Genomic DNA, 63,674 nt, shown 5'->3' with positions numbered 1-63,674 from the left:
AAGAGAAGCCATTGGAAGTGCATCTCTGGTCACGGTTGTATAAGAATGTAACCAAGTGAGTGCAGTCCTGCCCTAGTGAATGATGGTGGAGAGGCATTGAGAGAGGATGGTGTTGCCAAATGTGTCAAAGGTTGCAGATAGTTCGAGGAGGATGATGAGGGATCGTTCACCTTTGTCACAGTAACGTAGGATGTCATTTGTGACTTTGATAAGAGCAGTTTTCAGTACTGTATCAAGGGCAGAAACACGATTACAGAGATTCAAGCATGGAGTTCCAGGAAAGCTGGGCAGGGATTCGGGGTGCAGGGCAGTGAAGGGTAGCAACAGCATGTCCATAGGCTTTGGAAAGAAAAGGAAGATTGGACATGGCATGGTAATTTTCAAGGATAAAGGGATCAATGGTTGGCTTTTTTCAAGAGTGTTGGCAAATTTGAAATGCAGGGTGACAATACCTAAGGTGAGAACACTGTTAACAATGTTGGCAAACAACAGAGCCAAGCAGGAAAGTTGGATGGTGAACAATTTAGTGGGAATAGAAGGGAGCAGAAGGTGGGTCCCATGGGGTAAAAAAGCTCAGAGGTTATGAAGAGAGAGAGGAGGGAAATTGGAACATACAAGAGCTGGGCAGGGTGGGTTCTTAGGCATTTTGGCCAGTGGCTAGGGAAGTGGTAGAAGTGTCTAAGTGGATAACTCAACTTTAGTGACAAAATAATCAGTCCCAGAAAGAAAAACAGTTCAGACCAGTGCTCTTCTTTCCCAGTTTTACTGTTTTTTTTTTTGCCTTCTGGGATAAGATCCTGACACTATTCCTACTCCTAATTCATATGTTCATATGTACTTTTTGTTGCAGGTGAGGGTGGAGGATAGGGATTTTAGATGATGGTTTGTTGTAGAGAAAAGCACACGGTGGGGAGTGAATAATTTTGGAATTATAGTGCATAGTTTTGGCAAATGAAAGCAGGATTCGATCATGCTTTTTGGAATCCAGCCAGTTCTGATGGTGAATGGCTGCCATATCCTTTCAAGTCTTCATCCCTTGGGTTTAAGGGAGTGCAGATGAAGGCCGAACCCCACTGTGGTCAGGGTGAGAGTAGTGGTTTTAATGGAGGCTGGGATATCAAAGATCAATTCCAGATCAACTCACATACTGCTTCATGCTTGGGGCTAAAAGGCAGTCTATTAGCATATCCAGAAAGCAAAGCGTTTTGCTCCTGTTCCCAGTTAGTTCCCAAGAGATTAAAATGTTTGATGGTAATTATGTTTGTACTCAAACAAAAGTCCCTAACCAGCAGCTGTTGCCTCATTGTAACCTGGTGAACTGTAACATATCCCAACAATTAGATACTAAGAAATCTTGGTCTAATTTAAACGTTATCCAACAATGAAGCAACAAAACCAAGAACAGCAAATTTCAAACCTCCAGGTCCATACTAATGAATAACAATAAGTACAAATAGACTGTTTTGTCGTAATGATATTTTTTGTCTCTTTATTTAAAAAGGGTATCATTGCATTAGAAGCAGTTCAAACAAGGTTCACTTGTTTCATTCATAGAATGGAGGGGCTTATCTTACTAAGAAAGGTTGAAAGGTTGGGCCTTTGGAGTTTAGAAGAATGAGAGATAACCTTATTGAAGCATACAAGATCTTCAGGGGACTTGATAGGGTGGATACCGGGAAGATGTTTCCTGTTGTGGGGAAGACTAGAACAAGGGGATGCAGTTTAAAAATAAGAGGACTCCCTTTTAAAATAGAGATGAGGAGAAGTTTTATTTAAAAGGGCTGTTAGCCTGTGCAGTTCTCTTCTCCAGAAAGCAGTGGAGGCTGGGCCATTGAATTTATTCAAGGCAGAGTTAGACAGATTCTTGATTGATAAGAGAGTCAAGTGTTATGGGGGCAGACAGGAAAGTGAAGTTGATACCACAACCAGATCAGTCATGATCTTATTGAATGGCTGAGTAGGCTCGAAGAGTCAAAGGGGCAGGAGTAGGCCATAAATCCTATGTTCCTTGACACAATTTGTTTTGCTTTGAGGTGACAAAGGTCTAGGCATGGATGGTACAAATTGAGGGAAATTAAATATCCCAGCGTATTGAATTTGCTCAGTTAAACAAAATTAGTCACTATTGATTTAAATATATTGGAACTCACCTGATTTCTGAGAACATGCCCATGATAGAATCACAGAATCACAGAGCAGAAGAGGCCTTTCGGCCCATCAAGTGTGTAATGACATGAGAAATACCTGACCTACCTAATCCCATTTACCAGCACTTGGCCCATAGCCTTGAATGTTATGACGTGCCAAATGCTCATCCAAGTACTTTTTAAAGATGTGAGGCAACCCGCCTCCACCATCCTCCCAGGCAGTGCATTCCAGACCGTCACCACCCTCTGAGTAAAAATGTTTTTCCTCACATCCCCCCTAAACCTCCTGCCCCTCACCTTGAACTTATGTCCCCTTGTGACTAACCCTTCAACTAAGGGGAACAGCTGCCTATCCACCCTGTCCATGCCCCTCATAATCTTGTAGACCTCGATCAGGTCGCCCCCTCAGTCTTCTCTACTCCAACGAAAACAACCCAAGTCTATCCAACCTCTCTTCAAAACTTAAATGTTTCATCCCAGGCAACATCCTGGTGAATTGCCTCTGCACCCCCTCCAGTACAATCACATCCTTCCTATAATGTGGTGACCAGAACTGTACAGAGTACTCCAGCTGTGGCCTCACTAAGGTTCTATACAACTCCAAAATGACCTCCCGACTTTTGTAATCTATGCCTAGATTGATAAAGGCAAGTGTCCCATATGCCTTTTTCACCACCCCATTAACATGCCCCTCTGCCTTCATCCATTTTACCTGTAATACTCCTGGCATTAGAGTAGAGGCCATCCAGCCTTGCCTTACTCCCTTGAAGCTTAATGCAGCTGTACTCCCTCTGACTCGATTGTTTTACTGTATTATGATGTGTCCCTATTCTGCTAACATTCTATGTCCTCTCCCCCTGCCGAATTAGTTCAGACTCCATAGGGAGAAAATAACTAACAACTACTCATTGCAGGGATCAACTAGAATTAATTGCATTACTGATTATTTTTCAATATTCCACATAATGCATATTTCTGTGTTACTTCAGCAAATATTTTTACTTTTCTTTGAACACTAGTTTTCTGTGACTTGTGCATGCTAACTTATTTTCTTTACTGGCTATTCGACTATGCAGCAAAATGGACAGGTGATTCTCTTTACATGCAGGTAAGTTTCATTCCAAATCGCTGGATAGTGATATCGAGCATGAACATTGGGTAGTTTGGCCCCACCCTTGCTAGCACAGAAGTGCGGATACCAATGGTAGATTCTCTGCTGCTTTCCCAGCTGAGATCAGCTAAAGGCAACACAGATCACACAGTAAACCTCAGACCTCAAGGCACAGCTCAGCTTCACATTGAACAGTGCTTCACAAAGCTTCAGAAAATAGCCCCTCTCTAAATAAAATCCATGTCAGCCATAGCGATAACATACTGAGTGAGTGGCCATTTCGCTAATTTGGAACCATATATGTTGCAACAAATGTATTGGCCTATTAGAAGGAGAATTATAGCTGTTGCTTATTAATGTAATTGCTCTTTATTAGTATGAATTCCATTCTGATTATTAAATAAGACAAAGTGTGAGTAGAAATGGGGATAAACTGCAAGGCTTGCTGTTGAAAATGAAAACATCAGCAGATAAACAATTATTGACTGAAAAGATTGCTTTGTGAAAGGTTTGAAATTCATGAATTTGTGTAAGTTTTAGGGTAGGTATGAAATCCTTGCAAGAATCTTATAGTCGGGGCCTTGTTGTCAATCTCACATATATCGCTCCCAAGTGCCTATAGTGTATCATTCTTGGTGAAGAGGCATTTAAAGGCACTGTCATCTGATGTTTAGGGGGAAAGATAGTTTCACCGGATGATAAAAGAATTGAGAAGCACAAAGGTAAGCAGTTGATATTTTATTGTAAAACACAGTGTCAGCGATGACTGACATATTTTGGATATTGAATATAATCCTATATTGTCAGCCGTGATATCTGTTACATAACAGAGGTGTTCTCTATGGGAAACATTATTTTATTACCATATTGTAAACCTACATGAACACAAACTTTATAAACTTAAGGCAGACCGGTTTTGAAATAACTGCATTACTCGGCAGTTCTGAACCTCCTTTCCTAAGGTACAGTGACTACTTGCTAAGAACTGAAGTTGGAGATAAACAGGAAATGGTAATTCAACAAACTTAAGATACGTGGTAAGAGAAGTTAAAGAAAATCATTTCAGTTCAGTCCAAGTGAAATAGAATATATGAGTTTAGCTTCTTCCCAGATGTCCCACTGCATCATGTAGAGCTACTGAAGTGATTGGCATACAGCACCCATACTCTATAATAAAGAAAAGTATACAATTATTGCTTATATATCAGTGAGTGCAGAGCATTGGAAGGATGTTACTTTTGTGAGCTGATTTTTGGTTTATTAAAAATGATGTTTTCCTTAGACTAATACTTCAGTAGTTGGGTGCGGTAGAACAGTAATCTAAAGGCCTAGATTAGTGATCTGAAGACCTAAATTCAAATCCCACCATGGTTGCTGGGGGCATTTAAATTAAGTTAATTAAATAAATCTGGAATAAAAAGCTATTCTTAGTAATGGTGACCATAAAACCACCATAATGTCATAAAACTCCATTTGGTTCACTGATCTCTTGTAGGAAAGGAAATCTGCCAATCTTAGGGGGTCTGGCTTATATGTGACTCCAGACCCACAGTGTTTGACTCTTGACTGCCCTCTGAAATAGCCTAGCAAAAAACTAAATTATGTCACAATCACCTTCTCAAGGACAATTATGTATGGGCAATGAATGCTGGCCTAGCCAGTGATGCCTGCATCCGATGAATTAATAAAAAGTACTGGTTGGCAATGTATTTCAGCCTTATATTACATACAGTGGTAGTCAATGCCATATTTCTTTGTACACCTATTTTAAAAGGCATACAAATGCACTCAATTTGAACTGTCCAGTCACCCACATAATCAACTCACAGTTGCAATCCCAACAGATTTTATTTGTACAGTTTTTTTCACTGCAGTTCTACATGGGCTATTATAAAAAATAAACAGAGAACTTGAATTTATAAAATACCTTTCAGACGTTCCAAAGCACTTTACAACCAATGAATCACTTGTGAAGTGTAGTCAACATTGTAATGTAGGGTAACACAACAGCCAGTTTGAGCATAGTAAGGTCACACAAACAGCAATGTGATAAATTGTTTTAGTGACTGTTGGTTGAGGAATAAATGTTGACCAGGACACCAGGAGAACACCTCTGCTTTTCTCTGAAAAGTACCATGAGTTATTTTGCATCCTCCTGAGAGAGGGGGCAGGGACTTGGTTTAGCATCTCACCTGAGAATAAGCATCTCTGACGATGCAGCAACACCCTGAGTACTGCACTAATTGATCAGTGGAGATTGTGTGCAGAAGCCTTTAGAATGGGGTTTGAACATATGACCTCCCAACTCAAAGAGAAAGAGTGCTACTGTTGAGCTAAGGCTGCCACAAAGGATTATCAGGGTGGATTGCAGGGCAGCATGGATTCTGTACAGGTTTACAGCTCCTGTTTATTTCAGGCTGCACCTATCATAAGCGCACTAATTTCAAGTTGTTGCAGAACTGGATGCACATTTGCGCATTTGCACAGCATTCCAGACCAGATATTCACATGTGCAGTAGATGAAAAGATCATTATTCGTGCTGACTGTAACCAACTCATTGCTAGCACATAATTGGAAAAGTTTCCACCCTCATTGTATTCCTGACTGGATTACTCTGGTCTTTGGTGTACCCTCCCCTAGACTGGCCGATCTATAAATACTTACAGGGACAGCTGAAATTATACAAAGAAATATGAGACCCTCACATTGTCATAAAACAATGCAGTAAATAGTAAGGCACTACAGGATATGGGAATGAAGTCTAAAACTGTAACTGGGTGTTTCCCAGCACTATCAAAATCTTTTGACTGAATATTCCTATGTACTAAGTGCCTCAAGCTTAAGGATAATTTGCACCAATTAAATTAATTTCTGGTATCTGAATAACTTTAGAATTAAGCTCCCCTTTATTATTTTGTTCAGATTACTGGAACATTATGGATATGGAAATAAAAAGCTGGTGAATCAGAAGAGTATTTCAATTATGGCCAGTCTCAAAGGACAATTCTATCTACAGTTTACCAGCTAACTGCATAGTTTTCCAGTCACAGACCTTTTGTTCAAAGTTGTACACTTAACTAGATTTAATAAACATGTCACCTTTGGTAACACCATTGTGAATGATCTCCTCTGGTAATGGCTTCATTAACAGTTGCAAAAATATTTCAATTGATTGGCACTTCCAGCATAAGCTATGAATATATTCAAAAAGCATCCTGATTAAATTATCTTCACTTATACATAACAGCCACTGATGCAATGCAGACTCCAGATCCAGAAATCTCACAGTTTTCTCACCTATTACTGACCAAATGCCACCCAGTGAGGGTAAGTGTGACTTGGGTCAATAGAGTAAAAAGGGCGATATCAAATCAGTCATCTGTTGTATGGTTCCCTATTTCTATTGACTTCACTGCTGGAGATGAAAATAGAGAAAGATATGCATAATGATCTTATTAACTTTAAAGCAAAACCTTTGTTTTAGGTGCTAATATATGTTACTGATTCTCTGAAGGATAATAGGTAGCTGAGTTATAGGCTCCAACACATTCTAATCAGGCAAAGGAAATGTTTTAACCAATGTCAAGTATCAAAGCATAAAAGGTTTGACTGATGAATGCATTAGATCTGAAAAGGCTGAACCATCAACAGGAGTCTGTTGTCGAAGTTGCTTCAAACATGCATTGTTTAATGGATTAACAGGTCCCGGGCAAAGAGCTGGTGAGTGAACACTGGCCCTTAGCATGAAAGGCAAACATCCTTGTATTGGATCTTTGAAATCAATTAAAAGGCAGTCCTTTATTAAAACTTTTTGGTTAGGAATATGTACACAACTGACTTTTCCATATCTTACATTCAGTTCAGTTTAGTTTCTGGAATAAACATTTGGACTCTGTGGGCTGATACAGAAATTACTGCACATACAGATTATATTGTCAAAACTCAATAAAAGATGGCTTAAACCTCAAGATCCATAACAAACTATACAAAAAGTATTTTCTAAAAAAAATGATATTTTCTAAATTTATGTTATGAAGAACATGGAGTGACAATATAAAATAAAGAGTGCAGGCACAGAGGGACTTGGGTGTATATGTGCATAAGCCATTGAAGGTGACAGGACAGGTTAAGGGAGCGATTAATAAAGCATACAGTATCCTTGGCTTTGTTAATAGGGACATAGAGTACAAGAGCAAGGAGGTTATGTTGAATTTGGACAGGACATTAGTTCAGCCTCAACTGGAGTATTGTGTCCAGTTCTGGGCACCACACAGTACGAAAGGTGTGAAGGCATTGGAGAGAGTGCAGAAAAGATTCACGAGAATGGTTCCAGGGTTGAGGAATTTCAGTTATGAAGATAGACTGGAGAAATTGGGACTGTTTTCCCTGGAGAAGAGAAGGCTGAGAGGAGATTTCATAGAGGTATTCAAAATCATGAGGGGTCTGGATAGAGGAGATAGGGAGAAATTGCTCCCACTTGTGAAAGGATTGAGAATGAGAGGGCACAGAGTTAAAATAATTGGCAAAAGAAGCAAAAGTGACATGAGGAAAAGATTTTTCACGCAGCGAGTGGTTAAGGTCTGGAATGCACTGTCTGAGAATATGGTGGAGGCAGGTTCAATTGAGGTATTCAAAAGGAAATTAGACTGTTAGCTGAAAAGGAAGAATGTGCAGTGTTAGAGAGAGAAGGCAGGGGAATGGCATTAGGTGAGTTGCTCATTCAGAGAACCTGTACAGATACAATGGGCCGAATGGCCCCTCTGTTGTAAAAAGTCTGTATATCTGTATATTTTTAAAATATTTGTATCATCCATGTATTTCAACCCTTACTGCTCTCAGGTAGTTAACCTGAATAGCATCATGCTACTTTTTTAAATAGATAAATCTGATTAATGATGTTGGTCTGAATAGAATGGTCTAACAACATGGTATTTGATACAATTTGAATAAACACTATAAGGATGGGGCAATGCACAAGGTTTCCAGCATATTATACCTTAATTAAGAAATGATTGTTAGTCTTGTGGCATGCTATCCTACTCATGCATCACAAAAGTGCAGGCTTAGGTTCATAGAAGACTTGGCCTGCTTGTGGAAACCACTTTTTCTGTGAACACTCGTAAATAAAGTATTAGGAAAAAGCCCAAACTGAATCCAATAATTTGTTCATTTCAAATAATGTGATGCCACTTAAAATGGTAAGTAAGTTTCACACTCTGCATTAAGCATGATAATCTTTGAAGAGTCAAAGCATTAAGTTTTATGAAGATGTGTTGTTCAATGTCATTCACCATTAGATTTAATTGGATTCACTTGAACTGGCACTAAACATTTCATTTTTGTTTCCTTTGTGCTTTTTACACTAACCTTGAAGAATTGCAACATTTACTTCAGAGGATTAAGGCAGCCATTTTAAAGAAGCATGACAACCAAATGAGGGCCCCAAATTCCTTGCTATTCACCAATCTAGAGGCCTTAAAATGGTGACTAATCCCAGGTTTCAGACAATTGTTGGCTTTCTTTGTCTGTCACTAACTCCATTGATTACAGCAGCACTGGCCCATGTTTTAGTTCCTATTTGTTACATCTGAAAATATAGGATTGGTTTAATTGCTGCACCTGGCTGAAACACTACTGTGTTTTGGTGGAACCTTTTCTGATCTTTTTCTCAATATTTCTCACCAAGTTGAGTCAAGAAATATATAAGAACAGTTGCAATCTGCCAAAGTGACAGAGCCAATCTTGGTCCGATGTCAGGCATCTCACGGAATTGGAGTTCTAAGGTCAAAATGAAATAGAAGCAGCTGCTGGGGACACTGATGGAATGAAAAGTATATTGCAAAGAAATAGTTGATGAACGGGTTCTGGTGTCTTCAACAATATCCAATTGTGATCTGTTGCAGGCCACAACAAGAATCTCACTCACCAGGCCTACAAGTTATCTTGGTGCTGGCAAAGGATTATACAGAAAATTTTAAAACCTTTATTTTTTTTTACAATTATTGATCAATCTGCTCCGTTTATCTTTATCACATGAAAGTGTCACAGAAGATAAGCTTCTGTTTCCTATCAACTCTCACCTTCTTCACCCCTAGGAACATAGGAACAGGAGTAGATCTCCTCAATCTGGTTCTGCCATTCATGAAATCATGGTTAAACTGCAACCTAACTCCATGTACCTGTTTTTTTCCCTATATCTCTTGATATCTTTGGCTCCTATCAATCTCGCTTTTAAAATTTACAATTTACCTACTATAAATTGCCACTTGTGGTAGAAAGCTCCAAACTTCTACCACCCTTTGTATGTAGAAGTAATTGTTAACTTCACTCCTGACAGACCTGATTCCAACTTTTAGATTAAAGGCAGAATCTTCCATTCTGGAGGCTAAGTCTGGTGGCAGGAGCAGAAGTTGGAGTGACTACCACTGGAGAATGAGGCAGCTGAATATGGAAGATCTTGTGCTGCTCAGCTCATTAATTATGCATTCATGAGGAGCTTGCCAAATCTCATGGCAGGGCCTGAAGGAAGTGGCTCTTAAGGCGCCATGAGTATCGAGAGAATAAGACTCCAAACTAATTTCCCTCCATCGGAAACTGATTCTAGGCCTTCTGCTAAATCTTGCAGAAGATTCTGCCCTATGTCCTCTCGTTCTTAAGCAGTAGAAAAATGTTTCTCTCTACCTACCCAGCCTGTTGCCCTTGATATCTTGAAAACTTTGATTAAAACACCCATTAATCTACTAAATTGCAGAAACTACAACACTCATTTGTGTAATCTCCCTCCATAATTTAACCCTTGGATTCCAGATATCCTTCTGATTAATCTACACTGCACTCCTTCCAAAGTCATGTATCCTTCCGAAGGAAGGTGGTGCCCTGAACTGCTCTCAGTACTCTAGGTGTGGTCTAACCAGGGCTTTTATAGTTGTAGCATGACTTCTAGACCCTTATATTCCATTCCCCGAGACATAAAGGTCAGCATTTTGACTATTTTCTGTATCTGTCCATTACATTTTAACAATCTATGTATATGATCCCTTAAGTCTCTTTGGACCTCTACTGTTCCTAGCTTTTCACTATTTAATAAGCACTCTGATCTATCCTTTTAGCAGTCCAAAGTGGATGAGCTCATTTTTTCCTATAGTGAAATCCATTTATCAGAGTTTTGCCATTCATTTCATCTATTAATAACTCGTTGTTTCCATCTTCACTGCTTACAATGTCACTTTTCTTTGTAACATTGGCAAACTTGAATATGTGACTATCTATACCATCATCTAAGCCATAAATAAATATGGTGAATAGTTAAGGCCTCAACACAGATCCTTGTGGAATGCCACTAGTTATATTGTGCCAATCAGAGTAACTGTCCATTACCCAATAGGCTGGGTTTTCAGGGGAGACACCGTGGAGGGGTGAAAATGGCGGTCGGGACCTGGTTCCAGGGTTCCTGACCCCATTCCAGGGTTCCTCATTTTCAGGAATTTCTTTTAAAGGTGTGGGCTAGTTCGGGTCACAAGCCTGCACCTTGCATTCCCAACCATTGTGGGGGCAGGCATGTCCCAGGCCTCAGCAATTTCATGGCATCAGGCCAGGTTTTCATGGCACCTGAGTGAGAATGTTTTTAAAGGTAAGTTCAAAATTTCTTCCTCTTGCCACCCCCACCCCATGCCCAGGTATACTCCCCTGCCCCATGACCCCTCATGCCACCATGCCAAGGTATGCCCCCCACCCAACCCCATTACCCCTCATGCCCCATGCCAAGGTTGCCCCCCAACCACCCACTTCACCCGCCCTGCCCCCATGCTAAGGTATGCTGTCCAGCCACCTCCAATGGCCTTTCATGCCCCTATGTCAAGCTATGGTACTTTCATGATCGTTCACCCACTATACACTGTATAGAACCAACAGAAATAAAAACAAAAAAAATGCGGATGCTGGAAATCCAAAACAAAAACAGAATTACCTGGAAAAACTCAGCAGGTCTGGCAGCATCGGCGGAGAAGAAAAGAGTTGACGTTTCGAGTCCTCATGACCCTTCGACAGACTTGAATTCGAGTCCAAGAAAGAGTTGAAATATAAGCTGGTTTAAGGTGTGTGTGGGGGGGGGGGGGCGGAGAGAGAGAGAGAGAGAGAGAAGTGGAGGGGGTTGTGTGGTTGTAGGGACAAACAAGCAGTGATAGAAGCAGATCATCAAAAGATGTCAACGACAATAGAACAAAAGAACACATAGGTGTTAAAGTTGGTGATATTATCTAAACGAATGTGCTAATTAAGAATGGATGGTAGGGCACTCAAGGTATAGCTCTAGTGGGGGTGGGGAGAGCATAAAAGATTTTAAGATATTTAAAAATAATGGAAATAGGTGGGAAAAGAAAAATCTATATAATTTATTGGAAAAAAAAGGAAGGGGGAAACAGAAAGGGAGTGGGGATGGGGGAGGGAGCTCACGACCTAAAGTTGTTGAATTCAGTATTTAGTCCGGAAGGCTGTAAAGTGCCTAGTTGGAAGCCCTACCATCCATTCTTAATTAGCACATTCATTTAGATAATATCACCAACTTTAACACCTATGTGTTCTTTTGTTCTATTGTTGTTGACATCTTTTGATGATCTGCTTCTATCACTGCTTGTTTGTCCCTACAACCACACACCCCCCTCCACTTCTCTCTCTCTCTCTCCGCTCCCCCCCCCACACACCTTAAACCAGCTTATATTTCAACTCTTTCTTGGACTCGAACTCAAGTTCTGTCGAAGGGTCATGAGGACTCGAAACGTCAACTCTTTTCTTCTCCACCGATGCTGCCAGACCTGCTGAATTTTTCCAGGTAATTCTGTTTTTGTTTTGGATTTCTAGCATCCACAGTTTTTTTGTTTTTATCTCTGTGTTTAATTGACTGCCACTGCTCTTCAAGAAATGCCTACCTCCTTGAAGAAGTTCTGTTCTTTTCTGCGACAAGATTTCCGTTCCTCTCTTTTGCCTTGCTCACCTTCATTGCTTTCCATTTCCCTCCTGGTGTTTGACAAGGTGTTTACTAAAACCCGCTTTCACAGCCATATCTCCTTTCTCAGTGACTGTCTCCGTCTCTGACTTACCCCACGTGAATTTCAACTGAAATTCCACCCCTCATTTTTCGAACCCACCCAGGATTACAGGTATCTCCGGGACATAAAACGTTTCTCGGACTGCTGTTCCCGTCACATTCTGAAATCCACACTCAGTGCCATGCGCCGCCATATGAACACACTCGACCTCTCCCTCCAGCAGCACCGCCGTACCCTTTTCCAAAGCCGCGCGTGCCCCCAGTTTCATTTTATTCTTCGGCCCATCCGACGCCTCAACAAGAAACTTTTTCTCTTTCTCTCAAGTGCTAAGGAACGCAAGCTCCAACAACTCATCGACACCAACACCCATCTAGGACCCTCCACCCCTGCCCGTCCCTCCGTCCCCACCCCATCTTCCAATCCCAACCCCAGCCGTGTATTCACTATACCCCCTGACCTTCCCCTCTCCGATGCTGAACATTCAGTGCTCAGCAAAGGACTTAGTTTCATACCCTTACGCCCTCACCTCAATGAATTTCGGGCTCGGCATGATGCTGAACTCTTCTTCCGCCATCTTCGTCTCCAGGCTCAAATGGATGGTAGGGCTTCCGACTAGGCACTTTACAGCCTTCCGGACTAAATATTGAATTCAACAACTTTAGGTCGTGAGCTCCCTCCCCCATCCCCACCCCCTTTCTGTTTCCTCCTTCCTTTTTTTTCCAATGAATTATATAGATTTTTCTTTTCCCACCTAGTTCCATTATTTTTAAATATCTTAAAATCTTTTATGCTCTCCCCACCCCCACTAGAGTTACACCTTGAGTGCCCTACCATCCATTCTTAATTAGCACATTCGTTTAGATAATATCACCAACTTTAACACCTATGTGTTCTTTTGTTCTATTGTTGTTGACATCTTTTGATGATCTGCTTCTATCACTGCTTGTTTGTCCCTACAACCACACCCCCCCCTCCACTTCTCTCTCTCTCTCCGCACCCCCCCCCCCCCCCCCCCCCCCCCCCCCCCCATACACACACACACACACCTTAAACCAGCTTATATTTCAACTCTTTCTTGGACTCGAACTCAAGTTCTGTCGAAGGGTCATGAGGACTCGAAACGTCAACTCTTTTCTTCTCCACCAATGCTGCCAGACCTGCTGAGTTTTTCCAGATAGAACCAACAGACCCCATTGTGACAATAGGATGTGTTAAAAAAGCTTTAAAAATATAATTCATAAAAATTACTACAGGCCAATAAAATGTTTATCACCCAGACCCCTTAAAGTATCAAAACAGAAACTGCAAGCACTTGAAGCCTCTTTATCTTGTGTAAATGAACACTGTGAAGTTGACAGGAGCGATCAGAGACCTAGAGCTGTCAATCAAGCAAAGTTTTCCCTGGGACTCACGTGTTTCAGTATTCCACTGGATTTCTGGGCTCTCGGCCGAGCCTCATTATGCATTCTTGGCTGAGAGCCCAGGCATCTATTGGAATATTAAAACACCAGAGACCCAGGGAAAACTTTGCTTGATTATCAACTTTTAAACAGCCTACATCTGCACCCGGCAGTCCCTGTGGCTACCTCGGACCTCTTTCCTGAGTTGGCTGACCCAATTGCAACCCACACCCACCACCAACCACCACCCCCCACCCCCACCTCAAACAATGAAAATTCTGTCTTTGCTGGCACTTTCTCCTGAGGTGGGTGGGCCAAGCATGGGATTTTCCTAATTCCTGCTATCCACCTTGAGGATGAAAATCTGGCCCTCTGTCTCTGACCCCTCAGCCAATTTCTTAACCGGGTCAATAATTTGCCTTGCATTCCATAAGCTTTAACTTTAGCTCACTGTGCATTATGAAGGACTCTATCAATGCTTTTTGTGCATTAATATAAATAACATGCATAGATATTCCCCTGTCCACTACTTTAGTCACCTCTTCAAAAAATTCAGTCAGGTTTATTTATCCCCTTTACAAATCTGCTGGTTCTCTCTGACCAGCTGAAAATGTTCAAGGTGTTCAGTCATCCTATCCTTAATGATAGAGATCTGATAATGTACTGATAACTGATGTTGAGCTGTTTTTGCCACATCCAAGGCCAATAAAAATGGAATTGGGACTGGGACTGGGAATTGGTAAAGCCACTGTCAGCCAGGTAATAGTAGGTCTCAAAAGACTTTGGCCAGAAATTCCCTCCCCCCCTTGGTTGTGGTTGTGCGTGGACAAGCGGGGGTGGGGGTGGGGCGGGCACAAACCTGATCGATGCCCCCAGTTGGGGCCGTACCACCATTTTATGTGGGCAGGCCAATTGAGGTCCATCCACCGTGACACGTGCCTGGAAGCGCTGTGCACCCCCTGTGTGGGGGGTGTGGGGGTGTGGGGGGGGTGGTGGGGGGGTGGTGTGGGGGGGTTGGTGGTGGAATTCCCTGAGTGGTCCCCTTCTGTCTTTCGCGCATTTGCGCAAAAGAGCACATTGGTGCCTCAGGGAGATTTGTTTCAGTCTTAAACTTTAAAATAAAGGATTTTTAAACTTTTAAAACATGTCTGCTCACATGACACTAACACATGAGCTGGGACATGTCAAAGAATAAATGTATAAATTTTTATTAGATTTTAAAACAGTTCATGAAACCCCATCCCGCCTGTGGATGAGGTTTCATGAAAAATTCAAAGGCCGCCTGGGCTTTTCGCCTGCTACCAACATTAAGGTTGGATGGGCAGTTCATTAAATTGAGTTAATCAGTTTTTAACAGGCCTTAATAGGCCTTTGACGGTTGGCAGGTGTGCAGCCAAGCCGGCTGCGTGCCCGCCAAACTGACAATCTAAGTGACGTGTGGTGACATCGGGACGCACACCTGATGTCACTGCATGTCATTTTACATGTCGATGAGCAGGCCCCGCCCCTCACACACCAACGGAACAATGCTACCTCTTGACTCGCAAGAGAAAAAAAATCAGCCATGGTTTCCTGCTAGGGTTGTGGATACTGAGGCAGGACTGGATTAGCTGTTGCTCTGTTCTTTTTGCTTTATTAGAACTTTTATCAGGCATCTTATTATCGTTGCTTTAAGTGTAAAGGGGATTGGAAAAGGTTGGAGAAACTCAATGTATACCGTACAAAAAAGTTGGGATGTTACTGAAATATGTTAAATATTAAATGATAGATCCAGCTCATTGCCTTCAAATAAGTCAGAGAAGTAGGCCTCAGGGCATAAATTTAAATGAGTGAAAAGTAAATTTAAACAGATAGTGGGAAAGATTTTACTATTCAAAGAGCAATGAAAATATCTAGAATAATTTGCATTAATTGAAGCAAGCTTTAGGGATATTAAAAGTGCAGTTGGACACACACAGGGCAGGACTATAGCATCAGATGGATGAACTCCAGTGAGCAGGATACCCTTTCCTTAGCCTCAACTTAATTTATAGTTCAAAATGGCAGCCAGATTTCATCAATTAGAAGGCACCATTTTACAAGTTTAGAAAGCATTCTCAGTGTAAAAGGAGGTGTCTGAAATGTGAACTGCACATCCTCTGCCCTGTTTCCATTGCAATTGTCAGTAGTTAAGAACCCAAGACCGTAGCATCAATGCTTTCTTTAAATTAAAAACTTTCACAGCAGCCTAATTGTTTTAAAGTAAAATATTGTTTTCTCATAAAATATGTTAAATTCTAGTAACTTTCTAGTGAGGGTATTTACCTCAGCAGAGAGTGCATTCTCCCAACTCCCTCCCATACAAGTGCTCAGCTTCAAGTTGGAGCATAAGATGAGTGTCAGACAGCTGCTCTCAGTATAGTTATGAACACTTCTGAGTGCTGTTATAAACTTAATAGAGCCCCTGCAAAATATGCACAGTGTCACTAGAGGTTTTCAGCATGGTAGAAAAAGAATCACACTTCAGTCAATGCATTTTAATGTTCTGCAGTGTGTTTCTCATGTAAATAATCACCAGAAATTGTTCTCACTCCCATTAGGGATAAACCTGAAAGCACCAATGGCTCAACTCAAAATGTTCTCAATCTGATTAGGAAAACCAATAATTGTATCATTGATTAATTTTTAAATTATTTAAATATGTAACCATCTGTAACATATAAAAAGTTTTGTCGGTGCACACTTATTATTCAAAAAAATCTGTTATATTTTTGTCACAGTTTTATGTCAACTTTTAAATTTCTATGCCCATGTTTATGTAAACTCATCTTAACTAAACCCTCCACCAGTGGTTATGTTGTACCATCTCAGCATTTTGCAGTTCATCAGTTTGGATTACAGAGAGATACTATTCTCCTAAGTCCCCCACATTTTGTGATTTAGCTATAAATAACATAGAATCAATGTATGTAAGATAAAGACTTGTATAATTTTAAAATAGAGACTGAATTCAATGCACCCTATTGCAATTATCCCTCACCTCCTAATCCTATTTCACCTGAAGATGACACTTGATCTCGACACTGTATGCAATACCATAGAAAGCTGATAAGTATCAACAAAAAAATATTTAGACTTCCTATTTGTGGTACTGTTTTCCTGTTGTCATCGTTTAGTAATGCAACTGGGGCATTGGTAAGGCCTACAAGTAAACCTAAAGCGTGGCTAAGCCAAAGGCTCAGTCCCTCTATTCCAATGAATTGCAAATGTTGACACAATGGTACAAGAATCAATAAAAAATTAACCGACTAACAATGTTGACAACACCACTGTTACCTTTCCTTACCTTTTGTAAATCAATAAAAGCAAACAAGAGTGCCAGAGCAACAATGCACTGGGGAGAAATGAAGAGAAACATCAACAATGTGGCAACGCCCCAAATTTGGGAAAATGTCAGAATGCCTCACCTTTCTAGGCATGATGTAGAATTTCATTTAGTCTTCCTTCGTAAAATGTGCTGCTGTCTTGAAGGTCTTCCCAAGGTGCAAAAGCCTCTCCCTCGTTGTCGACATAGGTGTTCCAGCAGTAATTATACTCTGGAGACTTCATGATCCTCAATCGACAACCGGCCTCATGCAGCTGCCGCAGGCCCTGCTGGACCTCAGCCTCCTCCCACATGAATAAGCGGGCTATGAAGATGGTAAGTCGAACGTTGGGACACTTGCTCAGGTACTCAGCGATTTTGGAAGCACAGACTGCGCAAGGACTGGAGGACACGTACCAAATGATGGAGTAGCTCAGGCTGCCATCACACTCCATGAAGACATCTGTGAAAAAGACATTTTCTGCATGTGTGCTTGCATGCTCATCCTCCACGTATCCCTCCAACCTCTCACAATCTGTGCCCTTTTTCTCCACTGAATAGCATAAGAAGGTTTTGTTCCGTCCTGAAGAATATTCTACATTTTTGAACTGGAATTTGAAGAAAGGGGATGGCATGCGTTGTCTGGAAAAGAAAGAAGCCAATGTCATTGGACATAGAAATATTTTATTTTCTTGCTGTCTCGCCAATGCAGCGCTTATAAAAAGTATACTCTTAGGGACAAGAGGGGTGTTAATTTAAACAGCACTAATTTCTACTCTCATCACACATCTGTAAACAGAAAGGTATTTTTGATTCGCTTCCCCCTTTATAAGCGGTGGTATATTTCCCAACCCATCAATTTTGGTGTGATCCAATTTTCTATTAATAACCCAACAGCAAACTCAAGATAGGATGAACTCAAAGGGTAAGTTTATTTTCACACATTCAAAGATTAGGAGGGAGGGTCATAATGTTGAGTCCTTTGCATTCATACAATAAAAGAGGAATAGAAAAAAGAAAGATTTACAGTGCAGAGACCGCAGAAGAAAGAATAGGTGCTTCACATGGGTTCCAGAGTCCAGAATCAAAGTCCAATGAAGTATTCCTTCACAGAGCTCAGCTCAGTTGAAAAGCGATGCTATATAATTCACTTTTCCGGTGGACTTGACTTTACACAGTGAGATAGACACACAGAGATGAATCATTGTAGGCGATGGTACAGAAGCCCCAGCAGAAATAGTGTAGATGGGGCCAGGTATTCAAACCTGAGCAACAGCTGCTTTTCTGTGAAGCTATTTGTAAGGTGGTAAACAGCAGACTGAGCTTGCAGTTCCATAAGTCAACCTTATTGGTTTCACAAACTAGATGTCCATGTCACATGACTCACACCTCTCCACATTGTCTTTGACAAGGGATGTGTATCTCTCACGTTATGAGGCTAAGATCTCACCCTCTATATTTTTATGAAATATATATATCATCATGGCTAATTTCTAATATTTTAAAACAAGACAATGATCATTTAAAACGATTGAAGCCATGTCTGCCTGTGATCCTAAACAAAAGAGCTGTCGGGCAGTGTCATAGAGACTTGCACTTCATTCTCTCTGAAGAGAAGCTAATGACCCCTGTGGACTGCAGAGACCAAATTCAAGGAGAATTATACATAAGCCATTTACATTTCATAAGCCTAACCTGGCCAGCCAAAGCTGAATCATCTGCTAGGATAAAGGAACCTGCAGCTTCCTTTCAAATTCTTAATGGTTGGAACGTTAACCATCTCGGGAACCCAACCAAACCCATTGTCAAAGCCAGAGTGGGGAGGTGGGTGTCATGTGACTTAACCCTCACCAGCTGGGAGAACCAGATATGCTGTCTTGTACTGCATATCAATTTGCCATCTTCCATCCGCCAAGCAGCAGCACAGAAGAGGGGCTTTGTCGAGGTTTGAATGCCTGACCCCTCATCCATACTGTTTCTACTGGTACTTCTAAACTTCTATACTATCGCATACTAGATTAATTCATCTCTGCATGCCTATCTCATTGTGAAAGTCAACTCTATAGTAAAAGTGAATTATCCATCATCAGTTCAGCCTGCCGACCTCTGCACAGGAATTCACCACTGGATTTCGATTCTGTGCCCTGGACTCACGTAAAACAATAATTCTATTGAATTATTGTCTTAGTTGAGGAGTAGACTCCGGTTGGCCAACCTGAGTTATGAAATGTAGATGCCCTTTGTATAGCTCTGTTTGAATTTGGTCTTTTCAACCAACAGAGGGGTCGTTAGTGTCTCTTCAGAGACAACGAGGTGCAAGTTTCTTTGATGCTAATAAGTAGCTCTTTTTGTTTAAGGGTCACAGTCAGACATGGATTCAGCCATTTTAAAAGGTCTTTTAATTCTATATCAATGCACAGGGTGGGGCTATGTAGCGACATCCCATCCCGCATTTTGAGTGTGTGTGAATAAACTAACCCTCTAAGCTATTTTGAATTGCTGTGGGATTATTACTAGAAATTTAATTACACCAAAACTGAGGGGTTGGGAAATATGCTGCCACTTAAAAAATGGGAAATCAAAATCAAAATACCATTCTGTTTAAGACAAGTAGTGAGAGGAGACATCATGGCCGTTTAAATGAAACCCCCTCCTGTCCGTAACACTTGTCTGGGTCCCTGGGATTGTTAAATGTCCCAGCCATTAAGAATTGAAAGGAAGGCTGCGGGGCCCTTTGTCTTAGTTGAGGAGTAGACTCCGGTTGGCCAACCTGAGTTATGAAATGTAGATGCCCTTTGTATAGCTCTGTTTGAATTTGGTCTTTTCAACCAACAGAGGGGTCGTTAGTGTCTCTTCAAAGACAACGAGGTGCAAGTTTCTTTGATGCTAATAAGTAGCTCTTTTTGTTTAAGGGTCACAGTCAGACATGGATTCAGCCATTTTAAAAGGTCTTTGTCCAATATTAAATTTTTAGAAATAGTCATGATGATGTCTATATATTTTATAAAAATATACGGGGGTAAGATCTTAGTCCCCTCACAATACAATGGTCAGAAAAGCCCTTACAAAAAAAAGCAAGTTGCATCTGTACATACAGAAGGAGATATAAGGGCAGGTGATCAAAAGCTTGGTCAGAGGTAGGTTTAAGCAGCATTTTAAAAGGGAAGAAAGAGGCAGGGAGATTTGGGAAGAGAATTCCACAGGTTAGGGTTTAGGCAGCTAAAGGCATGGCTACCAATAAAGGAGAGATAAAAATTGTGAATGTGCAAGAGGCCAAAACTGGAGGAGCACAGAGGTCTCAGGGAGTTGTAGGACTGGAAGATGTTACAGAAATTGGTACAATGATAATATCACTACTCATAATTATTTACATCTAATATATCCCAAGTGACATCTGTTCTGACATCTAATTCTTGATCTAAGCTGTGTCAGCTTTATTCAGATGGGAGTACCTGACCTCTTAGTAAGAAAGTTGTGGGTTCAAGCTCCAATACTTGATTGCATAATCTAGACTGACACTCCAAAGTGAATGGCAAATGGTCAAGTGTTGCCCTCCAGATGAGAGGCTAAAAAGAAGGGCACAGACCTTTGTTCTGGTAATTCCTTGTGAATCTTGACTTGAATTTATGTAGTGCTTATCACATCTGCGAGAGAGAGTTTAGCGCACTTCGCAAAAATTGCTTTTAAAGTGTTTAATGACTGTTGTTATGTAGTGAATGAAAGAGTCAACTTACACATGGGGCCCCACAAAGAACATTAAGAGATGGTTATTGAAGGATGAAGCCTGATTAGGACCCTTACCTGAACAGACAGACATTGCCTCAGTTAAATATTTCACCTGAAGAATGGCACATCTGACAATGCAGCATTCCATTCGTATTACACTGAACCTATCTGGATTATGTGCTGAAGGACTAGATTAGGCTTCAACCGACAGTCTTCTGAACCCAAAACCAACTGTAGCAAAAGTATCTCCAACTGCACTGCAGATCTAGGTCTTGTGGCATGTTTCAAAGAAAAATCTGACAATTTTCACCCTCAAGCAACATGAAAACTGATTAATTAACCGTTATCTGATTACTAATTATGAGATATTGCTATGTATAGGATGGCTGTCAATAAAAATGTCTACATGACAGTAAGATGTTTCTTAGAGAACTGATAAAAGGTCTATATCAGTTAAGGTTTCTCATTTTCATTTTTGTAATTAAATATTCTCACAATATGTGGTCAGAGTGCCCATGCTGCATTTAACAATAATTAAATCAGCTTAAACAGAGAAGTCAGTTCTTGATAGATACTAAGAGCAATAAAACATAACTCTATAGTTGAAGGTGATTTTCCAATTTCAGGTGGCATGACCAAGATGTTTGAACTGTGCCCACTAATCCTACTCTCATCTGAAGCTCAAAACAAGTTTCTCTTTCCAATGTACCCCGCATCATACTGTCCCGTGAGGCCTGGGCTCATCATTCTGGATTTTCAGTAGTAACTCGATGAATGGAATTTCATTCTTATTTTTAACTGTCCTTATCTCAGCTGTGCTGGCAGGAGGAGACACCAGAGGATCAGTCATGATATCTTCCATCACCACATATCCACCAAAACTAGCACAGGGAAGGAAGGCAGGGTTAAAGGGGGAATCCAACTCTACTTTTCTCACACAAAAGGACCAGTTCAGAGAAACAAGACCTTTTCGGCACATTTGATCCTATCCTTTCAGAGTACCGGCCTCACTGACAGAGACCAAGGGTACAATGGACCCAGATTTGCACTAAGTGCAGTAGCGGGTTGGTGGAGGAGTAATAGACATTTTACCCACTGGCCACAATGGCACAATATCGCCCCATTACCGCCTCATTAATTATGCATTCCCTGGAAATATGCCGGATTGCTGGTGAGGCGGCCTCTGATTCGCCCACCCCGCCATCACCTCAGGCCTTCAGTAAACTGGGTGTCATACTTAAAGGCTGCCCCTGCCTAGAGCTAGCACTCTTCAAGGGATAGGAAGCTGCTGGGAGGAAACATGCTGCCCCAGATTTAGCGGCACCTCCCTCGAGCACCTACAGGGCACAGTGGAGGCCCACCGAGATGTTCTCTACCCCCACTCTAGGTAAAGACCAGCAAGCAAGATCACCAATCCAGCATGGGAGGCAGTGGCAGCGGTGGTCAGCACCAATGCCCTACAAAAGGCAACAGCCATCCAGTGCAGGAAGAGGATGAATGGTCTCATCCATTCCGCCAGGGTAAATCACTCTTCTCATCACTCTCAATTCACACACTCACAAACCCATCACACATCCACAGGGATCTCACACCTCAAGGGACAACACCACTAACTCTCAAACACACCCTCACATCTCCATCAGGCTGATATTCTCTGGAGTTTGTGTCTTCATCCCATCCATGGCTCCACTCACCACACAAACATTTCACACGGTGCCATGTGAAACTGCTCATGCTCTCTCCATCTGTTTTCATGTAGGAGAAACTGGATGACAACAGAAGGGAGAGGGCCCAGACCGGGGCTGGAGTGGCCCACCTTAGGCCCCTCACTCACTTTGAGGAATGTGCCATTGTGCCAAATGATGAGGCTGTGGACCATGCCTGCAGCGATGGTGAGGTTGGCAACGAGCTCACACATGAATACCCTGCACAACATCACCCCTCTCAATGCAACTGTGAGTGCTCTCCCTCCTGCTTTTGACTCTGCTCCTTGCACTAATTATCTCTACTTTGGTTCACGGGGAGCTCTGACAAGCGACTGACACCGTCAGCCAGCCAGTCCCTCAGCTCCACCCAGGTCCTCACCTCCAGCCAAGAGGACACCTCCAATGAAGAGCTGGAAGTAAGCAGCCTAGGAGACCCATCGCAGCGCTTCCCCACACCCTCTACCAACGCAGAGATACATACCTCGGTGGGACCTAGATCTAGAGCAGGCTCGGGTTCACAATCTGGTGGTCACCGCATAGGCACCTGTCCACAGCAGGAGGAGGCAGCGTCAGCCGACCTCCCTCACACTCAGAGGACTGATGGGGAAGAGACATCTATGAGGTCTGAGTCAGATGATGAGCCTCTGCATTTGGCCATCCAACTCATCGTGGAGAGTCAGCAGAAGGCCAGGGAACATCACACAGAGCTGCTAGAAGCCACCACAGAGTGACGTGCGAGTCAGAGGAGTGCGCCTGTCTGTTTTATGATGCAGTGGTGCCCACGTGTGTGCATATGGAGGTCTCCATGGGAATGATAGCAGATGCCATAGAGACCCTGGTCCAGCAGAATGCAGAGATGCGCGCAGACCTGCACTCCATCGCGGTAGCCATGGGTGAGTTCCTGCAGTGCCAACACGAGAGGGAAATGGGGCACCTCAACATCCGTCCCCGTGCTCCTTCCCCTCAAGGAGTCATGCTGGGGCCCTCGGGCACCCGAAGCGAGGAGGACTGGCAGCTGGACACCACAGGGCCATCCACTCAGTAATCTCAGAGGTTGTCCACTCCCTTGACTATCCTTTACCTGTGATCGCCTCAGCTTTGTCCCCTGTCACTGCAGCAGGAGCAGCTGGCCCAGAAACCATAAGACCATAAGACATAGGAGCAGAAATTAGGCCATTCGGCCCATCAGGTCTGCTCCGCCATTCAATCACGGCTGATAAGTTTCTCAACCCCATTCTCCTGCCTTCTCCCCATAACCTTTGATCCCCTTACCAATCAAGAACCTATCTATCTCGGTCTTAAATACACTCAATGACCTGGCCTCCACAGCCTTCTGTGGTAATGAATTCCATGGATTAACCACACTCTAGCTAAAGAAGTTTCTCCTCATCTCTGTTCTAAGAGGTCTTCCCTTTACTCTGAGGCTGTGCCCTCGGTCCTAGTCTTTCCTACTAATGGAAACATCTTCCCCACGTCCACTCTATCCAGGCTTTTCAGTATTCTGTAAGTTTCAATCAGATCCCCTCTCATCCTTCTAAACTCCATCGAGTATAGACCCAGAGTCCTCAAACATTCCTCATATGTTAAGCCTTTCATTCCTGGGATCATTCTCGTGAACCTCCTCTGGACCCTCTCCAGGACCAACACATCCTTCCTGAGATACGGGGCCCAAAATTGCTCACAATATTCTAAATGTGGTCTGACCAGAGCCTTATAAAGCCTCAGCAGCACATCCCTGTTTTTATATTCTAGTCCTCTAGAAATAAATGTCAACATTGCATTTGCCTTCCTAACTACTGACTCAACCTGCAAGTTAACCTTAAAAGAATCCTGGACTAGGACTCCCAAGTCCCTTTGCACGCCAGATCTCTGAATTCTCTCCCCATTTAGAAAATAGTCTATGCCTCTATTCTTCCTACCAAAGTGCATGACCTCACACTTCCCCACATTGTATTCCATCTGCCACTTCTTGGCCCATTCTCCTAACCTGTCCAAATCCTTCTGCAGCCTCCCCACCTCCTCAATACTATCTGTCCCTCCATCTATCTTTGTATCATCTGCAAACTTAGCCAGGATGCCCTCAGTTCCTTCATCTAGATCATTAATGTATAAAGTGAAAAGTTGTGGCCTCAACGCTGACCCCTGCGGAACTCCACTAGTCACTGGCCGCCATCCTGAGAAGGACCCCCTTATCCCCACTCTCTGCCTCCTGCCAGACAGCCAGTCTTCTATCCATGCTAGTAGCTTGCCTCTAACACCATGGGCTCTTACCTTACTGAGCAGCCTCCTGTGCAGCACCTTGTCAAAGGCCTTCTGGAAGTCCAAGTAGATAACATTCATTGGCTCTCCTTTGTCTAACCTACTCGTTACCTCCTCAAACAATTCTAACAGATTTGTCAGGCATGACCTCCCCTTGATGAAACCATGCTGACTTTGCCCAATTTTACCTTGCACTTCCAAGTATTCTGAAATCTCATCCTTAATATTGGACTCTAAAATCTTACCAACGACTGAGGTCAGGCTAATCGGCCTGTAATTTCCCATCTTTTGCTTCACTCCCTTCTTAAGCAGAGGGGTTACATTAGCGATTTTCCAGTCCTCTGGTACCCTCCCTGACTCCAGTGATTCCTGAAAGATCACCACTAACGCCTCCACTATCTCTTCAGCTATCTCCTTCAGAACTCTGGGGTGTAATCTATCTGGTCCAGGTGATTTATCCACTTTCAGACATTTCAGTTTTCCTAGCACCTTCTCCTTGGTAATGTCCACCATACTCACCTCTGCCCCCGACTCTCTTGAACTTTGGAGATGTCACTCGTGTCTTCCACCATGAAGACTGACACAAAGTACCTACTCAGTTCCTCCGCCATTTCTTTGTTCCCCACTACTACTTCTCCAGTGTCATTTTCCAGCGGCCCAATGTCCACTTTTGCCTCTCTCTTACCCTTTATATATCTAAAAAAACTCTTGCAATCTTCTTATATATTACTGGCTGATTTACCCTCATATTTAATCTTCTCCCTCCTTATTTCTTTTTTAGTTGTCCTCTGTTGGTCTTTGTAGGCTTCTCAATCCCTTGGTTTCCCACTGCTCTTTGCAGCATTGTATGCTTTCTCTTTAGCTTTTATGCTGTCCCTGACTTCCCTTGTCAGCCATGGTTGCCTCATCCTCCCTTTAGTATGCTTCTTCTTACTAGGGATGAATTTTTGCTATGTCTCCCAAATTACTCCCAGAAACTCCTGCCATTGCTGCTCCATTGTCTTTCCTGCTAGGCTCATCTCCCAGTTAATTCTGGCCAGCTCCTCCCTCATGCCTCTGTAGTTGCCTTTATTCAACTGTAATACTGTTACATCTGATTCCAGCTTTTTCCTCTCAAATTGCAGGGTAAATTCTATCATATTATGGTCACTTCCTTCTAAGAGTTCCTTCACCTTAAGCTCCCTTATCAAATCTGCCTCATTACACATCACTAAATCTAGAATTGCCTGTTCCCTAGTGGGCTCCACCACAAGCTGCTCCAAAAAGCCATCTTGTAGACACTCCACAAATTCCTTTTCTTGGGATCCACTACCAACCTGATTTTCCCAGTCTACCTGCATATTGAAATCCGCCATGATCACTGTAACCTTGCATTTCTTACACACCTTTTCTATCTCCTGGTGTATCTTGTGCCCCACATCCTGACTACTGTTCGGAGGCCTGAACATAACTTCCATTATGGTTTTTGAACCTTTGCAGTTGCTCAACTCTACCCACAGATTCTATATCATCTGACCCTACATCATTTCTTGCTATCGATTTAATTTCATTTCTTACTAACAAAGCAACCCCACCCCCTCTGCCAACCTGCCTATCTTTTCGATAGGATGTCTACCTTTGGATATTTAGCTCCCAGTCCTGATCCCCTTGCAGCCATGTCTCCATGATGCCCACCACATCATACCTGCCAATTTCAATCTGCACCACAAGCTGATTGACCTTATTTTGTACACTGCGTGCATTCAGATACAACACCTTCAGTCCTGTATTTCCCATCCCCTTTCTCATTGTCGTCCCTTTATCTGATGTGCTTGAAGTTAGATTCCTAGCCCTTTCCAAACACTCTGTCTTATTTTGTGTTCTAGAGACTTTAATAGCCTCTCCTGGGCTCTCCTTTCTTTTCAGTTTTTTCATAATTTTCCATGAAGTTGAATTCACTCCCCCACATGCTAACCTGCTGCTTTGTTTCCCATTAGTCATACTTATTGGGGTTTTACCCTTCCCTCCCACCCCCCCCACTTTTTAGTTTAAAGTCCTGTTGACCACCCTATTTACCCTTTTCGCTAGAACGTTGGTCCCAGATTGGTTCAGGTGAAGACCGTCCCAACTGTACAGATCCCTCCTGTTCCGATACTGATGCCAGTGCCCCACAAAATGGAACCCCTCTTTTCCGCACCACTCCTTTAGCCACATGTTTACTTCCCTTATTCTCGCATCCCTATGCCAATTTGCACATGGCTCGGGTAGTAATCCGGAGATTATAACCCTTGAGGACCTGTTCTTTTAGTTCCTACTTCCTGATAATCCCCAAACAGGTCCTCTTTCCTAGTCTTACCTATGTTATTTGTCCCGATGTGGACAACAACAACTGGATCCTCCCCCTCCCTCTCCAATATCCTTTCAAGCCGGTCAGAGATGTCCCTCACCCTGGCACCGGGCAGGCAACATACCATGCAGGACTCTCGATCCTGCTTACAAAGGAAGCTATCAATTCCCCTAATTATAGAATCCCCTACAACTACCACTTGTCTTTTTGCTCCCCCCTCTTGAATGGCCTCCTGTGCCACGGTGCCGTGGTCAGCTGGCTCATCCTCCCTACAGCCCTCTTCCTCATCCAAACAGGGAGCAAGTACCTCGTACCTGTTGGACAAAGTCAAGAGCTGAGGCTCCTCTGTTCCTGAACACAGGATCCCTCTACTTGCCTCACTTGCAGTCACACCCTGCTGACCCTGACCACTGACCAGACTTGAGGTACTTAATCTACCGGGTGTGACCGCCTCCTGATACAAAGCGTCCAGGTAACTCTCCCCCTCCCAGATGTGCCGCAGTGTCCGGAGCTCAGACTCCAGCTCATCAATTCTGAGCCGGAGTTCCTCCAGCAACCAACACTTGCTGCAGATGTGGTCACTGCGGCTTACAATGGGATCAGCCAGCTCCCACATCATACAGCTAAAGCACATCACCTGCCCAGCCATCTCTACTTAGATAATTAATTTATTAATTAGCTTTGCAGTGTTTTTTTTCATATTTGGTGCAGATTTCCTACCAACCAATCAGGTCACAGCTTTCCTGTGACGTCACTTTGTCAGTTTTGGCTTCAGTTATTCTGTGCCCTGAGGTCACTGCTCCGGTGCTCCTCCTCTGAGTCTGCTCCCTGGAGACAAGGCCACGAATCCCCGAGGTAAGCTAGATTTATACTCAGCGCTCCAGTGCTCCTCCCTCCGAGTCTGCTCCCAGGATTTACTCACCAATCAGCTGCTTTTTCTTTAAAATCCATTTTCAGAAGTGTCCCTCGCAGTTCTGGTGCACTCCTGAAGGCACTGCCTCTTCCTCTCTTTTTTTTTTAGGTTTGAGGAGGCGGGAGGGATAGAAACACTACAGCAATGTAATGTTTGGGGCTATTCCGTTCTTTGACAGTGGATCCTCCTCAATTCCCTCCTGAGTCACGGTGGCTGCGATGACTTCTCCCAGAATGCTTCAGTCACTTCTCACCAGCGCCCTCTGTTGGATGCCCTTCCTCCTGTTGAGTACAAGAGTCCTTCTCCTTGATTCCCTCCTGAGTTGCAGTGGCTGCGATGACTTCTCCCAGAATGCTTCAGTCACTTCTCACCAGCGCCCTCTGTTGGATGGCAGGAGGGCAGCCAAAGCAAGCCAGGGCCCTCAAGGCCTCAGCTCTCCAGAGGATACACGCCAAAGTCATTAGAAGCAACAGGGCCAACCATTGCACAGGCTGTCTCCACCCCTGTTGCAGATGTCAGGGCAGCACCTAGAAAAAATGGTAAGCCTAGAAAAGTTAAGCATTTCTGATCACAAAGTGGTTACACGGGTGAACACATTTTGTCACTTTATAATCTGAAAATATATTCACTTTCACTGAATAATGTAATGCTGGCTTTCAGCTTCATTGACAGGCTTCGCGAATCCTCTTCCTGCACCTCCCCACTGGTAGCTCAGTTGCACACAGCCGGACAATGTGAGATTCTGGAGGGAGAAGTGTGTGTGTGTATGGCAGGGCCTTTCGGAGCCTCGTACAAACATTCTCCCACACAATCAGGTCCTTCTTCTATCACACTCATCTCAATAGCCTGAGCATTTTCAGTGCTGCCTGCTGGGGTTCACTTTCAGTTGTCTATCTGAGCTGACCTGCATTTCTACCCACCCACTGACCACACTCCCAAGCAGCACCTGTGACCTTCCAACACGAGGCTCCGCTCACTTTCGGCTTTAGAATCATGGTGGTTGTTAAGTATTTCTTCAGATCCCCAGTCCTTTCCCCTCCCCAAGTCACCCATGTCCTTTCCGCCATCAGCTTTGACCCCGCCCCCAGCATCACCTTTCGCCTCCCCATGGTCACCTACCGACCAGAACTCTTTTCTTTCCGGGATGTCCTGGTGAATGCATACGTTCCTTGTCTTCCCGAGTATCCCGTCCCCATCCACATTGACCTCCCCGAGCTCCTCCTTCCCACCCCCAGGGTCCGTGTCTGGCTCCAAGTCCCCACCAACCACCCTACTTCTACTACTGCTACTGTTGCCCACCCACCCTACAGCTCACTCTGCCCTCTCTCATACACATAACTCTCTCCTACTACATCCATCCTCACTTCGTTCCCCAGGAGGCAGTTATCGACTCCAGGGACCTGTTCCTTGCATGCTCACCTGGGCATTCCCCCACCCCACCTTACTCCTTCCTCCACATTTACTCCATCCTCCTCCTTGGACTTCTTCCTCCCCCTCGACTCCTTGCCCCCTACCAGACTCCTTCCCTCCTCCAAACTCCCCCATCCCCCAAACTCCTTCCTCCCTCTGAACTATTTCTCTTACACCTCCCTCCCCCTTACACCTACCTCCTCAGTTGCTACATTCTCACCAATTACACCCTCCTCCCCGTACTGTCTTCCCCTCCCAATCTCACTGCCCCCCGACACCATCGCTCCCCTCTTCCCTACCTTAGCCCCCTGACACCATCATTTGCCCCCTTCCAACCTCACCCCCAATCACCACCTCTCCCAGTGTACCTTACTCTCCCACTCACAGCTGGACCTTCCTCTCCACCACCTCAATGATCATCCATAGCAGACCATGGCTATGACACTGATGCCCCGGAACAGACCCCAGACATCAACAGAAGGAGACATTTCACCTTCTGTGACCTGCTTTGCGGCAGAGCTAAGTCCATTAAATTCCACCCAGCATGCAAGGCACGTGTTCCTCCAGGTTCCGGTAGCTGTAGGGTGGTGGGATGGAGGCTGATCGGGTGCCCTTTAAATATGATGCCTGGACCTTCGACCCCATGAGGTAAAGGCAGGAGGGTGACTTCCTGACCATCCTTGCCACAAGATTCATCATGCTCCTCACGATACATTAGAAATGAGCTGACCACCATAAGATTGTGCATGGTCAACTGCCCCGCACCACCCAGCAGAAAACACTCCGACTTCCACTCCCACCCCCGAACTTAGACTTCAAAACAAAAGGTTCCGGTCACTGAAACTTACAGCACAGAAAGAAGCCATTCAGCTCATTGTGCCTGTGCTCACTCTTTGACAGAGCAGTCTTGCCTCATCCCATATCACTCGGTTTTTGTTTACAGCCCTTTAAGTTCCTCAACCTTAAGTACCTGTTCAAATCCCTTCTAACATTATTTATGGAATCAGCTTTTTGGGTAGAGTGTTCCAAATCCCATCACTTCTGAGTGGAATATTTTTTCCTCATCTCTCCTCTCGAATCATTTGTCTAGATATTTTGCTAATGATTTTGAATCTATGGCACCTGCTTATCAACCCACTTGCCAGAGTGAATAGTTTTTCTCTACCTACTTGATCAAAATCTTTCATCATCTTGAAAAACTACATCAGGTCACCTCTTAACCTTTTTTGTTTCAAAGAGAACAGTTTCTAACCTCTTTTCAACTTCCCTGGTAACATCTTCATAAACTTCCTGTGTATGCCTCCTAAGGTCTTTGCATTGTTCCTCAAGTGTGGTGCCCAGAATTGTCCACAATATTCAAGTGATTTAGAAAGTTCTAGCATTCTTATATTCCTCTATAAACCCAAGTAACTCATATGTTTTATGTAATTACTTTATCAATTTGCCCTGCCATCTTTAAGAATTTGTGTGTATGAACACCAAAGTCTCTCTGCTCATCTGTACTTTGCACAATTATGTCATTTATTGTGCACTATTATTCCATATTAGACCTTGCAATGTGTATCACTTCACACTTCTCTGCCTTGGACTTCATCTGCCCATTTCACCATCCTATCTATATCATCCTGAAGTCTACAACTATTCTCATCATTACCTACTACTTTGCCAAGTTTTGTTTCATCTGCAAACCTTATAATGTTGCTCCCTACACATGAGCATAGATTCTTTATCAAACTTGAAACAGAGTAATGGACACAAAACTGATCCTTGGGGACCACCACCGTGAGTCACCGCCCAGTCTGAAAAAAATCCGTCCACTACAACCCTCTGCTTCCTGTCACTAAGCCAGGTCTGCATTCATACCCTCACTTTCCCCTTTGTTCCATGGGCTTCCCTGAATCTATTGTCCTGGCCAAAAGACAGAAATATATATATATAACTACGCCAACCTGGCTACTTTATAAAAGTATTATCTTTATTTTAAAAATGGACAAGGCTTTCCCCCGTCAAGCCATGACTCATACCAGAGGAATTTCTAACCTTCAGAAACTAACACGGACCTCATTATCTTTAAAGAGGTGCTAATTCCCCCGGTGACAGTTGACATCAAATTCCAAAGGAATGCACCAACCCCATTTACATTTCTAAGGCCCAGCTCTGGCCAATGGAGATGGTATATTTGCAAAGGACAAATGGGACTCTGACTCCTCTATTAAACAGCTCAAGATTCCAGACCTGGGAAAATACATCCTTTGTCCAACACTGAGGAGAAGAAGTGGGGGGTATGTCACACGACCACACCCCCCCTCCCCGCCAAGCTGCTAAAATAGTGTGGAACTGAACCCAGGCAGTCTACCATGTTATCATAGATAGAGAGCTGTCCAGGTAAAGTGCCTGGCCCTCATCTACACTGTGAACTACTGAAACATTGGAACTTCTGTACCTATATCTTCAAGACTAATTCACCTCTATGCGCCTTCTCCCATCATGGAAGTCCTCATTTCTAGAAAGTCACATCACCCTGCAATACTTTCAGCCTGCTAACCTCTGAAGGACTTTTTAATCTGGACTCACATGAAACCATAACTCTTATTTTTATGGTGGTCTTGCCCTGAATCCCTTTTTTTCCCTTATTTATCCTTTATTGTTTGAATGCAACAGGGGCAGACGTTGCAAAATTCCTTCCCGTGTTTTGTGTGTGTGTAAAAATAAACCAACCCTCTTGTTTTAACCTTATCTCGAGTTTGCTATGGGGTTATTAATAGAGGATTGGATCACTCCAAACTGAAAGGTTGGGGAAAACACACCATCACTTGTAAAGGGGAAATCAGAAATCAAAAACACCTTTCTGTTTACGGACAGGTAGTGAGAGGAGAAATCAGGGCTGTTTAAATTAATCCCCCTCCTGTCCATAACACTATTGATGGTTTCCAATTACTTCCCCACCACCAATGTTGGACTGACTGATCTGTAGTCTCTGAGTATATCCTTCTGCCCTTTCTTTAATCGTGCTATAACATTAGCCAACCCTAGTCCTTCGGCACTACTCTTGAATCCAATAAGAATTGAAAGATTATGACCATTGCTTCTGCTATTTATATCTTTTTGCTTCTTTTAGCAATCTAGGGTGCATTTTATCTAGACCAATTTTCAATAATGCTAATAGTTTTTAGTATATACTCTATCTATTACTATCTTGTCCATAACTCCTCTTTTAGTGTCACCTTTATATCATCTGCTTCCTGTGTGAAAATAGTTTCAAAATAATCAGTGGGTAATAGGCTGCCTTTTGCTTTGATGCTTTATCAAATTGAAAGAAGGATCATCAGCTGAAGACAGACCAACTAAATGGGAGAAAAAAGTGGCTACGGAATGAGTAGGAACACCGAGTCAGTCTGCAGCAATACTGGAATTCACAGTATTCACATTTCACAGTGTAATGCACAACTGGGGCCATTCTTGAGTAACAGATTAAAAAGGCCAAAATAGCTCCATATTTGTAAGAAAATCATAACCTGGGATTATAGTAACCTTGAATCTTAAACGTAAGTTCCCACTGACCTATATTTAGTCTCTTTGGACTGATTTGGAAAAATCTGAGATTGGACAAAATCTGTTTGCTTTTATAATAGGAAGGTTATTCACTAATGCATTGGAAAAGTCATTGGTTACAGCACAGAACTCCATGGGGCAGATTTTACCCTGGCGGGATTTTATGGTCCCACCGACGTCAATGTACTTTTGAATGGCTTGTCACATTTTACAGCCTCAATCCCCCGCCCTGACGGGGCAGTAAACTTTCGCCCCATGTTTGCTTCACAACTTATAAATTAGCTCTTTTATTATCAGTTACTCAGCCTTCTTCAATCATCAGCTAAACAAGGTTTATACAGTAACTCACCAACCATTCTACCTTATTATAAACAATGAAATAATCCTATTTAAAAAGGATCATAAGTTCATTAAATGTTTATCAGTGGAACACTGTCTATTAATATATTCACTACACTCTGCAAATTCACAGTTCCTCCAGCTGCATCACTGCATTCTTGGCTATCTTCAGCCTGTACCTCTACCTATAAGTAGTTGGGCTCTATCCCTGGTTCAGCAAATTAAAGGAGGCAATAAACCAGATAAATAATGGAGGAAGAATGGTTGAATAGATGTGAATCAGGGATTCTTAGTATGAGAGGTTTATTGGAATATCTGAACCCACATGAACTCCTAAACATAAAATGGGGAGCCTTGCGCAAAAAGGTTCCGGGTCAGAGAAAGGGCTGCTCAATGGTAGTGCTGATTCTCTGACCTGTGTTTCCTTCAAGCAAGCCTGGGATCACTGAAATTCTCCTACAGTATATGTACCTATTGTATATATTGCATAACACATGGGTGTTATCCTCCAGAACGCCAAGTAAAGAAGGATGGAACTGGAGTCAATCTTTATACTTTTATAAGCATTTATTAACAGTTACTCATTACAAACATGCACCTCCTCACCCAATAAACTACAGTTTCAGTCATTTCCTATATATAGGAGCACAATATGAATCTGCAGTTAATGCCCACTGCCTGCATATATTTAACTACAATTAATAGACAATTAACAACAGCTAGCTTTCAGAAAGAATTTTATATATATACTTAATATTACAATGTATATAGAAAGGAGTTTTGTATCTATATAGCACCATACCACATCTCTCATCCCATAGTGCTTCAGATAGAATTAACTATTTTGTAGGAAACATATTCAGATCTATATTTCATACAATATATAGGTACAAATCCATTTTCATTTTTGAAAACCTACAATACTTGCACATTCCTACATACTTATCCGACACAATAACTGAGGGTCACTTTTCCTTATTATTTGTTCCTCTGACAAGTCTCACCTGCTGGCAGCTCCTGCCAGAACACTCCAGGTGTGTTGCCCATCATGGACTGGCCAATTCTGGGTACATGCCCAAAATCTCCTGATATGAGCTTCTGGCAGGTGCGGCACTGTGACAGGTGAGTGCATTTGTAAAACCAGCCCAATACCGTACTTGTAACACCTGTTCAGAAACTCCAACACACAGGCTTATAAATCCAAAGATAACTGTTGGTGATATTAATGAACAAATACTGCATGCAGGTCTTAGTCTGATTATTGTAACTAGATTAATACCTGCATTGAAACAGCAAGCAAATAAATCCCAGTGGGATGTTTAGAAAACACGTTAACTAATATCACTTAAAAATGGTGCATACCAGTGCTTTTAACTTGGGTTCCAGTTTAAATTCAATGAATCACATTCTTTCTGGCCAAGATATTTCTTATCGTGCTTGTCAAAATTAAACCATGTCTGGCACTTCTATACCTATGGTAAGGGCTCTTTCTATTTAATACATTAGTATGATAGATAGCTCTGGTCATTATGTTTTACTCCAAGGTGAAACATGTTTAACAATAGTTTGTCAAATTCCTAACGTTTCCTTCTTTCCTGAAATGGCATCACTGTATAGAGAGGTTCAACACTCACCCTGTAATTGTTTCAAAAGGCCCCAGGTCAGGGAGTTCTACATTCTCTGTGTCAGCCTCTCCATCTGTTCCGCCTTCTACATTTTTTTCATTATCAACTTGCTTGTCCTTTTCTTTGGTCTGCTTCTCGGCCATTGTGGACAGACACCCGACAGATCAGTACAACGTGATCAGGCTGAAGGCAGCTCTGTACTGAGCAAGTGAGAAGTCCCTGTCATATTAATGCCTCACACACTAAATAAGGGAGTGAAGAAGGAGGAGAGGTCTTCCAGCCCAAAATAAACTGCAATCAAGCCATCGTCGCCAGTTCTGTCAGTCACAGGCAGCTTTCCCTGATCCACACATTTTTCCAACTGGATTCAATGTTTTCTTTCCAACACATTTCTTCCTACCCATCATCTTTTGCTTTTTTTTTAGCCTTTGAATATTCTGCCAAAAAATAAAACAAAATGTGGCTGCTGTTCAAGTTAGCTTCATAATAAATTTCTGCTTCTTAAAAGAATGATTTTCCTTACAATAATTCATTCCTTTAATTTGATTCTGTGTGAGGTACAAGTCCATGAGTTGCAGTTGGCACCTTGCCCAGGTGACTGTTCTTCATATGCAAGCTTTGGCGATAAGGGTGCATAAGCTATTATGCTGCTGAGGCTTTATAAGGCTCTGGTCAGACCACATTTAGAAATTTGTGAGCAATTTTGGGCCCTGTATCTCAGGAAGGATGTGCTGGCCCTGGAGAGGGTCCAGAGGAGGTTCACGAGAATGATCCCAGGAATGAAAGGCTTAATATATGAGGAACGTTTGAGGACTCTGGGTCTATACTCGATGGAGTTTAGAAGGATGAGGGGGGATCTGATTGAAACTTACAGAATACTGAAAGGCCTGGATTGAGTGGACGTGGTGAAGATGTTTCCATTAGTAGGAGAGACTAGGACCGAGGGCACAGCCTCAGAGTAAAGGGAAGACCTTTTAGAAAAGAGATGAGGAGAAACTTCTTTAACCAGAGGGTGGTGAATCCTTGGAATTCATTGCCACAGAAGGCTGTGGAGGCCAGATCATTGAATGTATTTAAGACCAAGATAGATAGGTTCTTGATTGGTAAGGCGATCAAAGGTTACGGGGAGAAGGCGGGAGAATGGGATTGAGAAACTTATCAGCCATGATTGAATGGCGGAGCAGACTCGATGGGCCGAATGGCCTAATTTCTGCTTCTATGTCTTATGGTCTTATCACAGAAGGCATCACTGTCCTCTGCCAGATCCTGCCCTTACTCAATTTCCATGTGCTCTCTGGAAAGAGTTTCTGGATAGTACTCAGGAGCAGGAACCCTGGTTGGCATTTTCCTCTCTTTAGTATAGATGCTGAGGCCAATTTGAAGCACCCGAACCCATTCCAATTGACAATCTTTCTCTTGTTTTGTTTATCAACACTGAGCCTAAGGCGTCCTAATGTCACTCGCATGTGTCATGTCCCACCACTTTCCCCCTCCCCATTCTTTCACTATATGTCACCTTAAAGCATTTTATTGACACAGGCTGAGCTTTTTCAAGTTTCAAAAGTTCTGGTGAGAGTCAGAACAAAGCCTTAAAATTAGAGCTAGACCGTTCAGGAGTGGTTTCAGCAAGGACCTTCTTCACACAAAAGATGGTGGAAATCTGAAACACAATGCCCAAAAAACTGGGGCTCAAATAAAAAGCTCAAAGCTCAGGCTGGTTAATTTTTATTTGGTAAGAGTATTAATGGACATGGAACTAAGGCGGGTAGATGGAGTTAAGTTACAGATCAGCTATGGTCTAATTGAATAGCAAAACAGACTTGAGGTCTATTCCCACCCAAGTCAGGAGTGGAAATTCCCACCTGAAGTCAACTGGACCTTCAAATTTTCTGTCCCAGCCACAACGATTCCTATCATAGGTAGGACCAGAAAATCCCAGCCCATATTCCCGGAATGACACCACCCAACTGATGTTTCATTCTAAGAAGCAGAAGTTTGAAATCCATCAGTCAGCCTCATTGTTTCTTTTCCGAACAAGCCCTTTCTGTTGGCCCGATGACTCAGATGTTTGTCCCTGAACAATATGTCCCAGGAATTTCCAATTCCTTCCCTACTGGCTGGGCTGTGTTAGCTTATCCTAATGAAGGTGGTGGTATAGAACCATAGAAAAGTTACAGCACAGAAGGAGGCTATTTGGCCCATCTTGTCCATGCCAGCCTGAGGAAACCTAGGTGCCTTTTCTAATCCCACCTTCCTGCAGCTTACAGCACTTAAGGTACAGATCCAGGTACTTTTTAAAAGAGTTTAGAGTTTCTGCCTCTACCACCAACTTGGGCAGTAAATTCCAGATGCCCACTACCCTCTGTGTAAAAAAGTTCTTCCTCACGTCCCCTCTACACCTTCTGCCACTTATCTTGAATCTATGTCCCCTGGTTCTAGAATCCTCCACCAAGGGAAACAATTTTATCCTGTCCACTCGATATATTCCCCTCATAATTTCATACACCTCAATCAAGTCACTTCTCAGCCTTCTTTGTTCTAAGGAAAATAACCCCAACCAATCCAATCTTCCCTCATAGCTACACTTTTCTAACCCTGGCAACATTCTTGTGAAACTCCTCTGCACTCTCTCCAGAGCTATTATGTCCTTTCTGTAATGTGGTGACCAGAACTGTACACAATACTCCAGTTGTGGCTTCACCAGTGTTTTATACAATTCCAACATTATATCCTTACTATTATATTCTATACCTCTGCCAATGAAGGAGAGCATTCCATATGCCTTCTTTACAACATTGTCCACTTGAACTGCTGTCTTCTGGGACCTGTGTATTTGTACACCAAGACCTCTCACTTCATCCACCCCTCTTAGTATATTCCCATTTATTGTGTAATCCCTGTAATTGTTTGACATCCCTAATGTATGACCTCACATTTCTCTATGTTAAAATCCATCTGCCACTTTACCACCCACTCCACCAACCCATCTATATCATTTTGGGGATTATGGCTATCCTCTACACTATCCACTACTCGGCCAATCTTTGTGTCATCTGCAAATTTCCCAATCGTGCCCCCCATGTATATAAAGATGATTTAGTCAGAGTCAGCGCCCTGAGGCAGAATTCTCTGGGTGACGTGCGGGGGCCGTGGGCCCCACACGTCCACGTGTATAATGACACATGGTGATGTCGGGCAAGCGTCCTGAAATCACCGCGCGCCATTGCGATATTTCGTTGGGTAGGCGCACAATGAAGTTCGACGCACGTCCGCCATTAATTAACGGGCTAGTTAAGGCACTTAATTCATCAATTGACAGCGATTTTCCGGCACTCGTGTGATCTTCAGCTCAGTGCACAGATGCAACGGGCAGGCAGGTAAGAGATTTTTTTAATGAACCTCATCCACGGGCGGGATAAGAGGGCTCAGTGGAGCTGTGAATCTGGTCTGTGAAGTAATTATTTTGGAGAAAGTTTTTTAAACTTGCCTGTGTGATCTGCAGCAGTTCAGGACAAATTCCAGCAGCTTTCTGTGTACTTTGAACCTTCAGCTAAGCACTATTCAGTCAGTAACCTTTATCAGGCCTGTAGCTTTCTGGAAGCCTCCCCTTAGCCTGGATATGGGTTCTGACATCTCCACTGGAGGCAGCTCCTCTGAGGAGGAATGGAGGGCTAGAATAAGGAGGAGGCCAGGAGTGGACATTCAGCCTCCAGGGGAGCCACCTTTGGGAGGACAGGCGCAGGCACAAGGGGCACAGGGCCAAGTGGTAGTCCAAGGTGGAAGGGGCTGCAGAAGATGCCACTATCCTGCTGCCAGGGTGTACAGGCGGTGAAGCAGATACCTCAATATGTCTGAGGTGCAGTGCCGAAGGAGGCTCCAGGTGTCAAGGGAGACATTCAACTGTATCTGTCAGATGATTGGCCCTGAGATCTCTGCTAACTGTGTGGGTGGACACCCCATGCCAGTGGTTCTGAAGGTCACGATTGTCCTCAACCTCTATGCCTCTGGCTCCTTTCAGGTCTTGGTGGGTGATCTTTGTGGTGTCTCCCAATCAGCTGTCCACGCTTGTGTCAAGCAGGTCACAGATGCTCTGTTCAGGCGTGCGTTGAACTTCATCCACTTCTGCTGGGACCAGGCCAGCCAGGCACAGCGAGCCAGAGGCTTCACGGCCATTGCTGGCTTCCCCCGTGTCCAGGGTGCTATAGGCTGCACACATGTGGCCATCAAGGTGCCAGCAGGTGAGCCCAGTGCCTTCGTCAACAGGAAGGGCTTCCACTCCATGAACGTGCAGATAGTGTGTGACCCCAGGATGCAGATTCTACAAGTCTGTGCAAGGTACCCAGGCAGCTCCCACGACACCTACATCCTCAGACACTCCCAGGTGCCGGGGCTCTTCAGTGCTCCAGCCTGGCTGGATGGATGGCTGCTGGGTGACGCACTCCAGTACCCCCCAGATCATGTGTCAGTGATAGTGGTTGCATGCTGCGCTCTCCACAATCTTGCGCTGGAAAAGGGGGGACGCTTTCAACGATGAAGACGTTGACACAGTGGCTGTGGCTGTGCACAATGAATCCAGTAATGATTCTGAAGATGAGGAAGCACAGGGGAATGATGAGGGGCTAAACGCTAACCTGGGACTACACCAAGGAGGCAGGGACACCTGGGAGGCTTTAATCCAATGTACCTTCAGCTAGCACAACACAAATGGATCAGCAGGACCAGCCTTGCCTGGCACTTCCATACTCGGCACCTAAGTGCAAAATCTGCCAGGTCATCAGCTGCAACTAAGGGCTTTGGAGATAAACTTCAATGTCGAAACAAATACTCATGACATTTATCTTAATATACAAAGGAGCCACCATCAGCCATGGTAACACATCTGGTTTTTATTTTAGCCAACAGAAGTTCTCACAAATCCAAAACAAAACGTTAATCAAGCAGAAAAAAATTATATGTCCCTAATTTCAAGCCAACACAAAAGCACCAGTGAGAAACCCATGGTGTGCCTAAGGTGCCTTATGTTTATGTTTCCAGGTGCTACGTCTTGGTGTTGCCCCATCGCTTGGAGTGGCATCTGAGACAGCCTGCTGACTCTGATGTCCTGTTGGCCTCGATGACCTTGGCGGTCGTCCTCTGACCTGTGGAGCCTGTGCTGGCCCCACCTGGGAGGGATCTGCCAGTTCCACAGTTGGCATCTCCCCAGTCATCGCAGCCTCACCCAATGAAGCAGTCACTGGGAGAGGGGTGGAGCAGCTGGTGTCCTCATCCAGCGTGTCCTGAGAGGAGCCCGCAGATATGACAAGCAGCTGCTGCACCGATGTGAGGTCGCCCAGGACTTCCCTGCTCATCATGAATGGATGGGCAACAAGCTGGGAAGCTTGAAGCCCACATCATCTCCCACATTGGCACTGACCAGCTGTGGCCAATGGCGCTGTGAGGGCTTGCAGGTCCATGTGTAACCCCAGGAGAACCTGACTGTTCTCCTGGAGGCGCCTTTCCACGAGAGTCACCACTCTCTCCATGGAGGAAGCATGACACTCTGCCATGAAGCTCATTGCATCAGTGATACTCCATGTGGATTCCTCCACCATGGACACCAAGCAAAGCACAGCCTCAGGTATCTCCCCCAGATGCTCCCGCACACCTGGCCACATTTCCTGCGCTGCTGCATCGCAGACGATTCCAGAGGCATGGGAATACATGATGAATTGTAGGACTGTGGAAAGTAAGGAAGATCAAAGGCACCTTGTTGTGCATGTCGACAGATCCCTTAAGGTAGTGGGAAAGGTACATAAGGTGTTTAAGAAGGTAAATGCTATACTTACCTTTATTAGCCGAGAAATAGAATATAGGAGCAGGGAGATAATGTTCCAAGTGCAGAAAACGCTGCCTAGGCCACAGTTTTAGTTCTGCACTCAGTTGTGAAATGCACTTCTTGGGAGGGATGTGATTGGAATGGAGAGAGTGCAGAGGTTGTTGACCAGGATGCTGGCTGGGTTGGAGAGTTTGGCTTATGAGGAGACATAGCATAGACTGGGGTTATTCCCCTGGAGCAGAGAAGATTGAGGGCTGACATTATTGAGGGTTTTAAATACATGAGGGGCATAGATGGGGTCAACAGAAAGGAACTTTTCCTCTTGGCAGAGGGATGAGTAACCAGGTGGCATTGATTTAAGGTAAGGGGCATGAGGTTGACAGGTGATGTGATGAGCAACTTTTGCACACACAGTGGGAATGTGGGATGCACAGCCTGAAAGAGTGGTGGACACAGAAACCCGCCTAATATGTAGTAAGTATTTGGTTGTGCAGTTGCGATGCATGACATACAAGGCCATGGGCATAGTGCTGGGAAATGGGATTAGGAAACTTAGGAAGGTGTTTGACACGCGCATCCTCGAAGGGTTGTAGGACCTTTTTCTATGACCCACACCTCTGACTCTATCACTCTGTGACCGAGCAATGTTGCAACAATAACAAATCAAACAATCATCAGTGCTATGGATGGTGGGAAGACAGAGCAGATCTCATAGTTGGCCTCAAATTCCTGGCCGTTCCAACCCAGCCTCACTGACACCAGTCGACCTGGGTGCATGGCACCTCTCAAGCTCCAGGGCCTGCTGTTCAAAGCGGCTTAACATCAGGTGAGCCTGCCCACCTCCAGTCCTCGAACGCTCAGACACATTATGAGCATTCTTCTCCTGAGAAACAGAGAAGGTCATTCATTGTGGCAATTTGTACATGGACTCTGCACGCACACACTGCACACCAATCCCAGTGGCCCATATCAGGCCGCCAGTGCCTCCTCTCCCCGCTAATGCTAATCAGCCACACAAAGATAGTACGCCTGCTCCCAGCATCCTCCAATGGCCACCTTGGACAAATTCTGCATCCATCACTTTAGGAAACACACAGTCTTTGCTCCCATAGCAAGGAGGCGCAACTACCTGCATCATCGAGGGCAGCAGAGGGTTCTTGGCCAAGACACCTTGAGGCTCCCCTTCCATAATCTCATCGCCGTGAAAAGGACATGTGTTGGAGTTCTGAGTATGTGCCTTGCTGCATCTCCTGCAGGTTGCTCCCAGACCAGTCATGTGCGACTAAGAGCAATATATGGTGTGGGCAAGAACTCATCACCTCATGAACTACTCAGGCTGATGTAATCATGGGCACTATCTGCTTGCCCATTCAGCGTACAAGAAATGCCCAAGATGATTCAATGCAGTCACGACAGTAAGACTTGGGGGGGGAGGGGGCTAAGGTCACCTGCTGGGTTAAATGCCCAATGCCAATGTGGTACTCACCCTTCCAGAGCATAATAAGTTGTTGAAGCGCTTACGGCACTGGATCCAGGTTCACTGCACCATGTCACAGGAGCTCACCACCTCTGCCACCTCCTCCCAGGCACAATTCATCATATGGGGGGGCCTCCTCCTCCCATCCTGGGGGACCAAGACCTTCCGCCGTACTGCCAGCTCCTCGAGAAGGGAAGCAAGGCAGTCATCAGAAAAATGAGGGGTGCATTGGCCCCCCCGTTGGCCTACTCTGCAGCCTGCCCTGCTTCTGTGGCAGACCCTGCAGCCTGCCCTGCTCCTGTGGCCTTCCCTCCAGTGTGCCTTGCTCAGCCGACCCCCTGCAGTGTGACCTGGACGTGGCCATTGTGAGCACCCTACAGGAGGCTGCCAGGCCTTCCTTTAAACAGACTGCCAGGTCACCATTGGACACGGCGGTCTGTGCATGCCCACTGCAGCATGCACACTCCCGCTATCCACGGGAGGCAGCAAATACGTTGGGTGGGCCTTAAATGGCCCGCCCACACATAATGGTGGCACGGACCTGATCACGGGTGCCAATTGGGTCTGCACCCGCCTGTGCCCACTCCCGCTCTGCCCACCCAACAGGCAGAAAATTTTGCCCCTGGTGTTAGAGAATGTTTCTTACACCTACTTGTTATGCAGTGACCTCTACTGAAAGAACAAATGTATAAATAGTAGATGAGGACAAGGTCAAGACTGACTGAAGATGTCCTCCATAATAAATAGCTGACTGGTCTTTAATGTCAGGGCGTAAGCATTCAATACTGACCACTTGGGTAAGGATAACTGCTGATACGAACATACGAACAAGGAGCAGGAATAGACCATTCAGCCCTTCGAGGCTGCTCCGCCATTTAATGAGATCATGGCTGATCTGATAGTGACCTGAAATTTGCATTCAGCCTACCCCTGGTAACCTTTCACCCCCTTGCTTATCAAGATTCTATCCACCTCTGCTTTAAAAGTATTCAAAGACTTCCACTGCCTTTTCAGGAAGAGAGTTCCAAAGACTCATTACCCTCTGAGAGAAAAAAGTTGCCTCATCTCCATTTTAAATGAGCAACACCTTATTTTTAAACAGTGGCCCCTAGTTCTAGATTGTCCCTCAAGAGGAAACACCTTCTCCACATCCACCTTGTCAAGACCCCTTATATATTGCAATCAAATTGCCTCTTACTCTTCTAAACTCCAGCAGATGCAGGCCTAGTACGTCCAACCTTTCCCCGTAACACAACCCGCCCAATCCAGTTATTAGTCCTGTAAACCTTCTCTGAACTGCTTCCAACGCATTTACATTCTTCCTTAAATAAGGTGACCAATACTGTACACAGTACTCCAGATGTAACTCATTGTCCAGTTGGGCATCTATTTAAATGAGAAAACACAGCATCAAGAGATAATTTCTTTGTCACAGCACTTAAAGTGTCAGCGATGGCTCAATTGGCAGCACTCTCACCTCTAAGTCAGAAGGTTATGGATTCATCATGCCAGAGACTTGAGCAGATAATCTGGGCTAACACACTAGGCAAGGCAAAACTAAGAGTGTATTGCATTGTCAGACTTGCTGCCTTTCAGCTGAGACATTACACAAGACCCTCTTGGCTATTTCAGGTTGATATAGTGCTATGTTGTAGAAGACTAGGGGAGTCTTCCTAAAGTACTGGTCAGCTCCTCAACTCATATTATTAAAATAGATTATCTGGCAATTATCTTGTTTGGTGTGTGTTGTGTGCACCTTGATGTGTATAAATTAGTTGCCACGTTTTCTAAATTACAACAGGGAATTCAAAGAGTACTTGGTTGATTGTAAAGTGCTTTGTGACATCCTGAGGTTGTGAAAGCTCTTTCTTTTATTTTTGTGCTCAGGAGGGAATCTTTCTGCAAGAACTCCTGTCAACAAAGCATCAGGACCCTCTGTTAAATAAGGAAGCATGTTAACAAGAGCCCCATTCAAGGGATGTCCTCCTTCTGCATTCAGTTAAGTGGGAGTTTCACTCTCAAGATCTCTTGTTAAAGAGAAAATGTGCCTATTGGGAAAGCCTGTAATAGGTCTGCCAGCATCGCAAAAATAGGTTAAGGTTTCAGGTGAGACCCTTCAACAGAACACCCTGGACAATGAACATCTCGGGGCATTCAACCAAAATCCTTCTAGTGCAAGGAAATGTCCACGGGCAGTTGTTGCAGACTAGCACATTCCTCAGTCCAGAATTCCATACTGAGGAACTCATTAAAGCTTGGAGCAGCTGCTGCAAAGACTCAATGGGGGAAGTCCATTGTCTAGGACCCCACACTGAGGGGCTGGAACCAATGTAAAACCCCTCAGCCTGTAAGCCCCAGAGGATATTTAACATGAATTGCAAATTGTAAATATAACCTGTAATTGTAAACGTAGTGAAACGCCACAGAGTGTCATGTACTGTGTTGAGAGAAATTGAACTGTATTGCGCTTGATGTAATGTCAGTTTTGAACTGTTATGTAACATACACTTACAAAATTTTTGAATAAAGCATGATTTTTGATTTTAAAAAAGTTTGATCAAAATTCACCATGTTCTGATCCAAGGTTCACACTTTCCAGCGGAGGCCAAAGGGTAGCAATCAGGAACTGCAACTCGTGTTCCTTGGATGATCTTTCCTCTCCCGAAATTAAAGGTTTCAACAGCAGTTGTAGCCCCTCTGTTACCACCCTACTTGGCAACAACTGATTGTAGTTTGGGGATTAAACCTGAACAGTGCCCTTGCCAGTTCAATACCGTATTGGGCAGCCTGTGACATTTAACCTGTGAGTTATTCAGGAACCTCTCTTTCTACTTTCTATTTATTTCCCCCCTTTGGTTTTGATCTTTTCCTTTATCTCGCCTTTCTCTCCCTAACTATTTTATCTCCATTCCCACATGATTTCCCTTGTATATTGTCCACAGTAACAGCTGAGCAAACACATTTTCACCATTTACTAAAAGCACTTTTAATCCACCAACAGCTGCCTTTTCTGTGCAAAATCCAACTGGCAAGTCAAGATGGGAGTTTCAGCCAGTAATAAGTAAATCCAAGCTTCAGTGTGTAACCATTAAAACAGTTTCACTGCATTGCGGTACATTCAGTACCTGCATACTGACATTCAAACCTGCACAGTCCACTACTTGGCTTATAGCACCGTATACAGACACTTTTAATAGCACTTTTTTTCAGTAATTAGGACTGCAGCAAAACCGTGAGCAAGCAGGATTGGGAAGCTACTGGAGCAACACAGGCCCAATGAACCAAACCCTCGTGCTCACCTTCAAATTTGAGGTGTGGCAGCCTGCCTCGCAGTGCTGGTAAAGCTTCACAGAGATGTCATTTATTTTACAGTAGAATTATGTGAGGTGATGTACTTATATATCCAACTGAGAGTGGTGATTGCCCCTAAAGTCATGTGATTACAGAAACAGTATCTGGAAGTCGCTACTTCTCGACTTGGCAAGTGAGCAGCGATCATATTTCCTGGTTGCTGCCGGCTTTGTGGAGGTCAGGGCAGCCAATGCCTTAAGCTAGCTGAAGGTCATTGCAATAATGGATTTTTGAGCAGCCTGTCCAGTATTAAAGGATCTAAACCAATGGCGTTGGCCGGAGCAAGGAAGGTACCAGAGTTCTCATTCCTGATCGTTATGCAGCAATGGAAGTGGATTTTCTGGACCTTACTGCAATATATATACAATTACTTCCATGGTTCAAGTGAATTGCGTCTGTACTATTCGGGTTTGTAAGGGTTAACATACGGGACTGTGTGAAATAGCACCTCCCATATTGATGATGTGAGAGACCACATGAAAAGTCATGGAAAGAATGTTCATGGCTTCAGCAGTGCAACACTTAGACACATGGATAGCTGTGCATAGTTCAGTTGTATCTAATAAATCAGTTATTGCTTAGACAAACTGATGCCTCGGCAATCTTTCCTCAGCTAGACTAACCAACATTTAATAGTGTCCATTTGGAAAAGGTGCTGAAGTGTGTTCGATACTTTAGAACTGTTTCCTAGCAAGGAGTCAGAAGAGAGGAGGAGATCACATTATGAGCAATGATGCAATGCTTATGATAAGAAGCTGAGCTTCCTTATGGGTTAACTGAGCTGCCATTTTGTTGCTGCACATTAACCTTGACTATAGTAACCTAGGCCCATCAGCGAAAACTGCTGCGCCTATACATCTGATTGTGTTCTCCTTTCCTATTTTAGTCTAGTGGCCCAATTCCATTTTTAGAAACGCTGTCTGCGGCAATCAGATCAGTGGCAGAGTTTGAGCCATAAACTTTCATTGCCAGTGAAACTCTATCAAGGGCCAACTCTGATCTGCTTCATCATTGAAATGTGATTTCACTTTGGCAGGTCTAATCCAGGAATCCTTCTAGAACAAAGAGTTGGTGGAACCAAACAACTGAGTCCTTACAATAGCCAAAGGGCAATTATTTTAGTGAAAACAGACACAAAATGGGTGCTATGATAATAAAACACATTGTTTGATGGTTTCTGCATGCAATTTGCTGATTGACATAGTTTGAATTTGCCTGAAGGCAATAAAACGGACAACTGTAGGTGTAGCAGTCAAGCACTGATTAAAACTGATATTTGTGGAGCAGTTAAGGTTGCCAACCCTCCTGAAGTCTCCAGGAATTGAAGATTGTTGCGAGCGGCCCCGTACGAAGTCCCCAATTTGTTAAATTCCTATATGAGGTCCCCAATTTATTATGACTGGGATGGGACCCCAATTTTGTTATGATCCCTGGTGAGGAGGAATGAGCTGGCTTTCGTCTTTGTTCAACCCCCTTGGATGGTCACACAAGGTTAGTTTAAAAATCCTTTCCCCATGGATACCTTTTCCCAGTCCAAAGATATTTACTTTTTATAAGGAGCCAATTTAACTAGGATTTTTTGAGTCAAAGGAAGAGTAATTTTATTAATTACTAAAACCCAAGGAAAAATATGACACATGCATGCACACAAACACACATATCAGAAATGAGAAGTTAAGAGTCCAAATAAAAGTTTATAAGTATATGAATCAGTCCTTGGCTTGTCCATGAGGTGTAGATGGTGGCATGTTGCAGCTGTTAAGTTGGGTGATTTCTGTGGAGCTGACTTTGGCATATTCGCTGTCTTTTGGAGACACTTCTTGGCTTGTCTCAGGGGAAAGAATCCTGGTTCTCTCTGCAGGTTAACTGAAGAAGCTGCCCTATTTCCTATTTGCTTATGGTTTCTGCTAAAACCTTGCCTCCAGCATGCAAGAGATAGAGAGAAAAATGCCTGCTTGTCTTTGCAGGGGTGACTACCTGATGTTTCTTTTTGTTTCTGTCAATAACAAACACTAGTCTGCAGCCATCTTTTTAATCCATTTTTCTTGCGTATTGCTGGGATGGGAAATAGTCATGTCCTGTGCCCAGAGTCATTTTTCTCTCATCTCACATCAATTTATACATTCTGAGATATAAATCAGCAGGAGATGGATTTATGAATGACCGCTGAGATGTGGGAATCAGTTTCCATTGTCTCCGCAAACAAAGGAGACTAAAAGTCCAGTCTTTTTTTCATCATATCTCCCTTTCAAGTAGTTCTCTGAAGTAGGCATTGGCACCTGATCAGGTGTGACATTCCACGTTCTCTCAGGACAGGTCTGTCAGGATAATCCATATAGGAATTTTCCAGAAAGTGGTCACTTTCCATTTTAGCCATATTTTGATCAGTTTTTACTTGCATTTCATTTAAAAATACCCGTCTTCCTTAAAAAAAAATACAACGTGCCCTTAGGCAGTTGGTAGCTGTAGTCTGCTGTCGTGACAAGATCAATCTCCAGGACACTGTTGTGTGGAGAAAAATAACTGGGACATTAAAAAATGAATTTTTTTGGTCATTTTCTTTGAACATTTCTTGTTACCGGATATAAAATTATTGAAAATGGAAAAATAGGCTATTTGGCTTACAGTTAGGCTTCATCCAAGTGGGCAATGAGTATTTTTGCTTTCCAACTGGCAGAGGAAAGCAGTATGTCACAAGGATGGATTTGTTGGCCGACTAATGACTGAAGGGTGGAGACACGTCATGTGATGAAACCTCCAGGGATACATTTAATCATAGCTGGCAACCAAAGGAGCAGTATATGTGGGCTTCACATACCCACTGAAGGTTTGGAGAGCACTGGCTGATACACAGCGGCAGGTCTCCGGTGAGAGGGCACATAGATGTTCGGGTGCAGCACTGGAGGTCCTGGAGGAGGAAGGCCAGAGGAGGAGGGATGTCCTATACTTGCGGGGGAAAAGAGTCCGCCTCACTCTACTGCCGCTATGCTTTGCCACACAACTTCCCCCCATTCCCCCTGAAGATCCTGGCAAGAGCCTGATGATTAAACACATTATTACTCTTGGTCACTCCTATAAGATGTTCAATAAGGTAGAGTTACACAGCATTTATGCTTTTTAAGAGAAGTCGTCAGAGAATTTCTAGAATAAATGTTACTTTAATGTAGTTGAAGCCTTGACGAAGGGTCCCAGAAAGTCTCCCAATGTGTTTCAAAAGCTCTTTTCAAACATTCAGCAGCAAGTGAACAGTGATAGGTGAGAATGGCTTTAAATAGCATTCAAAATCCACAGCAACAGCTTGTTTACTCCTGATCAGCTGGTCTCTGTTTAGAGAGGGCATTCAGTCAAGTACTATCCACCAAAATGCCATGCAACCTCGTTCATGAGCACTAGTAGGCCATTTAAGTGGCAATTAGCTGCTTAACAATCATCTGGGAGGCTGGTCCTAGCGAGCATTTGAACGCTTTTATCAAGATAGTGGCTAGAATTTTCCAGACCCTCACGCCAGCAGAATCTTCCAGTCCCGCCGATGTAAACAAAGATTTCAATGGCCTACTGGCCCCGCCAAAGGGGAGCTGGAAAATTCAGGCTACTGTCTTGTGCTAAATGCAGATTAAACCAGCGTTTCGGCTCAGGATCCTAGCTTAGCCACCTCTTTGACACCTGAACGAACAGGCAAAACCATTCCAAGGTTTCCTGTCCATTGCCCACAAAGTTCTTAATGTGCAGTTACATTAGCACATTGGGCTTAGGCTCCTTCTGAGCCAGGAAGAAGGGCTAACCAGAGATCCAGCTACAGATCCAGTTATTCCCATCTGGATAGTGTGTGGGTGTGGAATTCAAGCAAAGGGGTGAAGAAAGCATTGAAAAAAGTTACAAGAATGATATTAGAAATGAGGGGTATAACTGTGAGGAAAGATTAAACAGACTTGGGCTCCTAAACCTAGAAAGGGTAGGCAGTGGCATAGTGGTATTGTCACTGGGCTAGTATTCCAAAGACCCAGGGTAATGCTCTGGGGACCCAGGTTTAAATCCCACCACACCAGATGGTGAAATTTGAATTCGATAAAAATCTGATGATGACCATGAAACCATTGCCGATTGTCACCAGAAAAAGCCCATCTGGTTCACTAACGTCCTTTAGGGAGGGAAGGAAATCTTCTGGCCTACATGTGACTCCAGATGCACAGCAATGTGGTTGGCTCTTAAATGCCCTCTGAACAAGGACAATTAGGGATGGGTAGTAAATGCTGGCTGAGCCAGTGATGCCCACATCCCATTAACAAATGAAAAAAAAAAGAATGGGGGATGTCCTAATAGATTTTTTTTTAAATTATGAAGAAATTCAATTACATAGATGTAGAAGTTTTCACTTGTGGGGAAATCCAAAACTGGGAGCCATGAACGTAAGATAGTCACTAACAATTCCAATAAGGAATTCAGGAGAAATGTCTTCACTCAAAGAACAAAGAACAAAGAAAAGTACAGTACAGGAACAGGCCTTCTGGCCCTCCAAGCCTGTGTTGATCATATTGCCCGTCATTTAAAACATTTTGCACTTCCGGGGTCCGTATCCCTCTATTCCCATCCTATTCATGTATTTGTCAAGCTGCCTCTTAAACACAAAGAGCGGCATTTGCTACCACAGGGAGCAATGACAGTTTGGATGCATTGAGGAGAAGATAGAAAAGTACTTGAAGGCGAAAGGAATAGAAGTATATGTTGGAGCTGTGAGATGAAGTAGGGTAGGAGGACGATTGTCTGGAGCATAAATGCAGCTTAGACCTGTACAGCCAAATGGATATTTCTGTACTGTATAATTCTATATAATTCTGTTGCGATAGTGTTGGTTACAGAACTCTTCTGCTAAAGAAGTGTTTGTAATCCTCTGTATGTTAACAGCAAGTCTTTATTAACTACTTGCAACTATGTACATATATACAGTAAAGGGTACAGGTGAGGAGCTATCTCCATGTCCAGGTCTTAACACATCTCTGCTCAACACCACACTGCACCTAGGCCCAGGTCATTTGCCTTCTTACATCACTGTGTTTGCGGTACTGTACTCTGTCCCACATTAATCCTGCATGTGTCAGACCCTTATACTATAAATTCAATGTAAATAAGGCTAGCCTTTGGTCTGATATCCACTCTCCCTGCACCACCACCCCTCCCCTCACCCTTCATCCCTACCCTCCACACCTCCAGTGATCAAATAACACTCAAAGGCTCATTATCCCAGCTCACACAGGAAGACGATCAGTGGAAGGGGGCAACCAACAGTCATGGAACATCACCTCAATGGGATTTAGTGTTTTGAGGAGAGGAAAGGAGAACACTGGGCCAAAAGATACTAGTGACCATGCACCACTGTGCTAATATTGTGGGGGAATCACTGACTGGAGTTTCTGCTCTGTTTGGAGACCTGAGCTTGATAGGACTTCTAAATTGAAGTTTCTTTCAACAGTATCATAAAAAGAACAAGTTGGGCAACCGAGTCCCAGTGGTTGTCACTCCTTTGAGATAAATCCATGAGGTAAGATCTTAAAAGCGCAGTGATTCATCACCCTCGCAGTCTGAATTCACTTCCTCTGCTTTAGGAATTCCCTGTTTAACTATGACCCAGCACCATGACTCCATCATTGCTGCATGTTCACTGAGGTATATCAATGATGGCATTCCTTTCTAAAAATGGCCACAAGGAATAGTTACCTCTTAAAAATAAAATAAATGTCTGAATCTGTCTAATTTCACCTGAAAGCTGAATTTAAAAGAGCGTTGAATACGGAACAGCAACTGTTCTCAGATCATGCATAGGATTTTCTGACCATAATGCCTGTGAGAACAATTACACTCACCTGAAGTAGTGACCACTGTGGATACATCTGTGGGGACCAGCATTGTGGAGGGAAAGCACTGCAATATTAGCAACAAACGTGAAAAATTCCATAAAATCCCTTTGTGTGCCAAATTAACTAAATGAAACAAGGGCATTTGTATAGTTCACTGAGTGTAGAAAGACATTGCAAGGTGCTAAACAGAACGGTAATTGAATTAAAGGTGACACCCTATTTATTTTTACAGCTTATTGGCCCTGTGTTTCCTCAGAACCCTTCCACCCATATTTGGAACACATTTCTGCCCATTTTCCTCAGCTAGGTTGGAGCCTGAAGGCAGAATGAGCCACAGTTGATCCACCTGATTTTGTGCAAAATATAAATAAATCAGCAAAAGGATTTTCATTGGCAGCAGAGCCGTTGGGTGGAATTTCCCAGGCAAGGGGTTTGGTTGTGTGCCAGGATTTGAATCCCCTAAAAGTAATTTCACTCACAGGGTTTCCACAGGTGCAAGTGGTCATGGACAATTTTCCCTCTAATACTTTTTTGGTTTGCACCAGATCAGTGGAGGTGCCTCAGCAAAGCTCACTAATTAATCAAACAGGTGCCTGACATGCAACGGTCCCACCATCAGCATGATCTAAGATACACCCTGTAAGGATCAAAGAAATCCGTCCATTGTCTGAGCAGATAAAAGCAATTGATTCCAGAGTGTTTGGGACCCATCAGTTGCTGAAGGTTCCTGTAACGACTTGACGTACCGGACACGTTTCAACAAGAAAAGATAACTCCATTACAGAGACCTTTTCAGATGCTACGTGCTTGAACCAGGCCCCTGACCAAAAAGCCCCACACCACTCCCCGGATTACCCACGCTTAGGGCTCATTGGTCAGAGCCTCCAAGAACAATCACATGACATCTGAGAGGCAGTAGAAAAGGGTATACCTTCAGTTACTACAGTTCCACTGAGGCCTACAGAGGAACTAATGAATAGAATTTCTGAGGGAAGCCCTTGAACCTTCCTAGTCATGATCCTACACTTGGGGGCAGACAGAACATTTATTCACAGCCCCCTCCCTTTCTGGAATTTAAAGGGCTAATGCAAACAGAGAGGAAACTCCTAGCCCCCTGAGTGGAAAGCTTGCTTTCCACCATTCTAGCATCAGGAGTCTCAGCCTCTTGATTGCTAAGGTAAAGAGGTATTCACACAATTGTGCTAACACATTAGTTATTAACAGTACACTGCACACCCTGTTGAAGCCTAAGGTGAGGCAGTTAACAGCTATGCACCTTACCAGCTCACCATTAGACAATGCGGTAGTATTAACTCCCCAACTCAAGTATCACATTATGCTGTCAGAAAAGTCAAGCTTGAGGTAACTCACATCTTCATTAGGCTTTCTGCTGAATTGAAGATCTTAAGTAAAAATCTCCATTATCAGTATTCCCTAAAACAAACCGGATCGTTTCTGTACTGAGATTTACCTCGCTACAAAATCTTGGCTCTTTCTAATTATCTGTTTAAATACGTTAGGTTGAAAAAAGATGCTGTGGGATAGTCACTGGATAAAAGCTAACTATTATTCAAGCCTATCGAAGGTGGTAAATTCTCCGTAATTCATTACCCGAGGAAGCCATGTACTCTGTCAGGTCACAAATCACTTTGTGTCGTTTCAGGGCAGATGACAAAGAAGCAGCCAATTCAGACAGGGCTGATGGTGTAATCTGGGTATGCAGGAGAAGGAATGAAAGAGCTATAATGTCACAGTCGGTAACAATGTCAACCCACCATCATTGCATCAAGACCCCTTGTGTAGCACAGTGCTTTCCTGATGGTCAAAGTGCTTAGATGAGAAACCAAACATTGTACAGACTGGGGCTGTCACAGGTTCACTGGTTTAGCTGGGCACTGCCATTGATTACAAGGGTCCATTTCAATATACTTCGAACAAACAAGTGAGCTTATATTGAGTGCATGTTCATAGTCCGTTCAATAGGCAAAATGAGTAAATGATTTAATTTGTTTAATCCACCAGAACAATTCTGACCATCAGTGAATTATCACATGCATTCCCAGCACTCAAAAATGGCCTCCAATAATATCAGACAATGTTCCCTGATTTCATTGCTGAATTAAACACCAACTGCAAATAAAAATGTGTTTACCAGGCTGTCCAGCTGTTCAGTTGGACACAGGATTGGCTGAAACTTCCCATTTCCCATGAACTCAGTAACTCACCTGGCACTGCTCCTCGGGCAGTTTGTTTCTACCTGTAACTTCCAATTGATAGAGCAGCCAGTGCTCAGCACATTTGTGATTCCTGCAATAAGATAGTGATATTTGCTTATTGCTGTTAACTAGATCTTTCGTGATTCATTTCCAAACGCTTTTACTCTGACCTTTTGCTAAGTTTCGATGAAGTGAATCATCTCGCAGCAGAGTATCAAGTCCTACAAGCTGTACCACACCCAACTGAGATTCGCTCGTCGATCTCCAGAATGGAATAAATAGGCTTTCTCTTTACAATGAAATGGAGAACAGCAGCGATGCACCATGTTATACTATACGTATCAATCTCCTCTCCTATAAATATCCATGTCTATTTCTACAGTCACCTCTACACAAGATCACCTTCCAGTTTTAGCTGGTTGCTAGACACTGGGACAAATTGTAATGTTATTGGTCCACAGTTGTTCTGTGTCTAAGAATTTTCAAGTGACAGCTGAGAATGAAGCTGCAGGGTTCTCGCAGGGAGCAGAGTTCAGGGGAACCTCCGGATACCAGTATGTTGCACTAGATATATAGAAAGTTGACAACAAAATCATAAAGCACATAAGAAAAGGAATAGGAGCAGGAGTAGGCTATTCAGCCCATCAGATCAGCCATTCAATAAGATTGAATGATCTGATTGTGGTCTTAACTCCACTTTCCTGCCTGCCCTCATAACCCTTGACTTCATTGTAGATCAAAATTCTGTCTAACTTAGTCTTGAATATATTCTAAGTCTTGAATATATATATTGGGGAGGTGATGGCATAGTGGTATTTTCACTGGACTAGTATCCCAGATATCCAGGGTAATGCTGTGGGGGCCAGGGTTTGAATCCTGCCACAGCAGCTGGAGAAATCTTAATTCAATTAAAAAATCTGGAACTAAAAGTACAGTGATGACCAGAAAACCATTGTCAATTGTCACAAAAACCCATCAGGTTCACTAATGTCCTTTAGCTGAACCTGTGACAGCCCCAGTCTGTACAATGCTTGGTTTCTCATTTAAGCACTTTAGGGAAGGAAATCTGCTGTCCTTCCCTGGTCTGGCCTACGTGTGACTCCAGATCCGCAGCAATGTGGTTGACTCTTAAATGCCTTCTGAACAAGGTCAATTAGGGATGGGAAAAAAATGCTGGCTGAACCAGCGACACCCACATCCCGTGAACGAATAAAAAAAAAAATTACCTGCTTGCTGGGGCAGAGAATTCCAAACACTAACGACCCTCTGAGAGAAGAAATTCCTCCTCATCTCCATTTTAAGTGGGAGGCCCCACATTTTTAAATTGTGTCCCTTAGTTCTAGATTAATTCCCCCACGAGGGGAAACATCTGCTCAGCATCCACCTTGTCAAGCCTCCTCGGAATCTTATATGCTTCAGCAAGATCATTTCTCATTCTTCTAAAGTCTAATGAATATAGACCCAACCTCCTCAGCCTTTCCATAACCCCACATCCCAGGAATCAGCCTACGAGAAGCTGAAAATATTTAACAGATTAGATGGAGAAGCAGAAATCAGTCAAAGTTTCAGGCCCCAAGCACCTTCCTCAAGGCTAGCAGATATTACCGATGAACAGTATTTTAAAAGGAGCACAATATGACAGGGGTGAGAGAACTGAATATAAGTGGGTAATGGTTCCAAGACCTGAAATGCCTCTTTTCATGTCCTGGTTTGCTGTGTTCACTGATAATCTATAAACTCATAGCTGTGTTTATTTTCTTGCCCTTTCCCTGTCCCTATAGTGAATGGATAAGCAACCCAGACCCAAATCTCTGTGAATACTCTGCCATGTGCAGGACTATGAGTTATACAGATCATCAGGATATCACTCCCTTACATTGAAGATTATCTTTCATCAGAATTTGCTTGCAATGATGGTGAGGCCAATTACAAAACTGGCACAGCAACTTCAAGGCGAGAGGAAGATGCATAAATATACAAAAGTTGCTGTCGGAGCTACTCCCGGCTGTTCGCTTCGCAAAAATAACTGCATTTCACCATGGAATGTCAAAAAAATTGTTGCGTTTGTGCAATAGATATAAACCTAACTTGCTGCAGTTAGTTAAGCCTTGTCATTTCAAGTGTAAATCTCTTTTAATGATTTGATAGATGTTAATTACAGCCAGTTAATTAAATTGGGAGGCGGCGGTGTGGTACGAAACGAGTAATCCCGAGGCCCAGACTAATGATCTGGGGAAATGGGTTCAACTCCCACCACAGCAGCTGGTGGAATTTAAATTCAGTTAATAGATCTGGAATTAGAAATCTAGCGTCGGTGCAGACTCAATGGGCCAAAGGGCCTCTTCTGCACTGTGTGATTCTGTGAATAGTGACCACGGGAAGAATTTTTTGCTGAGCGAGTGGACGGGCGCTCACCCGACACACTCAAGTATAAAATAATGCATGATGACATCCGGTGAGCGTCCCGACGTCATCGCACACTCGCGCGATATTTCAGTCGGCGGGCGCGAGTAGGAGTTGGAGCCACACTTACCATTAATTAAGAGGCCATGAAAAAGATAATTGACATTGATTTTACATTGCCCGTGTGACTTTGTGCTCGGTCATGGGCAAAGAGGGTAGCTGGACAGCTAACGATTTGCAAAACTTCATCCACGGGCTGGATAAAAAGGTTCAGCAGCATTGCCAGTGTGAGTAGTGAGGAGTTTGGTAGATAGTTTGCTGCTGGTGACTATTGGTACTTGTGTAGGATCAGAATCCCCTCCAACTGGGAAATTTATGGAACATAACTTCAAACCCACAGACATGTTTTGACCTCATGATTAGAACCATAAATTTCAAAAAGATAAGCTGCAGCCAGCAGTACTGGGCTGGGCAGCAAGGGGTTATTTCGGACATTTGTAAAAATACAGTGACTCATCAAAAGGGTTTGGGCATTGACCCAATGCAATCAAGGAGTCTAATTACCCAATACAATGGCACAAAGGACATATCATCAATAAAATACACTCAGGGAATTATTCAACCACCACTGGAATAGGGTCATTCAAATCCTCATTGACTCTGGAGCCAAGTGCTGTTACTGTGCTGTTACTGTGCCACTTCAAACAGCAGGAGAATTGTTCATACAATGAAAACTGATAATATTTGTCTGGAACTGATAATATTTCTATGGAAAACCGTATATTGTTTCAACCAGCAGAAGCTGATGACATTTGTCTGGATTTTGTGTGGAATCAACTAAATGCACATTGGAACAACAGGAAATATGTTTTGATATGTCTGAGTTAAAATTATTATAAAAGAAGAGTAGATCTAAGGTCTTGGGCTGCATTCGGAAGAAGGGTCAAGTTTGGTCGCCTTGACCCAGGTCTGCAGTCAACACTGGACAGACCAGCCGTGTTGGGGATTGTAAATTTCAGCCAATTCGAAGCGATATTGGTCTAAGGGTTTTGTGAATGTTTGGGGCGAAAACTTCGTGTTTTTAGCCGGTACCTTGTAACTTGTTTCAGCTTTATCTTGGTGATGTTGGTCTGAGGGTCTTTTTCTTAAGGTTTCGGGATAGCACGTGGTGTTTTGTCTGTGTTTTTGTAAGTTTTAACCGAGTTGTGGTGACTTTGTGTCGGGTTCTGGGAATAGGTTGTTTTAGATTTTGGGTTTTGTACTGTGGGGTTGTGGGTGATTCAGTAAAGCAATTGTAAATTATCAGAAGAAACTTGTCTCACTGGTCATTCTGTTCAAGCCATACACTTGTAATCTGGTGTCACGAACTTGAGTGTTTGGAGGGTCTCTGAGGGAAAAAGGGAACCCCTACACTTGGCAGCTCCATCTCTGTTTGCAGCTTCATTTTTAGCATTTCCAGGCTTCATTTCAGGTCTCCTTGGTGTCTCTAAGGACCCCAGAGGATTCAGGCCATGTGGTATCAGGCAGATATCAGGCAGCCTTCTGTAACATTGGTAATGGGGATTGTGCTCTCTGCTGGAGGCACCACCTCTGAGGAGGAAGAGATGGGCAGAAGGGAGAGGAGGTCAGGTGTTCCAATGCAGCTTCCAGGGGAGGGACCTTTGGGAGGAGAGGCGCAGGCACAAGGGCGTAGGGCCAGCAGGTAGTCCAAGGCATTAGGGGTTATAGAACATGCCACTAACCTGCTGCCAGGGTTTACAGGCGATGATGCAGCTACCTCAATATGTCTAAGGTACAATGCCAAAGGAGGTTCCGCCTCTCAAGGGAGACCGTGACCTCCATTTGCCAGATGATTGGGTCTGAAATCAGCTCCAACTGTGTGGGCAGAAAACACATGCCAGTGGCTCTGAAGGTCCCAGTGGCCCTCAACTTCTATGCATCTGGCTGTTTCCAGGGGTCAGCAGGGAATCTGTGTGGAGTCCCCCATTCAGCTGTCTATAGTTGCATCAAGCTGGTGACAGAAGCTCTGTTCAAGCAGGCATTGACTTTCATTCATTTCCATACAGACGAGGTCAGCCAGTCTGAGGAAGCCAGAGCCTTTGCAGTGATTGCTGACTTCCCCCGCGTCCAGGGTGCAATAGACTGCACACATGTGGCCATCAAGCTGCCAGCAGGTGAGCCCGGTGCCTTCGTCAACAGGAGGGGCTTCCACTCCATGAACGTGCAGATAGTGTGTGATCACAGGTTGCTGATTCTACAAGTCTGTGCAAGGTACCCAGGCAGCTCCCACGATGCCTACATCCTCAAACACTCCCAGGTGCCGGGGTTCTTCAGTGCTCTGGCCCAGCTGGATGGATGTGTCTGCTGGGTGACAAGGGCTATCCCTTGAAAAGGTGGCTTATGATACTTCTCCACCATCCAAGAACAGAGGCAGAGCAGCATCACAATACAAGCCATGCCTCTACAAGGGCGGTGATAGAGAGAACCATAGGTCTTCTCAAGATGCACTTCCAATGCCTAGGCCATTTGTGTGTCACTGATAGTCGTTGCAAGCTGCACTCTCCACAATCTGGCACTGGCAAGGGGGCCCCATTGGAGGAAGAGGATCTTGACACAGGCCACAGGCCACAGATGATGAATCCAGTAATGAGCCAGAAGATGAGGATGGTGAGGAGAATGCTGAGGGCGTGGAGGAAAACCCGGTAACCTCCAGGGAGGCAGGAACACCAGGGACGCCTTGATCCAAAGCTCCTTCAGCTCAGCTGTCAAATAAGCGCCACCACCTCATGCCAGGGTTGCTGCCTCCATCCTGGATGTCTGGAATGACCCTTTCCTTTGACCCCAAAGTCCACTCAGTGCCTGTGCAGTAAAGTTTAGAGCCATCCACATCCAGCATTTTTTACTGGCATACCCTGCACCACATTAAATAAAAAAAGGTGAAGCATACTCAGGCCATTATGACAAAAGAAGAGTGATCTAATTTTAACAGTCCAAACAAATGAACAGAACCTTCATTGGTCTTCAACCATAGACCAGTACACATAAATAAAACATTGTGCAACAGAAGGTCACCCATGAACAGTCCCTCTTGGGTTCATGGTGCTGTAAACTTAGGTTTGCGAATGCTGCATCTTGGTGCTCCCCCCTCGCTGGCACCAGCATTAGAGACAAGCTGCTGACTCTGCTGCCTGTTGGCCTTGATGACCTTGGCGGTGGAGCCTGTGCTGGATCCGCCTGGGAGGGAGCAGTCAGTGCCATGCTGACATTTCCCCAGTTATTGCAGCCTAATCAGATGCCACGGTCATTGGCAGAGGGGTGGAGGAGCTGCTGCCATCATCCAGAGTATCCTGAGAGGACCTCGCAGAGACAACAGGCAGCTCATGCGCCAATGTGAGGTCGCTCTGCACCTCCCTGCTCATGCTTGATGGATGGGCACCTAGCTGGGGTACTAACACTGAACACCTGAGGCCATTGCCTGTGAGTGGACTAGAAGATCTGAGCACAATGCCAGGAACCCCTGACTCTGTTCCCAGAGCTGCCTCCCCATGAGAGTCGCCACCCTTTCAGTGGAGGAGGCAGTGCTCTCAGCCATGAGGGTCAATGCAGTACTGATGTGCCAAATGGACTCCTCCGTTAAGGAGACCATGGCACGCATAACTTCATGGATCTCCGCCAGATCCTCCCGCACATCCCTCTGGACATCCATCATTTGCCACCTAATGGACAACTCCAGAGGCTCATCAGCCTTTGACTGAGTGTCGTCCTGGTCCCCAGCAGTCCTCCGACTGCCGGCGCCCTGGGCACTCTCTGCCTCTGCCTGCACCTCAAGCGAGTGTGAAGTGCCCTCACTACTGTGCAGCAACATTTCAACTGCCAATCTAATGCCTTCCAAGGTGCTGGTATCTGCGCTGGTGCCTGGTTCAGAGAGTGTAGGTGCATCTGGAGCCTCGCGGTCCTCTGGTGTCGGGGCTGCTCTTCGGGGTCCTGTGATTGAGTGCGTGGTGGCAAATCTAAGGGAGAACAATGATGTGTCATTCGTTTAAGACATCACACTGTCACTGTGCATGCCAGGGACCCTGGTGAGACAATGGAGATCTGCATCATGGTGCCATCATCTTTCAATAATCCATGAGAATCCAGTTTTGAGGTTCCTGTCAATGATGAGACTACACAAGAATGTTTGCACCATCTAAGACCATAAGACCATAAGACATAGGAGCAGAAATTAGACCATTCGGCCCATTGAGTCTGCTCCGCCATTCAATCATGGCTGATAAGTTTCTCAACCCCATTCTCCCGCCTTCTCCCCATAACCTTTGATCCCCTTACCAATCAAGAACTATCCATCTCGGTCTTAAATACACTTAATGACCTGGCCTCCACAGCCTTCTGTGGCAATGAATTCCATAGATTCACCACTCTCTGGCTAAAGAAGTTTCTCCTCATCTCTGTTCTAAAAGGTCTTCCCTCTGAAGCTGTGCCCTCGGGACCTGGTCTCTCTAAAACTCTCACCTCTGTGCACTGTACTCTTACCTTCATCTGACACCTCATCCTCACTGCGGCCAGTTGGCCAAGTTGTATGCTGCCTCTCCAGCTCCAAGGCATCCTGCTCATTTCTGGATAGGATTAGGAGGTTAGCGGGACCTCTGCCAATCAACCTCTCAATGTTGTTATGGGCCGTTTTCTCCTGAATGGACAGAGGAGCACTGATTAGTCCACTCTCTACCTGCAGCGCCATTGCAGCCTGGCCAACCGCATCTGAGGAACACCTTGCAGGGCACATCCGAGTCATGGCCCTCGAGCTGCAAGGCACTCAGTCCAAGCAGCCAGGGCTCACCCCTTTGGCCAGCTCCAGTGTCATTGATAGTTGGCACTCAGGCTCTAACATCCCTGGGTTCCATGGGGATGGTGGGGGCGGGGGGGGGGGGGGGGGGGGGGGGGGTGACCAGCCCTTAACACTTCAACATACTGATCCATGTCAACACGGTACTCGCCCTTCCTGAGTGCAGCAAGTCATTAAACCTCTTGCAGCACTAGACCCAGGTGCGGCGCACAACATCATGGCTGCTGACCAGCGCTGCCATCTCCTCCTGTGTCCTTTTGGTGAGATGTGGTGGGCTCCATCTTCCAACCCTGGGGACAAGGGTATCCCACCGGGCAGTCACTTCTTCCAGGGAGACCACGAGGCACTCATCAGAAAACCAGGGGGCCAAGTGCCCCACCGGCCTGCCCACCGGCCTGCCCTCCTGCCTGGTGTCTGCAGCCGCAGTGGAAGCCATAATTTCAGTTGACAACACTGAAGATGTCTTCTTCGCTGGCAGCCTCCCTGGGGCTGTCTGAGCCATTTTTAAACCAGCTACTGAGTCGCCATTGGACTCAGCGGCCAACAAGCCCCTGCCCCCACTCGGCTGTTCCCAACAGTGCGGAGCCACACTTCACACTGGGCAGGCCTTAATTAGCCCATCAGTGTGAAATCACGGTCAGGAGCCAATCGCGGGCGCAGGCTCATTTCCCTGCTGCTCCCCGACCGCTGATGCACCCGCTCACCGAACTCAACATTCTGACCCATGAAACAAGTGTCGATTGTCGTTAAAGCCCACCTGGTTCACTCATGCCTCTTTAGGGAAGGAAATTTTCTGTCCTTACATGGTCTGGCCTACTTGTGACTCCAGACCCATAGCAATGTGTTGGGCTCTTAAGTGCCCTCTGTCATGGTCCAGCAAACCAACCAGTTGTATCAAACTGTTACAAAGTCTATGAAAAGGAATGAAACTGTCAGACAACCTGGCATTGACCTAGGCACCGGAAATGACAGTGGCAAACTCAGCTCTGTCGACCCTGCAAAGTCCTCCTTACTAACACTTGGGGGCTAGTGCCAACATTTGGAGAGCTGTCTCACAGACTGGTCAAGCAACAGGGCTGACATAGTCATGCTCAAGGAATCATACCTTACAGATAATACAGATTTTACAGGGTCCAGAGTCAATGTTGAGAATTCCCAGGGCAGTTCCCTCCTGACTGTATACCCCTGTGCCACCACCTCTGCTGGGTCTGTCCTGTCCTACCAATAGGACAGGCCCAGCAGAGCTGGCGGCACAGTGGTATATAGTCAGGAGGCAGCTGCCCTGGGAGTTCTCAACATTGACTCTGGGCCCTGTAAAATCTCAAGGTGTCAGGTCAAAAATGGGCAAGTAAACCTCCAGCTGATTACCACGTATTGCACTCTCCACTCTTCAGCTGATAAATCAGTGCTCCTCCATGTTGAACACCACTTGGAGGAAGCACTGAGGGTGGCAAGTGCATAGAATGGACCCTGGGTGTGGGGCTTCAATGTCCATCACCAAGAGTGGCTCGGTAGCGCCACTACTGACCAAGCTGGCAGAGTCCTAAAGGACAAAACTGCTAGACTGGGTGATGAGGGAACCAACAAGAGGGAAAAACCTACTTGACTTCGTCTTCACCAAACTACCTGTCACAGATGCATCTGCCTATGACAGTATTGGTAGGGGTGACCACCAAATAGTCCTTGTGAAGACAAAGTCCCGTCTTCACACTGAGGATACCTTCCATCATGCTGTGCACACTACCACCATGCTGAATGGGATAGATTTTGAACAAACCCAACAACTCAAAACTGGGCATCCATGAGCTGCTGTGGGCCATCATCAGCAGCAGAACTTTATACAACCACAACCTGTAACCTCATGGCCCTGCATAACCTCCACTCTACCATTACAACCAAGCCAGGGGATCAACCGTGCTTCAATAAAGAATGCAGGAGGACATGCCACAAGCAGCACCAGGCATACCTAAAAACGAAGTGTCAACCCGGTAAAGCTACAACACAGGACTACTTGTGTGTCAAACAGCATAAACAGCAAGTGATAGACAGGGCTAAGCGATCTCACAACCAATGAATTAGATCTAAGCTCTGCAGTCCTGACACATCCAGTCTTAAATAGTGGTGGACAATTAAACAACTCACTGGAGGAGAAGGGTCTGCAAATATCCCCATGTTCAATGATGGGGGAGTCCAGCACATCAGTGCAAAAGGTAAGGCTGAAACATTTGCAACCATCTTCAACCAGAAGTGCCGAGTGGATGATCTATCTCAGCCTCCTCCAGAAGTCCCCAGCATTGCAGATGCCAGTCTTCAGCCAACTCGATTCACTCCTCATGAAATCAAGAAATGGCTGAAGACACTGGTTACTACAAAGGCTATGGGCCCCGACAATATTCCAGCAATAGTACTGAAGACTTGAGTTCCAGAACTTGCCGCGCCCCTAGCCAAGCTGTTCCAGTGCAGCTACAATACTGGCATCTGCCCGGCTATGTGGAAAATTATCCAGGTATGCCCTGTACACAAAAAGTAGGGCAAATCCAACCTGGCCAATTACTGCCTCATCAGTCTACTCTTGAACATCAGTAAAGTAATGGAAGGGGTCATCAACAGTGATAACAAGTGCCATTTACTCAGCAATAACCTGTTCACTGACGCACAGATTGGGTTCCGTCAGGGCCGCTCAGCTCCTAACCTCATTATAGCCTTAGTCCAAACATGGTGAGGTGAGAGTGACTGCACTTGACATTAAGGTGTCAATTCTCTCAGTCCCAGGACAACACTGCAGCAGTTCTTCAGGGTAGTGTCCTAGGCCCAA

The 63,674-nt window shown here is 44.4% G+C and overlaps 1 protein-coding gene across 1 annotated transcript; it reads right to left on the bottom strand.

Annotated features, from left to right (window-relative positions):
• Positions 1 to 3,983: 3,983 nt before the first annotated feature.
• Positions 3,984 to 35,132, bottom strand: apobec2a (apolipoprotein B mRNA editing enzyme, catalytic polypeptide-like 2a). The gene is made up of 3 exons (XM_041194849.1): positions 34,912 to 35,132; positions 17,150 to 17,688; positions 3,984 to 4,425 (listed from the first exon to the last, which is right to left on the bottom strand). The coding sequence occupies exons 1-2, from the start codon at positions 35,043 to 35,045 to the stop codon at positions 17,154 to 17,156; spliced, it is 669 nt and encodes a 222-aa protein (XP_041050783.1). The 5' UTR covers positions 35,046 to 35,132; the 3' UTR covers positions 3,984 to 4,425; positions 17,150 to 17,153.
• Positions 35,133 to 63,674: the final 28,542 nt, after the last annotated feature.

The sequence above is a fragment of the Carcharodon carcharias genome, chromosome 9, assembly GCF_017639515.1.
Source record: "Carcharodon carcharias isolate sCarCar2 chromosome 9, sCarCar2.pri, whole genome shotgun sequence".
NCBI lineage: Eukaryota > Metazoa > Chordata > Chondrichthyes > Lamniformes > Lamnidae > Carcharodon > Carcharodon carcharias.
Note: the sequence above shows the minus strand (reverse complement) of the source record. Positions and strands in the feature narration are given on the sequence as shown.

Bases quoted from the DNA above. Each gene is read 5' to 3' on its own strand.
- apobec2a (XM_041194849.1), bottom strand. From the start codon at position 35,045: ATGGCCGAGAAGCAGACCAAAGAAAAGGACAAGCAAGTTGATAATGAA. The intron at 17,689-34,911 runs GTGAGTGTTGAA...TTTCTTTTCCAG, and splicing joins CCTTTTGAAACAATTACAGG to ACAACGCATGCCATCCCCTT.